Source organism: Nomascus leucogenys, chromosome 4 (assembly GCF_006542625.1).
Source record: "Nomascus leucogenys isolate Asia chromosome 4, Asia_NLE_v1, whole genome shotgun sequence".
Lineage (NCBI taxonomy): Eukaryota > Metazoa > Chordata > Mammalia > Primates > Hylobatidae > Nomascus > Nomascus leucogenys.
In genome coordinates, this window is record NC_044384.1 from 140010838 (window position 1) to 140072629 (window position 61792).

At 41.5% G+C, this 61792-nt stretch overlaps 1 protein-coding gene across 4 annotated transcripts; it reads right to left on the minus strand.

Moving 5' to 3' along the window:
- Positions 1-21798: 21798 nt before the first annotated feature.
- Positions 21799-45604, minus strand: LOC100604978 (L-threonine 3-dehydrogenase, mitochondrial). 4 transcript variants are annotated; one of them, XM_030812382.1, is made up of 10 exons: positions 45517-45604; positions 36249-36435; positions 34536-34592; positions 34349-34391; positions 33254-33324; positions 31137-31286; positions 30865-31037; positions 29689-29779; positions 25067-25336; positions 21799-24475 (listed from the first exon to the last, which is right to left on the minus strand). In XM_030812382.1, exons 2-10 carry the CDS (start codon positions 36418-36420, stop codon positions 24336-24338), a joined length of 1167 nt encoding a protein of 388 aa, XP_030668242.1. In that variant the 5' UTR covers positions 36421-36435; positions 45517-45604; the 3' UTR covers positions 21799-24335. The 4 variants fall into 4 exon arrangements, with proteins under 4 accessions (XP_030668242.1, XP_030668240.1, XP_030668241.1 ...); XM_030812380.1 differs by lacking the exon at positions 45517-45604 and adding an exon at positions 45035-45141; XM_030812381.1 differs by lacking the exons at positions 34536-34592; positions 45517-45604 and adding an exon at positions 45035-45141.
- Positions 45605-61792: the final 16188 nt, after the last annotated feature.

Below are 61792 nucleotides of genomic sequence, written 5' to 3' on the forward strand. Positions count from 1 at the left end.
CTTGCTAGCAGACACCTCTCCTTCTGGCTTGACAGAATCAATGCCAAGTGGAGAAGGAACTTGTTGGGAGAAATTTCCAGAAGGCTGTAGGAACTGGGAGTGGCTTCCAAGAGGGCAACCACCAGCCAGTAGCCCACAAGAAACCAGGTCCCTTGGTCATAAAACTACAAGCAAATGAACTCGGCCAGCAACATGCGTGAGTTTAGAAGCAGATTCTGCTTCAATTGAGCTTCCAGATGAGAACCCAGTCCTAGATAATGCCAGGTTTGCAGGCTTGTGATCCCCTAACCAGGGGATCCAGCTAGGCTGTGCCTAGACCCCTGACCACAGAAACTACAAGATAATGTGTCTTGTTTCAAGCCAATAAGTTTGCTACACAGCAATCGATAACTATTACAACCATAGACCAAGAAAGTAGCTAAATGGCTTTCTGTTCTCATATTGTGGTGATGAGAAGTATCCATACTAGTAGACAGTGATTTATTCAGGTTCCAAAACTTGGTTAAATATCGCAACACAATGTACAAACACAGAAATCACTGTGTTTGCTTTGAGTTTATAAAGTTCTGGACAATATGCTGGAAGAGGAATTCCTTTTATCCTGTGAATTCGTTCTGTAACTAAACGTAATCCCTGGAACTGTGACTGTGAGTCATCATCTCTTGAGTTCAGAGAACTCAAATTTGCTTCCTCCTCAAAAGAACCCAAGACAGAGACAAGGGACGTGGGAGGTGCAGTTACTACAGAGCTGGCAAAACCTGTCCAAGAGATTTAAAGATCTCTGAGTTGTCATCACCCAGGCTGCCTAACACTCTCATTTGGAGAGCTTTCATATAACTTCAGATTAGTTATGCTAACCTGATTTCTGATGACCAAATCACATGCTGATTTTGCAGGCTTCTACTTATTTTGGGTGTGTCTCTTTTTTGTGTGTTTGTTTGTTTGTTTGAGATAGAGTCTCACTCTGTCACCCAGGCTGGAGTGCAGTGGTGCGATCTCGGCTCACTGCAACCTCTGCCTCCTGGGTTCAAATGATTCTCCTATCTCAGCCTCCCAAGTAGCTGAGATTACAGGTGCATGCCACCACACCTGGATAATTTGTGTATTTTTGGTAGAGACAGGGTTTCACCATGTTAGCCAGGCTGGTCTCAAACTCCTGGCCTCAAGTGATCTACCCACCTCAGCTTCCCAAAGTGCTGGGATTAAAGGCATGAGCCACCATGCCCAGCCAGGTGTGTTTCTTATTAATCATGGCATAATACTAACATTTCTGTAACATCTGATGATATATTTTTACTCTTCTATTTAAGCGGCATTTGTTGGGTCCCAGTTGTGATGCCAGGGACCATGGGAGTTTAAAGAGGATAAAAATAATCTTAGGGATGTTAAGTGGCCTGCTCAGTCACTTAGATCACAAGCAATGGGTCCAAGGTTGTAATTCAGTCTTCTGACCACAGATCCCTTTTGGCCATCATGTGATGGTACAGGAAAAACCCAACCCCTTTGCTTTAAGGTTACACTTGACCTTTCAAAGAATATTCCATCTTGCTCCTACTCAATTTAACATGCAATCATTGAACACCTACCCTCACAATCTCAGAGACAAGTGCTGGGCCAGATGGACCACTCAAAGAGCCTCTTAAATCTAAGTATCAAGGCTCTCTTCCCCGAGCTTCCCTCCCTTCCTTCTCTGTGCTCCTGAGATGCCTTTCTACCATCTCCTGAGGTTCCTGTCCTCCTGCTGGCTCCCAGATCCCCATGCCCATCCTTTTGCCTCCTGGTACTGACCTGGACAAAGTCACTAAACCCCATACAGTGGCTGTCCCCTTTTTCTTTCCTCCATAAGCATGTTGCAAGGACAAATTCCTCTTTCCTTCCGCACTCATTAGGCCTAAATCCCTCTCCCCTCCTAGATAGCTCATTGACAGCCTGTTGCATAAGTCCTGGATTCTGGGGACAGATCTGCAGGACTCCACTTGGGTGCTCTCTATTTTTCCTGAATGTTCTCTTCCCTTTCCACGGTTCCCTTCTCCCAGCCCTTCATCGCCTGCTCCACCTTCTGCCTCCATGCTGTCCCCGGTCCAGACACCCTAGACTGAGAAACTGGCACTCCCAGACTCTTATTTACCTACATATCAGATCCCTCAGTAGTGCCTACAGCCCAGGCTCTACACCGGGCTGGCTCCTGTGGGAGGTGGGAGTGGGTTTCTCCAGCTTCTCTAGGTATGCTGATATCTTGATTCCTGCAGAATTAAGTACAAGTCAGCTATTCCCAAGCAGTGGATGTAGATAGGGTATGAATACCTTGTCAAACATAAAAGCCCTTGGTGAGCTAATAACTGGATTGACTCATTTCCCCAGGCAGGTAGCTTCATGGGTGAGAGCCCGGCAACCTGTCGCCAGGGTTGGTTGGGCAGGAAAAAATGCATCCAGTCTCTGCAGCATCTGTCCTGGGAAGGGCCAGCCCTCTTGAGCTCTGAGTGTGTTTTTTTCGTATTGGCTATACCAGGTTCCTGGAGAGGCAAAAGTGAAAGGCAACTCTCAGGTCGTGGCTTCCTTGAGGAGGCTGGGGCGCCCGTCCGTCCATCCAGACTTCAAATGGACCCATACTGACGTGCATCTGCTCTGTTTCACTGGCACTGTCTCGTCTCTGTCTCACAACAATCCTCTAAAACCAATACGACCCTACACAATTTTCACAGAATAAGAAATACTTGTTTTCCTGGCATCTGGTTCAGTAATGAAAATATGTTTTGAACGGGGGTGAGCAAACAGGGCTATCAGGAGAGCATCCAGTCCAATGGGCGGCAGCTGTGCAAACAATGAAACAGGTCTTCTTGGGAAGAAAGGTGCATGTGGATCTGGGACCTCTGAGCAGGGGCGGCAAGATGGGGTTTGCTATGTAAGAGATATGCTTGGACAATTTCCCATGAGAAACATGGGGAGCTCCTCCTTTGTGAACTGAAGCCTCTCCCAAAACGTTTGATAATTACTGCTTTAGCAAAAGAAACGCTTTTTCCTTGAAAAACAAAAGCTCAGGTACAGTTGTGTTTCTCTCTCACTATTGCTCCCTGCATAGCTCCAACAACCATATTAATTTTTTTAACTCATACAGATTTATCTTAACCATATTAATTTTCATTACTAGCCAAAATGTCTTCTACTTCACAGAGAAAAACGGTAGGTAGAGAAGTGAGAACTGTTTATCTTAGACAAAGATTTTAGCAGAATAGCAAAGTTCATAACCAACCTTCTATAGCCACACACATTCCCTTTACGCCTTCTGAAAGTTCAAAAATGAGCAGTTACGCATCTGACCCCAAGATACGGCCACTCTAAAGCACAACAAATAAAAAGCAATTGCATATAAACTTAAAATTATGTTGAGTAATCAATGTTTTGTCATTTGATAGTATTTAGAGCTCATCTAAGTATACAGTGATTATCCATTAACTCGATTTAATATCAGCCCCAAATTCTAAGTAATGTAAACACCTAGAAAAGTATCTTCCAGCTACAAAATATAATTGCTGTTGAAAGAAAAAGTTTGTCACCATAATGAATGAATTTAGTTGAGCACAAATTTCCTGATTTATGATCCTTAACATTATGTAACGTTAATCGATTATTTGATGAGTAAGCTTGTACGAGTTTAGGAAAGACAAACCAAATAAAATGCATGCTTGTGTTATATACGTCGATAAATTAGAGAAGTAAAGTGGCGATTTTTTAATCAAAATTATTATTAATAATATTTTGAGACAGAGTCTTGCTCTGTTACACAGGCTGGAGTGCAGCGGCATGATCTCAGCTCACTGCAACCTCCATCTCCCAGAATCAAGTGATTCTCCTGCCTCAGCCTCCCGAGTAACTGGGATTACAGGTGCGCATCACCACGCCCGGCTGATTTTTGTATTTGTGATAGATATGGGGTTTCACCATGTTGGCCAGGCTGGTCTCAAACTCCTGACCTCAGGTGATCCGCCCGCCTCGGCCTCCCAAAGTGCTGGGATTACAGGCATGAGCCACCACACCCAGCCTGAATCAAAATTATTAAACTACTCTTGTTTGCCAAAGATTAATCTTAATTATGTGAACTTGGTTTCTGAATTGCTATTCGAAATTCAGTTTTCTTATTTTCTGGGAATTTTAGAAATATTCGGTTTATATAAGCAATTGCTGAGTTGTATGGTAGTTGCATGTTTAGTCTTTTAAGCAACTGCCAAATTGTACGCCACAGTGGCTGTGGTATTAATATTTTACCTTTTTGCCAGCAGTGTATAAATGATCCAGGCTCTGTGCATCCTCACTAGCATTTGGGTTTGTCATTTTTTTTTTATTTTAGTCATTCTGATAGGTATATAGTGACATTAAATGTGGCTTTAATTTTCACTTTCCTAATGGGTAATGATGTTGAATATTCTCCCTGTACTTATTTGCGATCTGTATATCTTCTTTGGTGAAGTCAGCCTCTTCATGTCTTTTGCTTGCTTTCTATTTGAGTTTTTTGAGATTTTTTACTATTGAGTTTTGAGAGTTCTTTATCTTTCCTAGATGTTAGTCCTTTGGCAGGTATGTGATTTGCAAATATTTTCTTCCAATCTGTAGCTTATCTTTTTATCTTCATAACAGAGTCACTTGCAAAGTAAAAGTTTTTAATTTTGAAAAAGTACAATGTATCATTTTAGAGGTCATACTTTTAGTGTCAAATCTAAGAACATTTTCATAGCCATAGGTCCTGAAGATTTTCTCCAATTTTTCTCTAGAAGTTTTATAGTTTCATGTTGCAAGTTCATAATCCATTATGAATTGATTTTTGCATAAAGTATGAGATTTAAAGATGTGTTTTTGTTTTATTAATTACTTATGTATGTATTTATTTATTGCCTGTGGATATCCAATTGCTCCCATTTGTTGAAAAGGCTATCTTTCCTCCATCAGATAGCCTTTGCACCCTTGTAAAAAATGATTTGGGAATACACGTAGGAGTGTGTTTCTATGTTGTCTATTCTGTTCCTTGGATCTATGTGTCTATCTCTCTGCCAATAGCACACAATCTTGGTTACCGTATCTACAGAGTAAGCCTTGAAATCAAATAGACTGCTTTATCCTACTTCATTCTTCTTTTTCAAAACTGTTTCAGCTATTCTAGTTTCTTCCTGTGCCTTTCCGTATAATTTTAGAATAATCTTGACTTTATCTTCAAAATACCTTGCTGAAATTTTAGTAGGAATTGTGTTAAATCTCCTTATCAATTTGGAGAGAATTGACACTTATTGCAAACCAGAAACAGAAGGCACCTTCCTTAGTCTAATCAACAATAACTATAAAAAGCCTACGGCGAATATTATACTTAATGGTAAGAGATTGAAAGACTTCCTCATAAGATAGAAACAGGTAAATATGCTTGTAAATATCTCTTCCATTCCACCACATGTTCAAAGTCCTACCCAGTACCAAAATGCAAGATAGAAAAACAAAAGGCATAAGGACTGGAAAGGAAGAAATAAAACTGTCAAGATTCGCAAATAATATGTTTTGTAAAAAATCCAGATGAATCTATAAATAAATGATAAAAAGGAATTGTTTTTTCTAAGTAATTAGAAAGACCAGTTACAAAAGTCAGCTCTAGTTCCATTAAAAAAAAGAAAAAAAAGTAAAAATGTTTAGGGATAATTTTTAAATTGCTTTGAAAAAAACTGAATACTTAGGAATAAATCTAACAAGAGATGTAGAAGTACTCTCTGTACACAAAGCAAGAAAAATTCCAGAAAACCTAAAGAAATTAAGAGACATGCCTTATTTCTGAATTTAAAGGTTCAGTTGTAAGGATGTCACTTCTCCCCAAATTGGTCTACAGATCTAATGCAATCCCAATAAAACTTCCAGCAGATATTTTGAGGAAACTAACCAGATGATTTTTTAAATCGTGTGTCAATTCAAAGGGCCAAGAATAGCCAGCCCACTTTTTAAAAAGAAAGGCAAGGTGGGACCATTGGTCTACCAGATCTCAGGACTTTCTGTAAAGCTAAAATAGTTAAGATAAAATGGCATTAGTGCAAGAAGAGACAGACTAATAAAACAATGCAGAGTCGAGGACCAGATCCACACTTACCCACTTGATTTATGATCACAGTGACACTGCAGCAGAGTGGGGAGTATGTGGACTCTTCGGTCACTGGTGTCATGAATATGGTTCTCTATCTACCGGGTCTAATGTGTATCCATACAGAACCAAAAGTCAGCCTGAAGTTCTGTCTCACACCATACTCACACGAATTCCAGGTAGATTGCAAGTCTAAATCTGAAAGGTGAAACAACAAAGCATTTAATAGACAACAGAAATCATCTACATGATTGAGGATGAATGAAGATTTCTCAAACAAGCCACAGCAAGCCCTAACAACAAAAGGAAAGTGATAAATTAGACTTCATCAAACTTAAGAATTTCTGCTAATCAAAAGATTTCACTGAGAGTAAAAAGTCAATTTGTTGAGTAAGAGAAGACATTTGTAATACATACATCTAATGATGATCTTATATTTAGAATATCTAAATAGTTCCTAAAAATGATAAGAAAAATATAGATAACTCAATAAAAAAGTAGGCAATGCCTGTAATCCCAGCACTTTGGGAGGCCAAGGCAGGCGGATCACTTGAGGTTCGGTGTTCCAGACCAGCCTGGCCAACATGGTGAAACCCCATCTTTACTAAAAATACAAAAAAAGTTAGTCAGGCATGGCGGCACATGTCTGTAATACCAGCTACTCAGGAGGCTGAGGCAGGAGGATCGCTTGAGCCCGGGAGGCAGAGGTTGCAGTCAGCCAAGATCACACCACTGCACTCCAGCCTGGGTGACAGACCAAGACTCCGTCTCCAAAAAAAAAAGGAGGCAAATCCTTGAACAGACATTTTACTGAAAAAAGCATATCCTCAAATCAAAACTGCAATGAGATACCATCTCACACCAGTCAGAATGGGAATTATTAAAAAGTCAAAAAACAACAGGTGCTGGCGAGGTTGCAGAGAAAAAGAAACGCTCATGCACTGTTGGTGGGAGTGTAAATTAGTTCAACCATCGTGAAAGACAGTGTCGCGATTCCTCAAATATCTACAAAACTACTCTTCAACCCAGCAATCCCATTACTGGGTGTATAACCAAAGGAATATAAATTGTTCTATCATAAAGACACATGCATCTGAGTGTTCACTGCAGCACAATTCACAATAGCAAAGACATGGAATCAACCTAAATGCCCATCAGTTGTGCACTGGATAAAGAAAATGTGGTACATACATACAGTGGAATACTATGTCACCATAAAAAAGAACAAAGTCATGTCCTTTGCAGGAACATGGATGGAGCTGGAAGCCATTATCCTTAGCAAACTAACACAGGAACAGAAAACCAAACACTGCATGTTCTCACTTATAAGTGGGAGCTAAAAGATCAGAACACATGGACACATAGAGGGGAGCACTACACAGTGGGGTCTATTGGAGAGTGAAGGGTAGGAGGCGGGAGAGGATAAGAAAAATAACGAATAGGTACTAGGCTTAATACCTGAGTGGTGAAATAATCTGTACAAAAAACCCCCATGACACAAGTTTCCCTATGTAACAAACCTGCATATGTACCCCTGAACTTAAAAAGTTAAAAAAAAAAAAAAAGAAAAAAGCATATCCCAAAATGGTTCACAAACATATAAAAAAGTGTTCCACTGTATCAGGGATATAAAAAATTAAAATCACAATGCAATATCCATACATATCCCCCCACCCCTGAATGACTAAAATGAAAAAGAAAGGAAAACATGAAGTGTTAGCAAGAATGTGAAACCACTGGAACTCTCAAACTCTGCTGATGGGAATGTAAATTCACACAACAACGCTGGAAATCAGCTTGCCTGTGTCTACTAATGCTATATATACACACACATTCCCTATGTCCCAGCAATTCTACACACTGGTATATACCCATATAAATGCATGTGTGTATTAAAAGACATGTGCAAAGATGGTCATAGCATTATTATTCATAATGGCCCCAAACTAGGAAACTCAAATGCCCATTTAAAGGCAAATGAATTTTGATATATTCTTACAATGCAATATTATCTGACAATAGAATAAAAGTATATTATATCGACCAAGAGAAGCCGTACACAAACTGGTACATACTGTATGATTCCATTTATGTGACTCTCAAAAACAGGCAAAACTAATTCATGACGTTAAGTCCCAAAATGGTGGTTTACCTTTGGAGGTGGGGGCAGAAGAGAAACTTTTGCAATGTTGAAAATACTCTATATGTTGATTTGGATGGTGGTTGCATGTGATATATTATGTAAAAATGTATTAAGCACTAAGAAATCATTGATAAGCTGGACTTTATTAAAATTAAAAATTTCTGTTCTGTGAAAGGCAATGTCAAGGGAATGAGAAGACAAGCCATAGACTCAGAGAAAATATTAGCAAAAGGATCTTTGATAAAGAACTGTTATTCAAAGTTCTCACCGATTTGAAAACACAATTCGATTTTAAAATGGGCAAAAAACCTGAACGACATTACATCAAAAAGATACACAGATGGCAAATTAGCATACAAAAAGATACACAACAAAATGTATACTTAGGGAACTGACAATTAATTTTTATTTTTTTAGACAGAGTCTCAGTTAGTCATCCAAGCTGGAGTGCAGTGTTGCCATCTCGGTTCACTGCAACTTTTGCCTCCCAGGTTCAAGAGATTCTCCAGCCTCATCCGCCAGAGCAGCTGGGATTACAGGCGCACGCTACCACGCCTGGCTAATTTTTGTATTTTTAATAGGTATGGGTTTCACCATGTTGGCCAGGCTGCTCTCAAACTCCTGACCTCAGGTGATCCGGTTGTCTTGGCCTCCCAAAGTGCTGGGATTACAGGCATGAGCCACCATGCCTGGCTCAGGAACTGAAAATGAAAGCAACAATGAGGTACCACTACACCCCTATTAGCATGGCCAAAATCTAGCACAGTGGCAACACCAAATGCTGGCAAGGATGTAGAACAACAGGACCTCTCGTTCATTGCTGTTAGGAATGCAAAATGGTGCAACCACTTTGGAAAAGAGTTTGGCAATTTCTTAGAAAACTAAACATACTCTTATACCACCCAGCAATCACCCAGCAATTATGTGTGTTGGTATTTACCCAAATGATTTGAAAACTTATGTCCACACAAAAACCTGCACACAGATGTTTATAGCAGCTTTATTCATAATTACCCAAACTCAGAAACAACCAAGATGTCCTTCAGTAGGTGAATGGATAAACAGTGGTGCACCCAGACAAGGGAATAATATTCAACATTAAGAGAAAGTGAGCTATCAAGCCATGAAAAGACATGGAGGAACCTTCAATGCATATTACTAAGTGAAAGAATCCAATCTAAAACGGCTAAATAATGTAGGATTCCAACTATATAACATTCTGCAAGAGGCAAAAACATGCAGAGGATGTTAGGGCAGTGAAACTCCTCTATGTGATACTGTAGTGGTGGATACAAGTCATAATAACACAGGTCATAATACATTTGTCAAAACCCATTCATCAAGAGTGAAGCTAATGTAAACTATGGATTTTGAGTGATAATGGTGAGTCAATGTAGGTTCATGAGTTGCGCTGTAGTGCTAGGTGTTGGTTTTAGGGGAGATTGTGCATATGGGAGGGCAAGGGGTACATGGGAATTCTCTATACTTTCCACTTTATATTGCTGTAAACCTAAAATTGCTTAAAAAAAAATAAGGTCTATTAAAGTGACAAAAAATTAAGCTCCAAAAAACATTTAACAAAACTCTGCCCATAAGATTTGTGCACTCTTGTGCATTGTATCACAATGGAAATTTAACAAAGAAATAAAAACCACAGTGAGATCCTACCACCCACTCACTTGATTGGCTAAAACTAAAGACTCTAGCAATACAAAATGTTGGCAAAGACATGGAGCCCTCATGTCCCACTTATGAAGAATTGGTGTTTTGTGTTTGTTTGCTTTTCTGTTTGTTTGTTTGTTTGTTTGTTGGAGATGGAGGTCTCACCATGTTGCTCAGGTGGTTTGCAGTAACTATTTATAGGTAAAATCCCACTATATTAGTTTGTTTTCAGACTGCTGTAAAAACATACCCCAAACAGAGTAATTTATAAAGAAAAGAGGTTTAATTGACTCACAGTTCCTCATAGCTGGGGGGGCCTCAGGAAATTTACAACCATGGTGAAGGCAAAAGAGAAGCAAGTACCTTCTTCACTAGGCAGCAGGAGAGAGCAGGAGATTGAAGGACTGCCAAACACTTATGAAACCATTAGATTTCATGAGAACTCACTATCATGAGAACAGCAGGAGGAAGCCACCCTCATGATCCAATCACTTCCTACCATGTCCCTCCCTTGACACGTGGGGATTACAGTTCAAGATGAGATTTTGGTACAGACACAGAACGAAACAATATCACTCACTGTTGATCAGCATGGGAGTTTTGATCTGCTCTGTTTTCACCTTGGGCTTGTTCACCCACTTTAGGCAACCTGTTGGTCCCTCATTCCTGGAAGGTCACCATATTGATGCCAAACTTAGTGTGGACACCGTATTGGCATAGTACACTGTAGCCCTTAATTGCTGGACTCAAGCGATCCTCATGCCTCAGCTTCCCAAGTAGCTGGGACTACAGGCAGGCACCTCCACACATGGCTGAAGAACTGTTAAGTAGGATATACTAAAGCTGAACTTATGCTACTACCCAGCATATGCTACAGACCCTAGGTCTATAACCAGCAGAAATGCAAACGTATTCTCCAAAAGATGAGTAAAAGAAGGCTCATAGCACTCCTATTCATAACAGCCCCAAACTGGGAAGAACTCAAATGTCCATCAAAGTTGAAATGGATTTTGTAAAATGTTGGTTTTGTCATACACTGGAATACTATACAGCAGTAAAAATGAGCAAACTGTGACTGAACAGATCACATGAATGGATCTCACAAATATAATGTTGAGCAAAAGAAGCTACATACCAAAGAAGGACTGTAATTTATCTATAATTCCTAAAGAAACTTACCTATAGTGATAGAAGTGGGATAGTGGTTATCTCTGAGGCAGGGTTGGTGATGATGAGGCGGGGCATTAGAGTGCTGGGAGCTGACATATTCTGTATCTTGATCCTGGGTAGCGTTTACACAGATGCAGTTATCTATAAAAATGCATTGATCTGTACACATAAGATGGACATATTATATGAGGTTTTACTTTAATAAAATTGTGTAAGAATATTGAGATCTAGTAAAATTCCATATGCATTTGCCCTCACTAGAGTCAATAACAACATCTGGCACACAGGTGAATAAAATGAAGAAAGGGAAACAAGATTTTAAATGTGCATTCATATTTTTAAGTAAAAAGGGGAAAATAAAATCTGTTTTAAAGTTTCCATTGCAGATAAGAGAGGTACATGTGTTATATTTTTTAAAATCATGAGGTCATTCTGAGTTCCTTAATATTTGCTGTGAAAAGTAATAGCAAAACAGAAGCATTTACTAAAGTAAATAGTCTCAGATTTACTATGGTTCCACTTACCATTTTGGAAGCTGTACTTCGAGTACCCATAAGCCATTATGTTTTTCACTTTTCATACAGTGTTCAATACATTACATGAGACTGTCAACACTTTAGTATAACATAGGCTTTGTGTGAGATGATTTTGTCCAACTGTTCACCAATGTAAGTGTTCTGAGCCTGTTTAAGGTGGACTGAGCTAGGACATTTGGTAGATTAGGTATATTCAATGCATTTTTTATTTAATATTTACATAATATTTCCACCTTACAATAGGTTTATCGGAAGGTAACCCCATCGTAAGTCAAAGAACAGATGTTAAAATATAAAATAAAGAATATTGTTGGCACAAAGGAGTCTTCCCAGGAAATTGTAAACTGTCTGACCTGAACAGAAGCAGTGGAAAGAGTTTCCACATAACTATATAAACAACCATATGACCAAAATTTGATACTAACAGGGATAAATTTTGAGCCTTTTATTAAAAGATTCCTGAAATTCTTTCATTTCCTAAATACTTTTGATTCCTAAAAATCATTTCTCCCCCTCACACAGACTCCCATCTGTTTCAAGACCGAATAAATATGTCAGCAGAGCAGTTCATTTTCAGAATTTGGTGAACATTACAAAATTAGTTTCAAAGCATATGGCAGATATTTAGCAAATGTTTGGGGTTTTTTCCCTCCAAAAACAATTATATGCCAACAAGGAAACTAGACATTTTCAAACTGCTCCAGTATAATGTTCTTCTTATTTGACAGAATGGAAATCCTGATAGCCATTAGACACGCATGTTCCTCAGCAAAACAACCAAATAATTTTGTTTTAATATGGATGTGCTGAATCATTTTAAGGAAAGTCATTTTCATTTTCATTTTTTTGAGACGGGGTCTCGCTTGGTCACCCAGGCTAGAGTGTAGTGGCACAATTTTGGCTCGCTGCAGCCTCGACTTCCCGGGCTCAAGCAATCATCCTACCTCAGCCTCCTGAGTAATGGGGACTACAAGTGCGCATGTCACCATGTCAGCTAATTTTTGTGTTTTTAGTAGAGATGGGGTTTTCCCATGTTCCCCAGGGTGGTCTTGAACTACTGGACTCAAGTGATCTGCCCACCATGACCTCTCAAAGGGCTGGGATTACAAGCAGGAAAGTAATTTTTAAATGAAGGTATTTTGACAACAGTTTATTTAAAGGGAAGAAGAAAATGGAACTATCGAGCGATCTTCCGTTAGAACTTTAACGTCCCACTGGTGAAGAGAGGGAATGCTGTGATGTCCGCCTCTAATGAGCAAAACTGTGCAGGCCAAAACAGTGTCAGGGAGAGGAGGTTTTGTGGGAATGATCAGTTGTGAGTTCATAGCAGTTTCCTTTGTTATCATGTTTAATAATGTACATGTTATGGGTATTTCTTCAAATGTTCCCAATGTTCTGTACTTTTTATTGAAAATAATTCAGTATGCACAGAATTACCTGATTAAAATCACAGTTTGCAGGGTGGGGAGGAAGTAGCCTGTGAGGCTGGACTCACACCATCTTTTGCAGATGAAGAAATGAAAAGTCAAGACAAGAAGTGATTCTGTTAAGATTACACAATTTGGGGCAAAATGACAACCAGAGTAATTTCTCTCCCAGGTGCAAAGCTTTCCCCCTAATCAAACCTCCCTCTAAAATCAGATTTACACACTTTTATACTTGTTTGGGAGAAATACAGATTTTCAGTGCACCCAATAGGCTCATGTTCAAAGATGCCAATGTCATCAGAGAGAAGGAAGATAACATTCTTGGTATTTGCTGGGCTTCGAGTCTACTTGTGGGTTCCACGGGTCATGCTTCATCGAAAACTGAACTTAGAGATCCGGGAATAAGACAAATACTGGCTGCAGGCTTTAGTGGTACTGACACCTGAGAGCTGCCTACAAGAAAAAGCCAACAGAACAAAGTTCTAGATACATAAGTGAGTGCTTATAAACAGCATTTGCACTTTTAATGTTTTAATTTTTGTGTGTGTGTGTGAATGTTTAACATGAAAGAATTTTCTTAAGTTCAATGGTACATGTGCAGGTTTATTATACCAGTAAGCTACTCATGTCATGGGAGTTTGTTGTACAGATTATTTCAGCACCCAGATATTAAGCCTAGTACCCATTAGTTATTTTTGCTGATCCTCTCCCTCCTTGTACCCTCCACCCTCCAAAAGGCCCCAATGTGTGTTGTTCCCCTCTGTGTGTCCATGTGTTCTCATCTTTTAGCTCCCACTTATAAGTGAGAACATGCAGTATTTGGTTTACTGTTTCTGTGTTAGTTTGCTAAGTATACTGGCCTCCAGCTCCATCCATGTTCCTGCAAAGAATATGGTCTTGTTTTTTTATGGCAGCATAGCATTCCATTGTGTATATGTACCACATTTTCTTTATCCAGTCTGTCATTGATGGGCATTTAGGTTGATTCCATGCCTTTGCTATTCTGAATAGTGCTGCAGTGAATATACACATGCCTGTGTCTTTATGATAGAATGTTTTCTATTCCTTTGGGTATATATGCAATGGTGGGATTGTAAATGGTAGTTCTGTTTTTAGGTATTTCAGGAATCACCACACTGCTTTCCATGATGGCTGAACTAATTTACACTCCCACCGACAATGTATAAGGCTTCTTTTTTCTCCACAACCTCACCAGCATCCATTGTTTTTTAATTTTAGTAATAGCCATTCTGATTGTTGTGAGATGCTATCTTATTATGGTTTTAATTTGCATTTCTCTAATGATCAATGATGTTAAGCTTTTTTCATATGATTTGCCACATGTATACCTTCTTTTGAAAAGTGTCTGTTCATGTCTTTTGCCCACTTTTTAAGAGTTGTTTTTTTCTTGTAAATTTACTTATAGATGTTGGATATTAGACCTTTGTGATGTGCACAGTTTGCAAAAATTTCTCCCATTTTGTAGGTTGTCTGTTTACTTTGTGGATCATTTCTTTCGCTGTGCAGAAGCTCTTTAGTTCCCATTTGTCAATGTTTGCTTTTGTTGCAATTGCTTTTGGCATCTTCGTCATGAAATCTTTGCCTGTTCCTGTGTCTCCAGAATGGTATTGCCTAGGTTGCCTTCCAGGTTTTTTATAGTTTTGGTTTTAAAGTCTTTCATCCATCTTGTGTTAATTTTCATATATGGGGTAAGCAAGGGGTCCAGTTTCAACCTTGTGCATGCGACTGGCCAGTTTTCCCAGCACCATTTATTGAATAGGGAGTCATTTTCCCGTTGCTTGTTTCTGTCAGCTTTATCAAAGATCAGATAGTTGTAGGTGTGTGGCCTTAATTTGGGGCTCTCTATTCTGTTCCATTGGTCTGTGTGTCTGTTTTTGTACCAGTACCATGCTCTTTTGGTTACTGTGTTATAGTTTGAAGGTAGTGTGATGCCTCCAGTTTTGTTCTTCGTGCTTAGGATTGCCTTGGCTATCAGGGCTCCTTTTTGGTTCCACATGAATTTTAAAATAGTTTCTTCTATTTCTGTGAAGTATGTCACTGGTAGTTTGATGGGAATACCATTGAATCTATCAGTTGCTTTGGGGAGTATGGCCATTTTCATGATATTGAGTCTTCCTATCCATGCACATGGAATGTGTTTCCATTTGTTTGTGTCATCTCTGATTTCTTTGAGCACTGTTTTGTAGTTCTCTTTATAGAGATCTTTCACCTTCCTGGTTAGTGTATTCCTAGGTAGTTTATTTTTTTATGGCAATTGCGAATGGGATTGCATTTCTGATTTGGTTCTTGGCTTCACTATTGTTGACGTACAAGAATGCTGGTGATTTTTGTACATTGATTTTGTAGGCTGAGACTTTGCTGAAGTTGTTTATCAGTTTAAGGGGCTTTTGGATAGAGACTGTAGAGTTTTCAAGGTGTAGGATTATGTTGTCTGAAACAGGGATAGTTTAACTTCCTCTCTTCCTATTCGGATGTCCTTTTTTTTTTTCTTTTGCCTGATTGCCTTGGTCAGGACATCCAATATTATGTTAAGTAGGAGTGGTGAGAGAAGGCATCCTTATCTTATGCCAGTTTTCAATGGGAATGCTTCCAGCTTTTGCCTATTCAGTATGATGTTGGCTGTGGGTTTGTCATAGATGGCTTTTATTTTGAGGTATGTTCCTTCAATACCTACTTGATAGAAAGTTTTTAACATAGTGTTGAATTTTACTGAAAGCCTTTTCTTAATCTGTTGAAATAATCATGTGGTTTTTGTCTTTAGCTCCGTTTATGTGGTGAGTCAGATTTATTGATTTGCATATGTTGAAACAACCTTGTATCCCAGGGATAAAGCCTACTTGATCGTGGTGGATTAGCTTTTTGATGTGTTGCTCGATTCAGTTTGCCAATATTTTGTTGAGGATTTTTGCATCAATGTTCATCTGGGATATTAGTATGAAGCTTTCTTGTGTGTGTCTCTGCCATGTTTTGGTATCAGGATGATGCTGGCCTCATAGAATGAGTTAGGAGGAGTTTGGAACAGTTTCAGTAGGAATGGTACCAGCTCCTGTTTGTATACCTCGTAGAATTTGGCTGTGAATCTGTCTCATCTTGAGATTCTTTTGGTTGGTATGCTATTTATTACTGCCTAAATTTTGAAGCTCATTAATAGTCTATTCAGGGATTCAATTTCTTTGTGGCTTGGTCTTGGGAGGGTGTATGTGTCCATTTCTTCTAGATGTTCTAGTTTATGAGCACCTGCACTTTTAAAATTATGCTGGGAACATAGGCTTCCATCACTTTTCCATCTTTAACTAGCATCCTACATGTTTATTCATCATCAGTTCAACACACTTTATGATTTTGTGCCAAGACTGACAAATACTTTGTTGTGCTATTATCTTGATAATGGTAGATTATTCTTTCATATAGTGAACATTTCAACATAAAAAAATTCAAAAGGATTATTTTGTCTTATTAATTTGAAATGGAACATAAACTATGAGTATCAGTAATTTAAACCGTGGTAATAATGAAGTTAAGTACCCAGAAATTGATAGGTCGGTCCACTTCTAAATCAGCTGCTCCCAATTGAAAACATGAAATGTTTATTCCATGTAGCTCTTTTCATAAAAACATCTGGGCAAGTTATCTCATAATTTTTTTCTTTTTTGAGACAAAGTCTCACTCTGTCACCCAGGCTGGAGTCCAGTGGCGTGATCTCAGTTCATCACAACCTCAGCCTCCCAGATTCAAGCTATTCTTGTACATCAGCCTCCTGAATAGCTAGGATTACAGGCACGCACCATCACACCCAGCTAATTTTTGTATGTTTTAGCCAATAAAAGCTTACAGCTTACATTTGCAATGAAGTTATTTGTAGCATTGTTTGCAATAGTGAAAGAGGGAAGAGTCTTAATTGTCCAAAATGAGGGAATCACTTAACTATATTTTTGTGCATCCGTACAAAAAGTGATGCAGCTTTTAAAATGAATGAGGTAGATCCCAAAGAACTGATATTGGAAAGTCTCCTAGGTTGTCAAGTGAAAAAGGAATGTACATAATATTCATGCTTTAAAAAAATAAGGGAAATACACAGACATACACACGCACACACATAAATAGGTATATTTGTAGCTGAATGTGCAAATCTGCACCCAGTCATGGTTGCCTCTGGAGAGGGCAGCTGAAGGACAGACACATTTTTCACTGTATTTGCCCATTTGTGCTGCCTGAATTTTACCATGTAAAATTCATACATTTTAAAAAATTAATTAAAAACTTTAAAAAAAGTAGGTAGATACTTAAAATGGGACCTCAACCTCTCAGGTTGTTAATTTCAGATACTACTGAAAAACTACTGGCCATGCACGGTGGCTCACGCCTGTAATCCCAGCTCGTTGGGAGGCCGAGGCAGATGGATCACCTGAGGCCAGGAGTTCGAGACCAGCCTGGCCAACATGGTGAAACCCCATCTCTACTAAAAATACAAAAATTAGCCAGGCGTGGTGGCGGTCGCCTGTAATTCCAGCTACTTGGGAGGCTGAGGCAGGAGAATCGCTTGAACCTCGAAGGCAGAGGTTGCAGTGAGCCAAGATCGCACCACTGCACTCCAGCCTGGGTGACTGAGCAAGACCCTGTCCTGGGGGGGAAAAAAAAAAAGGACTATGCAGCATAAATTTTTCTTGAAGATTTTTGGTTTCATCTTGACACGTAATCCGAGATCTAGACGCCTTGGTAGATGAGCACTGTATCTTTAACAAAATATTCTAGAAATAACAAGAGCCTTTCTTTACCCAGAAGATGGTGGTATGATCCTGAGAGTGGGCAGCCCTGCCCCCCTACCTACTCACGGCCCCTCCCAGTCCATTGCAGCAGCCTCCAATGCTGCAGCTCCACTAATGGGACACGGAAGCATCACCTAACATTTTATGGAACAAAAAGGATGGATCACTTCCTAGGAACAACAAAGGACTTAACCCCCCATGGGACAATCTGCTCTTCCCAGCCATTGTCTCCTGGCATTTCATATCCCATCTCCTCTTTTCTCCCATGAGGCCTGGCATTTTGATGCCAACCTTAGCAACTCCTTTAGTGCCCACCGCATCCGCTAACCCTCCCTGCCCCCCCACCCAGCCATGTGAAAGGCAGGTGTGAGCCCTGCAGTGACCATCTACTGCTGAGCTTCCCCGGGATCGTCTCAGCCCTCGAGGTAGCAGCCTGAGCAGGGCGGGGACTGCCCTGGCACACTAGTGGTTGCAAATGCAACCACATCTCACCCTCTGCTAAGACTCACATTTTCTTCCAGATTTTTACATATTTGAAATCAGGATTATGCTACAACTTCTGTTGTGCAGGTTATGATTTTAATAGTGCTAGCACTGCCTATTGGTGACATAGGCACGTTCCAAACATAGCACTGAAACCTGCGCAGTGGGTGTCAGAGGCCAGGAGACACATTCAGCCATCATTGTAACCCCTAGGAACCAAAGAGTTGTAGGTTTTGGGCAAACCAAATAGAGTTAGCACATTCCTAAAGCAGGTGTCAAAAGCAGGCTAGATTGGCGTGATTATACAGCTAGTTTACAGTGCCAGTGACTTTCAGGTTTTATGAATTCTTTTAAGGAGTTCTCTGACATAAAACTCGTATTGGCACAAAGAACAACACTGGGTGGAAAAACCACAGACACCAACCACTGAGTCAAAAAGTGATTGAGAAAAGCGAAACCCAAAGTTTTAGAAAAACCACATGTACGTTTCTAGATCCGTTTCTACAGATGCACAAGTGATAACATCTGCATCTAGCAAAGTCTCAAAGAGCTCCTCAATGGGATACAAAGTAAAAGGTCCAAACAACAAGAAGGCATTGTTTCTTTTTTCGTTTGTTCGTTTTTTCAGAGATAGGGTCTGGCTCTGTTGCCCAGGGTGGAGTGCAATGCTATGACCATAGTCACTTCAACCTCTACCTCCTGGGCTGAAGTTATCCTCCCACCACAGCCTCCCAAGCAGCTGGGACTACAGGCTCACACCATGACACCCGGCTAATTTTTGTAGAGACAGGGTCTCCCTGTGTTGCCCAGGCTGGTCTTGAACTCCTGGACTCAAGCGATCCTCCTGCCTCAGCCTCTCAAAGTGTTGGGATTATAAGCATGACCCACTGCACCTGGCCATTGTGTCTATTTGAACACAAGTTTTCTTCCTTTCTTAGAACATAAAAATAATAGTGTGTCTTATAAATTACAGTATTATTTTAATCATAAATGATGTATTTTCTGGGTGCCTTGAATATTAAAAAATTGAGAAAGTACATCCTTGGTGGCAGCCACTTGCTCACTATTTCATACTACAACTTAAATTACAAATTATTTTTAAACTTCTCAAAGCAATGTAGGTACAGAAGAATTGTACTTACAGTGTAAAGAAAGAACTGGGCAAAATAATTTTTAAATTTACAATCTTCTAACACAAAAGAAAAACTTTTCTTAAGGACTTCAGACAAATGGATCAATAGACAACGTATCACATATACTCCGAAAATAAGTTGGGAGTTGTCTCCCAAAACTCTCCCTTTAGAGACGCTCACCTTATATTTGAAACATTACAGTCTTCCAGGATATACTAAATGCTGTCAGTAACCTGAAAAGAATACAAGTTATTGTTTTGTGGAAACATCATTAGCCTCAAACAACCTTAAGCAATGCTAATATTGCTGCTGGTAGGATAAGTTGTAAAGGAGGCACATTAACAGTCATGGTCTCTAGGATTATAAAGCTACAATTGCAAGTATTTGGTGTCATTGGAAACAAGCCTGTTAAAAATCGAAAGCAGTGCTCTGTGGATTCTGAAAACCAGCTGCCCTAGTGCTACCTACGCACAGGCATACTTGTGGCTTGGGATAAATGTCCACCAACAGCATCATACATAGACCCCAAAACTGCTGCATCCCAAACAACTTAGAAAGAAAAAACATCATCTGCTCTTAGCCTATTAGACGATGCCAAAGGGGGCACCAACGTCAAACATGAAGTCTGAGTGACATGCCTGAAATGCGAACGTGAAGAGGGAAAGCCCACATCCTGGTTAATAGACGAACAAATCGGAAACACCTGTAACTAATAGTACAGGCGTCTATTTTATCCTCTCATCTACAATCCTAAATGTTATATATGTAAGTTGGGTGAAAAGGTTTTTTGGGATCTTCACATTGGAAGGTAAGGGGTGGCCTGTTTAGCTACCTTCTAGACAAACATACTAAAGCTATAAAAACACTGCCATGAAACAATTTTTTTAAAAGTGACTACCCTAAAAAATATTTAAAAACAGGATTCCTTTCTCACAGGTGATTTTTGGAAGCAATTCACTGATTTAGAGGCAGTTACTATCCGGTTACGTGAGACCTAGGATTCATTCACTCACCGCTCCAGTATTAGAATGTTAAGATTCTCCAGCAAATAATAAAGTTTATATTCTTCAAACCTTTTAGAAAAATAAAACTTTCAAGTGATCTTCTTGCCTCAGCCTCTCAAAAGTGCTGGGATTACAAGTATGAGTCATTGCACCCAGCCACAAAAATAAAACTTTTAAACAATTGTAAACCATACTGAGGTACATGAATATGCACCAAGAGGAAGGTGTTGATGGTCGAGAATTTGATCACAAATTAATCCAAATCCTTCTGAAGATAAATTTGATCATGTAAAATGAAGAGGCAAGTAGGTGTTTACGCCCTGTGACCCAGTAATTGTACTTCCAGGTTTCAGCAATTAAATAGATTAATTACATCATTATGATACTCCATTCAGTGAGTTATGCAGCTATCTTTAAACGGCAAATATTAAAACTACATGTAACTTCTTTGTAATGCATAGAGGACTGGAGAATATTTTAAAACAGCTACTATATGACATGGCAAAAATTACGAGTGAGGCTTTTCCAAAACTTTTGACAATATTGTCTTAGCACTACTTCTATAGTAAAAGAAAAAGATTTCACCTTCCAGTCCTAGCTTGTATAAGCATAGGAGAAAACGTAAGATATACACTAGTTTTTTTTCTGTTGTTTGACATGGTCTCGCTCTGTGGCTCAGGCTGGAGTACGGTGGCACAAGCAAAACTCACTGTACCCTGAAACTCCTGGCTACAAGTGATCCTCCAGCTTCAACCACGTGAGTAGTGGCCACAGGTGTACATCACCACATCTGGCTTGAATTATTTTTGTAGAGATGGGAGCCTTGCTATGTTGTCCAGGCTGGTCTCGAACTCCTGGCTTTAAGCAATCCTCCTGCCTCAGCCTCCTAAAGTACTGATTACAGGTGTAAGCCACTGTACTGGGTCCCACACTACACTGTTAACATGTTATTGATTGGGTTTGGAGGGGAAGACAACTTTATTATATATCTTTTAAATTGTTTGACCTCTTAATAAACATTTTTTTAAAATGACAGAATTTAAAGCATTTTCTGAACACATTCATCCCCTTACCATAAAATACAATCACAAATTGGTGAATTGGCCTATGTGAGTTAAAAAATACTAAATATCTCCCACCTACCATAGTTAAGTGTCCAAAACACTGCAGTAGCTTTCACTAACCGAGTCTGTTCCGGACTCCAGGCCACCTATCTTGCTGGCAGACATCGGGATCGCTGTTTGTATAGCAACACAAGGCACATCCCAGCAACGCCACACACAAACATGTGAGCAGAAAACTAATAACCACTGGTAGCCTGTGTAAAACATCAGAACAAAGCCAATCTTTGTATTCTTTCTTTTTTATTTATAAATGAACTATTTTTGTGGTTAAACCCACTTTTCCTTCTAAGTAGCTTTTTGGGTTATTTCCAAATTAACCATAAAAAGCCCTTTCTCCCAACAGAATGGAAAGCATTTTACAGGAAAACACTGATGGGCTCTGGGATTCCAAGATGTGCACCAGATATTGAGTGTTCAGACAGAAGGGACAACTCTAATTCTAGTCTTGGAGTACAAAGATGTCAGTGAATAAGAATCATCCAAAGAAACTGAAGCATTCCTTGTTTTTTCACTCTGATTTGAGGTCTCCTGGAGGTGTGTTTACAGATTGGGAAAGATTCAAAGAACCTGTCTGGAACAAATCCCTCCAAATGATCCCAATTAAAGGTCATCCTAGGAGCCTGGTGGAAACGCTGGAAGGTTAGGGTCTAGGAGACAAAGGTCACTCGAGTTGCTGCTTCTTATCTCATGAAAGGGAAGAATTGCTTGTTCCTTTAAGATAACTGAGAATAAATTAAGCAAACTTAAGAACTGTTTTTTAAACTATAAACAGTAAGCAATCGTTTTAAAACTCAATTATCTACCCAAATGTTCACAGTAGCATTATTCATAATAGCTTAAACAGTGCAAAAAACCTAAATGTCCCTCAATGGATGAATGGATAAAGAAAATAGAGTATTACTCATACAATGGAATATTACTTAGCAATAAATAATGAAGTATTGTTATATGCTAAAACATGGATGAACCTTGAAAATGGACTGCTTAATTTAAAAAGCCACTAAAAGACAACCACATTCCACTTACATAAAATGCTCAGAACAGACAAACCCAAGCACAGAAGTACATTAGTGGTTGCCTAGGGTGGGAAGGGCTTATATAATATGATTTCTTTGTGGGGTGTGGAAATGGCCTAAAATTAGGTTATAGTGATGGTTGCAAAACTCTTTAATACATTGAAAGCCACAGAACTATAAATAAGTGAATTTTTTGGTATGTAAACTATATCTCAAATAAATTTTCAAAAAAAGAATTCATTACTGTCTGATTTTAAAAAATAAAATCTTCGTGCCTCTCAAGAGTAGCCCAAAAGAAAAATAACAAAAAAATAAAATCTACAAACGTAAACCTTATTAAGTAGAGGAAAAAGCTACAATAATGTAACTATTAAACAAAACAATTCAATTACCTAAAAGTTATCCAGTTAATAGTCAAATAGATTTTAAATCCAGTTATGCCTTCAAAAAAGTCCACGCTTTGGCCTAACAGTTCAAAACTCCAAATGCATAACATTTTGTTATTAGGCATGTAACATAAATAAATGCCCTTTAATCCTTGATAGCTGTTATCAAATATATCCATGATTAATCTGTGGAATTGGAAGTTTCACTTCCTAGTGATTTTACACGCAGTACATTTTGAGGTCGCTGGAAAAAAGTTAACCTGTACGTATCTATACAGTATTGCACCAGAAATATTTTTTAAGTGATCGGATTGAAAGCATTTTCTGAACACACTCATGCCCTTACCATAAAATATAATCACAAATTGGTGATTTGGTCTAATTTCAACTTAAAAAGTTAACCTGTATGTATCTATATGGTAATTGCATCAGAGGGTTTAGAGTAGCCCTTCTAAAAGCTCAACCCAGGAACATCTAAAAAAAAAAAAAAAAGATGCAACAAGAAAGTGCTCTTTAGAAAACTGCATTGGTCTAAACTGGTGTGACTAGTGGGCCTCAGCTAGATTCAAACAACCAGTGTCACCTGGCATTTAATGAGTGAATCTAAAGGGGTGTAGCCCAGAAACCTGTGTATTAGACAATCTCCCTAGATGGTGACGTTGCCAGGTCAGGGAATTATGTTCCTGGGAATTACACTTAGCTCACTAACAGGAGGGCAATCAAAATAAGAGAGGGGCTACACTTTGCCAGTTATATCATTTTTAAATTCTTAATTTCCCACAGATCTAGCATCTTACAGAAAAACTAGAAATTACAAATTTTGAAGCAGTGTCAAAATATCTTGAATGTGATGGACATGGGATGAATACACCAAACATGTTTTACGTTCTGCTGGGATAGTAAAGAATACTTTTAAATAAGGAGTCCCTCTTTGAAAGTCCTTAAAATGTAATCTTTGGTCTCCAGTCAAGAGAATAATCGAGTCTTAGGAGGAATATTTAAATTGAATTTAATTAAATACAAATGTCACATACTCCCACCTTCCCAGAAATGGTCACTTCATCCCAATTAAGGAAATGGAAACTAATGATGACTTAAGCCTTATTCTGTGGAATGTGTTTAGACAAGTTCAGGCAAACAGCAAAAACTGAGAAGTCCCACTGCCATACCTACAACATTCTCAAAATGCTTAAATGTTAACTCCATTCTTTGTCTAGCAGTTCAATATGAGCTGCCAAAATTTAGTCCAGTTGGTCAGTTCCAAATAATGTAGGCTCCTTGGAGTCTATAACCTTGGAGTTGTGACAGTTCTCCTTTGACAGTGGACCAGGACACAGGAGCTCCTCTTCCAGATTCTTTCAGTTGCCTTGGGCAACTCTGGTTTCAGAACCATGGAAGTTCAACATGGCAGTCACCAACTCTGGAAGATCAAAATCATGTTTCCACCCCCAGTCCTTCCGAGCATTGCTGTCATCAAAGTTCATTGGCCAACTATCCGCTAGGAAAAGATATGCAAGAGTAGCTTAAGTTATTCAGGTCGTGGATTTGCAAAAAGGTCTTGACCATTTTATATAAAGGTCTACCGTACAAGGTACAAAACATGAAATTCCTTCGAGTAAAGCAGAACCGCTATTATGCACAGTCACCCTCTTAGGGCCGAAGACTATCAACCCATCTTTCGTCAGGCACTGTGAATTGTTACACATTATTAAAATCTCACACAACTTCATAAGAAGTTTTATACTCAAAGAGGTGCTTCCGCCCACAAATTGGCAAAGTTACAGTATTTGAAAACCTGGGACTGTTTTCATACTACCTGTTGCTTCTATTTTTCCTTGCTTTATGTTTAAACTGTAAAAATGATGAAAGGCTAACAAGCTGTTTATTTGGAATGGAATGATTTCACCCACTTTAGGTATCATTCCCCCAAATCAAAGCATCTGCTGGCTTGGGCTCAACAATTTCTTGGGCTAGGCTCCTTCTCCAAAAGGTGTTTGGACCCTTGGGAAGGATCTACGCTCTCTTTATCCTTACAAGGTTTACGTTTTCCAGGGACTCACAGTAAAGGCCTTTGCCACCGGGTACGAACCTATGGCCTGCCGAACGGCATCCACGTTGTATGTGATCTGGAATTCTGGCACGTGCTTGAGGACCTCCTGGGCCAGCTCCTCAGGTGTGAAGCTCATGGCGCTGACATTGTAGGTCCTCATGGAAAGGGACTCAGCTGGGGCCTCCATGACCTCCAGGGTGGCCCTGAGGCAGTCATCAATGTACATCATCGGCAGCCTCGTGCGGGCTTCCAGGTTGCACTCGAATTTACCATGCTTTGTGGCATCATGGAAAATCTGGACTGCATAGTCTGAAAGGGAATCCCGTGTGTGGGTTATAACAAAACAATGAACGAGCCTCTTGGATCAAGGCAGCAGTTCTCAAATGTTCTAGTCTCAGAGGCTTTTTATAACAGATCCTTAAAAATTAAGAACTCCAGTCAAGCTCAGTGACTCACGCCTGTAGTCTCAGCACTTTGGGAGGCCGAGGCAGGCAGATCACCTGAGATGAGTTCAAGGCCAGCCTGTCCAACATAGTAAAACCCCAGCTCTACTAAAAATACAAAAATTAGCCAGGTGTGATGGCACACATCTGTAATCTCAGCTACTTGGGAGGCTGAAGCATGAGAATCGCTCGAACCCAGGAGATGGAGACTGCAGTGAGCTGAGATCACGCCACTGCACTCCAGCCTGGGTGACAGAGCAAAACTCCATCTCAAAAAAAAAAAAAAAAAAAAAAAAAAAAAAAGACTTGAGAACTCCCAAAGACATCTGACTAATGTGGGTTATATCAATATTTACTGTAACAGAGTTAACTGAGAATTGTTTAGAATATTACCTTTTAAAATGACAATAAGCATATCACATATTAATATGTATAACATTTTATAGGAAAAAGAGTATATTTTCTAAACAAACAAAATTTACTGAGAAGGATAGTTTGTTGTACATTCTAAAAATCTCTTTAGGGTCTGGCTTGATAGGGGTGTGCTGGAGCCCCCATCTGCTTCTGTATCCAGTCCGTTCTTACCTCACATGCCACACCACCTCTGGAAAACTCTACAATGCATTTGTGAAAGGAGAGTGAAAAAGGCCAGTAACATCTCCATATTGATAAGATTTTTGACCCCCAAGACCCCTTGATAGTGTCTTGAGGATGCCCGGAGCTCCTCAGACCACACTTGGAGAATCACCATATTAAAAAGCAGAAGCTTTACCATTCCCTCTGAAAGTATTCCAATCGATAAAACAAGAGGGAATCCTCCCTAACACATTTTATGAGGCCAGCATCATCCTGATACCAAAGCCTGGCAGAGACACAACCAAAAAAGAGAATTTCAGACCAATATCCTTGATGAACATTGATGCAAAAATCCTCGATAAAATACTGGCAAACTGAATCCAGCAGCACATCAAAAAGCTTATACACCATGATCAAGTGGGCTTCATCCCTGGGATGCAAGGCTGGTTCAACACACACAAATCAATAACTCTAATCCAGCATATAAACAGAACTAAAGACAAAAACCACATGATTATCTCAATAGATACAGAAAAGGCCTTTGACAAAATTCAAAAACACTTCATGCTAAAAACTCTCAATAAATTAGGTATTGATGGGACATATCTCAAAATAATAAGAGCTATCTATGACAAACCCACAGCCAATATCATACTGAATGGACAAAAACTGGAAGCATTCCCTTTGAAAACTGGCACAAGACAGGGATGCCCTCTCTCACCACTCCTACTCAACATAGTGCTGGAAGTTCTGGCCAGGGCAATCAGGCAGGAGAAGGAAATAAAGGACATTCAATTACGAAAAGAGGAAGTCAAATTGTCCCTGTTTGCAGATGACATGATTGTATATCTAGAAAACCCCATTGTCTCAGCCCAAAATCTCCTTAAGCTGATTAGCAACTTCAGCAAAGTCTCAGGATACAAAATCAGTGTACAAAAATCACAAGCATTCTTGTACACCAATCACAGACAAACAGAGAGCCAAATCATGAGTGAACTCCCATTCACAATTGCTTCAGAGAGAATAAAATACCTAGGAATCCAACTTACAAGGGATGTGAAAGACCTCTTCAAGGAGAACTACAAACCACTGCTCAAGGAAATAAAAGAGGATACAAACAAATGGAAGAACATTCCATGCTCATGGGTTGGAAGAATCAATATTGTGAAAATGGCCATACTGCCCAAGGTAATTTATAGATTCAATGCCATCCCCATCAAGCTACCAATGACTTCCTTCACAGAATTGGAAAAAACTACTTTAAAGTTCATACGGAACCAAAAAAGAGCCCGCATTGCCAAGTCAATCCTAAGCCAAAAGAACAAAGCTGGAGGCATCACACTACCTGACTTCAAACTATACCACAAGGCTACAGTAACCAAAACAGCATGGTACTGGTACCACAACAGAGACATAGATCAATGGAACAGAACAGAGCCCTCAGAAATAATGTCACATATCTACAACTATCTGACAAACCTGACAAAAACAAGCAATGGGGAAAGGATTCCCTATTTAATAAATGGTGCTGGGAAAACTGGCTAGCCATATGTAGAAAGCTGAAACTGGATCCCTTCCTTACACCTTATACAAAAATTCATTCAAGATGGATTAAAGACTTACATGTTAGACCTAAAACCATAAAAACCCTAGAAGAAAACCTAGGCAATACCATTCAGGACATAGGCATGGGCAAGGACTTCATGTCTAAAACACCAAAAGCAATGGCAACAAAAGCCAAAATTGACAAATGGGATCTAATTAAACTAAAGAGCTTCTGCACAGCAAAAGAAACCACCATCAGAGTGAACGGGCCACCTACAAAATGGGAGAAAATTTTCGCAACCTACTCATCTGACAAAGGGCTAATATCCAGAATCTACAATGAACTCAAACAAATTTACAAGAAAAAAACAAACAACCCCATCAAAAAGTGGGCGAAGGACATGAACAGACACTTCTCAAAAGAAGACATTTATGCAGCCAAAAAACACATGAAAAAATGCTCACCATCACTGGCCATCAGAGAAATGCAAATCAAAACCACAGTGAGATACCATCTCACACCAGTTAGAATGGCCATCATTAAAAAGTCAGGAAACAACAGGTGCTGGAGAGGATGTGGAGAAATAGGAACACTTTTACACTGTTGGTGGGACTGTAAACTAGTTCAACCATTGTGGAAGTCAGTGTGGCGATTCCTCAGGGATCTAGAACTAGAAATACCATTTGACCCAGCCATCCCATTACTGGGTATATACCCAAAGGACTATAAATCATGCTGCTATAAAGACACATGCACACGTATGTTTATTGCGGCACTATTCACAATAGCAAGGACTTGGAACCAACCCAAATGTCCAACAACGATAGACTGGATTAAGAAAATGTGGCACATATGCACCATGGAATACTATGCAGCCATAAAAAATGATGAGTTCATGTCCTTCGTAGGGACATGGATGAAAGTGGAAACCATCATTCTCAGTAAACTATCACAAGGACAAAAAACCAAACACCGCACGTTCCCACTCATAGGTGGGAATTGAACAATGAGAACTCATGGACACAGGAAGGGGAACATCACACTCCGGGGACTGTTGTGGGGTTGGGGGAGGGGGAGGGACTGCATTAGGAGATACACCTAATGCTAAATGACGAGTTAATGGGTGCAGCAAACCAACATGGCACATGGATACATATGTAACAAACTTGCACACTGTGCACATGTACCCTAAAACCTAAAGTATAATAATAAAAATAAAATAAAATAAAAAGCAGAAGCTTTTTAAGGCCTCCTTCGAAATCCCTCTGATGTGGTCAAGTACCTTCTATATTTATTCTCAGGACCACAGATGTGGGAAGGATACCTGATACGGGACTTATGAAACAGAATGAGTGTTTGAGTCCAAAATAATAATCATACTTATGTTCCTTTCACATACACAATGCCTAGAGTCTATTTTAATAGGGCTCTCTCTGCGTGTTAAGAAACAAGAGGTTGCTGCTTGCTGGGGGTCTTCCTATACTGTGAGTCATAGATTTGTTCTTGAATATTATGTTTTATTCTGGCACTGTGGGTGGCCAATCCCGAGCTGTACTGACAACGCTGGCATGTGCTACCCTTAGTGAGTGTAAGCCAGTTGGGTTCACTGTGCCTTTAAAATGCACATTGGGAGATATTACAGAAAAACTCTGGTCAGCATACAGCTAAAAAGATACCAAATTCATTTACCACAAAGACAACTCCTCTAGCAATCAGTCAGTCTAGTTTTTTTTTTTGGTGGGTGTTTTTTTGTTGTTGTTTTTTATTTTTGAGACAGGGTCTCATTCTGTCACCCAGGCTGGAGTGCAGTGGCACGATCTCAGCTCACTGCAACCTTGGCCTTCTGGACTTAAGAGACCCTCCTGCCTCAGCCTCCCCAGTAGCTGGGACTACAGGTGCGGGCCATCATGCCTGGCCAAGTTTTGTTTATTTTTCTTAGAGATAAGGTCCCACTGTGTTGTCCAGGCTAGTCTCTGGCTAGAGTGATCCTCCTGCCTCAGCATCCCCAAGTGCTGGAATTACAGGCTTGAGCCTCTGCACCTGGCTAGAAAACCTATCTAACATATAAGAGAGATGAGAAATAGAAAACACTTAACCAGTTGTTCCTCCTCCAGGCTGGGAGTCAGCTGAAATGATTCCAGGATATCTCAGGCATCGGAAATCTAACCCATACCGGTAATGATAATACTACGAAAAAGAGAAAACGTATTCAAACACAGATACTTTAAATCAGATAGATGCAAAAAAAAAAAAAAAAAACAAACAAAAAAAAAAAAACCTCCCTTTTTCTGAAATCTCATTCCATGCAGTTGTATTTAAATACTGCTAAAGAAAATAGAGTCCTAAGTTTTTGTCTTTTAAAAAAAATCAACTTTTTGGTGATACATCAATGCTGTAAATGACACATTAGCCTACAGTAGGCATTTCCAGCCTCTCTTTGGAAAGGCGCCACTGACCATCGTCCTAAACCATTCAGCCTGAGGGCATTCCCACACACGGCACGGGGAAAGCAGAGAACAGTGGATGAGAGGGCCATGGCTATCAGAACTGGAGGAGCAGGAGGCAACTCAAATCTACTAGAGTTACAAAGATAAAGAGTATTTTGCAGTAGTTCACACCTATAATCCCAGCACTTTGGGATGCTGAAGTAGGTGGATCACTTGAGGTCAGAAGTTTGAGACCAGCCTGGCCAACATGGCAAAACACTGCCTCTACTACAAATATAAAATTTAGCTGGGCGTGGTGGCACGTGCCTATAATCCCAGCTACTTTGGAGGCTGAGGCACGAGAATCCCTTGAACCCCGGGGGCGGAGGCTGCTATGAGCTGAGATCATGCCACCACACTCCAGCCTGGGTGAGACAGCAAGACTCTGTCTCAAAAAACAAACAAACAAACAACAAAAAAACCCCAAGATGTTTGAGGTTTTCTGTAAGTTTTAGAGTTACTACCAATGGCTACCAATACTGGCAATCAGAAAGAATGGTGGGGTACAAGTAAGACAAGCAGCAAATGAAGAGATGGGGGCTGTGCATGGGGCATCCAGGAAGTGCTGAGTGTTCCCATATGGTTGAGGAGGTTTCCGGAGCTGGAGACACCTGCTACATGGCAAACCCAGTGAGTTAACTAAGCGACTCTGGGGCTGGGATCCAAGAAGAGGGAAAGTTTCTCCAGGGATGAATCACCAGGCCTTGGAGGCAAAAAGAATGAGAAAGCAAACAGCAAATCGTGCCAGCCAGGGCACATTCAGCAATCTTGCTGAGTGATGCTTACTTCTCCCATGAGCTCCGCATGGACCTTGGACACCCCGTAGATGGTCCTGGGTCTCTGAATACAGAGATCGGGGGTCGGGTTCCGGGGAGAGGTGGGTCCAAAAGCCCCAATCGTGCTAGGCACAAACAATCGCAGATTGTGTTCCGCAGCGACATCCAGGATGTTATGCAGGCCTGAAATGAACAGACACTATCAGAATCTGAAAACATCTCTTCTTAAAGAACTAGAAAAACTGGCAAATAAATCACATCCAGCCAGAGCCAGATGCTTACCAGTTATATTCACTGCTCTCGCCAGGGAAACATTTGCTTCTCCAATGGCGCTGAGCAAAGCGCTGTAATGAAACAGCCAGGTGATGCGGTTGTTTACCACGATCTCCCGAAGATTCTTGTAATCCAAGATATCAGAATAAATGAACGGACCTGCAAGGAACATAAATTGAAACCATGAATGTGAAAAGGGTTGTGAACTAAATGGACCTTTCCCCTTTCCCTCGTTGACTTGTGAATTTCACTGGTAGCCACGTGGTAACTAAGCCAGCTGGGCACTAGGCAGCATTTTTCTTGTGGAAGAATCACAAGTCAAAACCACCCTCCAGGTAATGACAGCAAATGCTCCTACAAGACCTGCCTGGGCCAGACCCTGTTCTAAGGATTTTATGTACATTTCTTTCCCACACAGCCTTGGAGGTAAACACATTTTACTGATGACGAAACAGGCACCGAGAGGTTAAGCAACTTGCCAGGATCAGAGAACAAGTGGAGGAATTGGGGTTGCAGCTAGGCATTGGGCTCCAGAGTGGGTGCTGTTCCTCCCAGCCCTGTACACACAGAGTGGCTTCACTCTGCTTCCAAGGTGCACATTTGAAAAGGAATAGAGAAACGGACTTATTAACCACCACCACCACCACCTTCGTATAGAAGAGCCAAAAATCATGAGTTTATCATACTTAATTACACAGAGGTCAAGTTGATCTTGTTCTGTGCCAATTTTCTCCACTTACAGCAAACTGTCACTCTTCCCCATGGGGAGCAGCAAAAGGCTGATGCTGAACCAGGAAGGACTAGGGGGCATTATAAAACCTTATTTTTGGGGCAGCGGGGACAGAGTCTTGCTCTGTCACTCAGGCTGGAGTGCAGTGATGCAATCATGACTCACTGCAGCCTCCATCTCCTGGGCTCAAGCGGTCCTCCCAAGTAGCTAGCACTACAGGCATGTGCCACCATGCCCAGCTAATTTTTTATTTCTTGTGGAGACAGGGTCTCACTGTATTGCCCAGGCTAGTCTTGAACTCCTGGACTCAAGTGATCCTCCCACCTCAGCCTCCCAAATTGCTGGGATTACAGCTGTGAGCCATCATGCCTAGTCATAAAAACATTTTTGAAGCAGTAAAAAACCTGACTAGAAGAGCTTGAGGTGTGTGTATCTGTGTGTGTGTGTGTGTGTGTGTGTGTGTGTGTGTGTGTGTGTGTAGTACTTTAAGAGCAATTCTACACTGTAACAACAGGATTTATTTTTCCAAATTTCTAAAGTTCCTTTTCTTCAGTACAGAACTTGATTTTTGTTTGTATTCTCTCCAAGTCAATAAGTTAACTTAAAACACAAAAAGACAGGAAACAAAGTTTTTATTTCAAATAACATCAAAATATATTATTCCAAAAACTTCAAGGTCAAAAGAATTCTTCTGTTCTTTTATCACTTGAACAGGCAGCAGCATTAGAAATACGTATTTTTTTATTATACTTTAAGTTTTAGGGTACATGTACACAATGTGCAGGTGTGTTACATATGTATCCATGAGCCATGTTGGTGTGCTGCACCCATTAATTCGTCATTTAACATTAGGTATATCTCCTAATGCTGTCCCTCCCCCCACCCCCCACCCTACAACAGTCCCCCCTGTGTGATGTTCCCCTTCCTGTGTCCACGTGCTCTCATTGTTCAATTCCCACCTATGAGTGAGAACATGCGGTGTCTGGTTTTTTGTCCTTGTGATAGTTTGCTGAGAATGACGGTTTCCAGCTTTATCCATGTCCCTACAAAGGACATGAACTCATCATTTTTTATGGCTGCAGAATATTCCATGGTGTATATGTGCCACATTTTCTTAATCCAGTCTATCGTTGTTGGACATTTGGGTTGGTTCCAAGTCTTTGATATTGTGAAAAGTGCCACAATAAACATACATGTGCATGTGTCTTTATAGCAGCATGATTTATAATCCTTTGGGTAAAATATGTATTTTTAAGTGAAATACCAGTGCCTCAATAACTTCTCTTTGAGTCATAAACTCAGCTATGAGCTGTTGCACTCACCAATTTCATGAGCCACCTCTTTGTGCTTTGAAAATTCGAGATAAAAATAAAAGCAAGACCTATTGATCTCTTACCACTGTGAAAGACATGATTGGGGGGTTTCCTTATGTCAGACAAAATCACACTGTCCTTTCCAAATTGTTTCCTAAAGGGAAAATCAACACACACAAGTTGGCAGCATCTAGGATGCAATGAGTCCTGTGAGAAGTCTTTTAAAATAAGAACTGTAATTTTCTGCCACCCTCCAAATCTCTACTTCCTCTTCATCCTCAATTTCCACACCTTCAGTTCTTGTCTCTCTCATACTCAGGCCTCTATTTCCCTGCTCACGACTCTGTCTCCTGTTTCTCCTCTCACCTGACTGTTAACCCTATGCCTGTCACCAGTTTCTTCCCATTACCCCCAGAGTTTTTACCTCTTCCTCATTATTCTTATCTTCTCTCCCCTTTTCTTATTCTCTTACCCCATTCTCTCCAAATCCCACACTCTTCCCTTCCCTGTACTTTGAGATTTGCACCTGTACTTCCCTTGGTTCTCGAACAACTAAAAGTCAAAGTGATTCATTGGGAGATGTGTGTCTCACTTTGCCTAAGTTAGGAAACAGAGAGAGAGACAGCAAAGCACCAGTCTGGAAATGTTGAGTCAAGGGCCTATGACAAGTCTGTGATATTCAGAGGCAAAATAAAAAGTATTTTAAGCTGGGCACAGTGGCTCACATCTGTAATCCCAGCACTTTGAGAAGACGAGGTGGGTGGATCACTTGAGGCCAGGAGTTAGAAGACCAGCCTGGGCAACAGCGAGAGCTCATCTCTACCAAAAATACAGAACACTAGCTGGGAGTGGTGGTATGTGCCTGTAGTCCCAGCTACTCGGGAGGCTGAGGCAGGAGAATCACTTGAACCCAGAAGGTGGAGATTATAGTGAGCTGGAATTGCACCACTGCACTCCAGCCTGGGTGACAGACTGAGGCTCCATCTCAAAAAAAAAAAAAATCTATATCTATATCTATATCTCTATATATCTATATCTATATCTATAGCAGTTACTTAGATATATCTTAACAATGGTAAGGAGTAAGAGGAGAGAGAAAAGAAGTTTAAAAGGCATCCCAATGAGCTCCATATACTTAAGAACTCAGATTTTAAATTTCAAGTTTTTAGGGCTCTTACCTCAAAAGATTAGCAAGCCCCACTCCCAGCTGGCCAAGACCACCTAGATGAAGAAGAAAAAAAGTGAAGCTTTAATGCAAATCTAAACAGTTCAATTATTCCCAGAATGTAATAACTGAGTGAGACTAGTTTTCAGTCTTAGCTAACTACGTAAGTCCTAGGTTGAGCTGATATAACTGCTGCTTACTTGCAATCTTCCCAGGAACATGGTGCAGCACTTGGAAATGCAATGATCTCCACCAGGCTAGGACAGAGAACAATGCAGGTAACATTCGCTTCAGTGACAACACTCTCACCAGCATGGAGTGGTTCCAAGAAAGAGGAAAAGCAAGGGCATAAGAAGAGGAAAATCTCAAAGCCAGACAGGCGTCTGGAATTTCTTGGGACAGGAACTCAATCCTGGCCTTCATTATTTTGATGACCTTTGAAGCTTGTCTGCTATAGGTGACAAAATCATTCAAAACCAGTATGAACAGATTCATGTCCACCTCTGGTGAGATGAGGCAGAACCCCATCCTCCATTAGAAGTGGAATGAGACATAAAAGGGCAACGAGGCAGGGAGAAACCAAGAAGTCATTTGAAAAAGGGACAGACAACTGATTCAACAAGGTGCCACTGAGAAAGTTAAAATGAATAGTACAGTTTCCAGTGTGAAGGATTAAACATGCCATTGATAGAAATGGGAGGCCAGTGGGCTAGGAGCACATGTGGGAAGGACAACAGTCCACTTCATTTGAGAGAAACTGATGAGGCAGGAAGATATAAAAGCGGGACTTCCTGTAAGCATTTGTTAACTTGGGAGTAAAACCAGGACACCCTGAAAGATGCATCATTATTGGAGGTGAGAGGGAATAAAACACACACTCGAACAACACGATGGGTGAATCCGAAGTAAGGCACAGAGGGAAATCTACTAAGCTTGAAACTTATTTCAGCATTAGAAGTGGACAAGGCAGTAAAAGAGTGTACACACACACACACACACACACACACACACACACACGAAAATGAGAAGGATAATGCTATAAAACCAAGGGAAGAAAGCCTGGCAAGAAAGAGAAAGAAGTAAAACATGTCCATCAAACTGGAGGTAGGCTTGGGCTGGCTGGAAGTGACAGAGTAAAGTCTGGAGTGAGAAGGATACAAAATTAGGGCTGAACATATTTGAGGTGAGGAGGTTCAGGGAGCGAGTCACTGGCAATGATGAGCTCAATGGCAACAACGAGCTCAAGGGCCATGATGAGCTGGAGGACAACAATGAACGCTGTGTCAACAAGTCCCTTGGCCAGACGCTAACTTACCTTCTCTATTTCCAACACGCAAATGTGCAATAACAGTGTGGGATTAATGACTCTGAGTTTAGGTTCAGGAGTCTGGCCAAGGAACAGCGTGCCTAACACCAGAATCAATGTTCTAGTCCCAGCGCCCTCCTGTCCGCTAGCCTTCGCTCCCCAGGCTGATCCAAATATGGAAGGGAACCAAGTTCCAGAGCAGCTATTTGGCCCCCAGTGTCCTAGATTCCTTCCAACAACAACAAAAATTATGGCAGGAAAACCAAGTGCTGGCAACAGTGATGAAATAAGGATTTGGATTTGCAAAATTCTAAAAAACAAACAAAAAAGCCAACAGTGAAAAAGGCAGTGTCTGATCAATAAGATCAGCTGCTCTAATTTAAAACTGTTGTATTATAAAATACCTGTTTCTGAAATCCTTTTCATAGTACAGAGAATAAATCCAGATTCCGTCATCTGGCCAAGCCTGTTTTTGCTGCATTATCGGCTACAGAGACAGGCAGTATGGTTCGGATAGCATACTACACATTCCAGAAACAAAGGCACAGACACATAGCACAGGAAAGAATCAAGCCATGGAAGTAGAAAAAAGGAAAGAAAAACTAACCTGTAATTAAGACTCGTGGATGGTCTGTGTCAGAGAAAGACGCAGAGTGGAAGCTAGCATCTGCTGGAATTTGCCGAGAAGAGATGCCCAGAAAGTGGACCGGCAGGACCGGCGTCCAACAGCCACAGGCTGGGCCCTGCCCCACTCGCCTCAGCATCCTCATGAGCAGCATTTTCTTTTCAAATACCTTGTGAGAAAAAAGGAGCAGAGGTAACGATGTGACCTTTTATCCCTCCAGCTCTTCAAAACAAACTCTTCAGCTAAAATGAACGCTAAGATTGTCAGTGAAGGAGCAAAGCTATGCTTTTATTTATATGATTTTTTTAAAGCTATGCTTTTAGATTCAGGAATCGAACTAAAGAGACTGCTGAGTTCGCTGACAGGAAGCCAGTCGAGGGCCTCCTGTGAGCCAGGCCCTGTGATAAAGGGATAAAGTGTTGCTCACACAAAGTCCAGCCAAACAAAGGCCGAACTGAGATTCAGAACTGACACCGCACAACACTGACACCAGCTGGGATCTAATGCAACAGAGGCGGTAACTACACAGAGAACCTGCCCATCACAGGGACAAAGTCGGTGGATCCTAGCAAAGGCTTTAAGTCTTGACCACAAAGGCTTGACTAAAGCAAAGGCTTTAAGTCTTGACTACAACTGTTATCAACTTGTCCACACAACGTCTAAGAATACAAATGGGTCCCAGATTAAATACAAAGTGCCCTATAACTCTTGTGTTAACACTCACATGTTATGATGAACCAGCCTAGAAAAGCAGAGGGTTAAGATAAAAGGATTAAAAGGCCCACAGCAATATTGAGTAAGTTGTGAAGGATTTTTGTTTTTCCATCATCTCTGTAGAAAGGGTAACGCAGAAAAGCCATTTTCTCATTGTTTCAAAGATCACATAATTTAATTTGGTCTAGCTCCTCCTCATCATCAGCTTTAGTAGTACCAGCTGACCATGAAATCAGCCCTGGCCTTAGAGGTCAAGACAGTCCAGTCACATATGGCTTGAGACTGCCACGTTCCTCAACCTGTCCCCAACACCCAGGCAGGCATGTCTTGAGAGTAAACCAGAGCTGCCCAGCTTGCTTTGCTGGTTCTAACAGCAAATCCCCCACCCTCCCTACAGGCAGGCCTACCACACACTCACACTGACCTGTGGCCTCTACTCACTCGCCCGCCCGCTGGAAGATGAAGATCTCTTCCAACAGAAAAGGCAGGTGAGCTTCAAAGCCAACTCAGGTGTCCTAACCCCTCAAGCATCTTCTATTTTGCATTATAAAGGGAGAAAAAGTAACAAACCACAGTTAGAGACATTTCCTGTAAGATATGAACTTACAGGAAGGTACTCAGTGCCTCAAGTAGATTTAAGACAGTGATTCCAAGTTAAATGCCAGAAAGCAGAAGCTTTCTTGCAATTCCTAATCATACCAAAACCCAAATTACAGGAAACAAAAGGAAAATAATGTCTTTTCAAAACATACACCTTTCACACCTTTCTGGTTCATGAGGGTTTTGCCCTTTACTACTCCAAAACAAGACAGGTGGAACCTGCCGGGTGGCTTCTGTGGGGTCAGTGACTGGACCCACCAGGTGTCCAGCATCTATAAGACACCTGAGGCCCTTCACCCCAGCTAATGTTGCAAATAAGTGAGCAGAAGAGAAACTTCTCACCGTTGGCACATTTCAATTTTCACTGCACAGGCCCAAAGTGATGAGGCAGGTGTCCAGGATGGGCCACATTACAGGAAAGTCCTGAGCTTTTCCTCAAGCAGCCCTTAGAGGAACACTAAGGGTAACCACTGCTGCCACCTGAAACCAGGTAAGAACTTGGATTCTTTTTCTTTTTTTTTTTTTTTTTTTTTTGAGACGGAGTCTCGCTCTGTCGCCCAGGCTGGAGTGCAGTGGCGCGATCTCGGCTCACTGCAAGCTCCGCCTCCCGGGTTCACGCCATTCTCCTGCCTCAGCCTCTCCGAGTAGCTGGGACTACAGGCGCCTGCCACCACGCCCGGCTAATTTTTTTTTATATTTTTAGTAGAGACGGGGTTTCACCGTGGTCTCGATCTCCTAACCTCGTGATCCGCCTGCCTCGGCCTCCCAAAGCGCTGGGATTACAAGCGTGAGCCACCGCACCCGGCTGGATTCTTTTTCTTTTCTTTTTTTTTTGAGACAGAGTCTGGCTCTGTCGCCCAGGCTGGAGTGCACTGGCGTGATCTCGGCTCACTGCAAACTCCGCCTCCTGGGTTCACGCCATTCTCCTGCCTCAGCCTCCCAAGTAGCTGGAACTACAGGCGCCTGCCACCACGCCCGGCTAATTGTTTTGTATTTTTTTAGTAGAGACAGGGTTTCACCGTGTTAGCCAGGATGGTCTCGATCTCCTGACCTCATGATCCACCTGCCTCGGCTTCCCAAAGTGCTGGGATTACAGGCGTGAGCCACCATGCCTGGCCAAGAACTTGGATTCTTACAGTCACTTATTTCAGCAAGTGCAAAGGGATATTGAGGAAGCCCAGAGACAACATTTCCCAGAACATTTGAGACTGAAAGACAATTCCAATTCCCGAAAGCAAAATAATGAATGGTCACAGTTAAAAAGGGTTTGTTTTTTTTTTTAATTTAAAAATTGAAAACATTGGAGCTGCGGGGAAAAGGAAACCCTAAAGGTATAAGACAGGTACAAATGTATTCATCTCTTTCTCCACAAAGGGCAAGCATGAAGGAGGCACCCAACAAATTGTTAATTGAATGTGAAGTTTTAGTTCAACAACATGGACAGTTCGTAATGGAGTTGGTTCTTCTTATTCCACTATTATAAGTAGCTAACATTTTTTGCTGTTTATATGCCACAAGCTGGTGAGTGCTTAACAGCACTACCACAAGCCCCACTGCCCTAGAAAACCTAGTTCTTAACTGCCGCGCAGCAATACTGCCTCTATTACAGAATCGCTTTAACAATACATAGGTATTAAAAACAAAAATAAAATTTAAAAACCCTCCAACCATCTACAGCATGTAGCTTTTCTTCTTGTTCCTGCCAAGTTAAACTTAATGCTCTTCAGGCAGAAGTTCTCTAACTTTTTGGTCTTAAAACTCCTTTATACTCTTAAAAATGGAGAACTCCAAAAAGCTGTTAATGTTGGCTGTATCTATTAATAATTAGTGTTAGAAAACAAATAAATGTTTAACATCGTTATTAATTCATTTAAAAACAATAAACATGTTAACATAAACATCATTATTAAAATAACTACATTTTGGGGAGGCTGATGCAGGAGAATTGCTTGAACCGGGGATGTGGAGGTTGCAGTGAGCCGAGATGGTGCCACTGCACTCCACTCCAGCCTGGGAGACAGAGCAAGACTACATCTCAAAAACAAACAAACCAACTGTTTTCCAATACAAAAAATATTCAGTGGAAGGAGGGCCATTATTTTAAACTTTATACTTCTCTTTGATTAAAAAAAAAACTAGATTTTCATATACGCTTCTGTAATTTGTTGCTCTAATTGAAAAAAAAATCCAAACAGCAGTGAAAAGAGGAAATGGTATTTTATTCATTTTTTCAAATAACTCTGGATGTTCATCTTTGCTACCACTCCAAAACTCAATCCATCAGTCTTCTTAAAGGTTAGTTGTGATGTGGAATCTGAAACCTTATCAATGAACTTTTTGTACTTTTCTACATTAAAACTTACTTTAACGCTTTAAATCAATGGTCTCCAACCTTTTTAGCACCAGGGACCAGATTTGTGGAAGACAATCTTCCGTGGACTGGGAGGAAAGGGGGTGGTTTCGGGATGATTCAAGCATACTCCATTTATTGTGCACTTCATTTCTATTATTATAGCATTGTAATATAAAATAATTATTGGTTCAGTAAGTTATACACCTTGTCCAAATAGTAACACACTTCACTATATAATATTAAAAAGTCCTACTAGGTAATATCACCACTGGTCTCATCAGAAAATTACTGAGTATGGGGAAGCTGTCAAGCTCATGGTGGTAAATACAAATTAATTGGCAACAAACACTGTTAGTTGTTTCCTTGAAGTGACATGCTCACTTCGTTCATGTTTTAGAATACGTCTGGCAATTATCCAAGTATGAATACTCATTGTTTGTCAGTCTGTCAAGCAAAAATGGTTTTCTCTTAAGAAAAGTGGCCAGTTCCCGGGCGCGGTGGCTCACGCTTGTAATCCCAGCACTTTGGGAGGCCAAGGCGGGCGGATCACGAGGTCAGGAGATCGAGACCATGGTGAAACCCCGTCTCTACTAAAAATACAAAAAAATTAGCCGGGCGTGGTGGCGGGCGCCTGTAGTCCCAGCTACTCGGAGAGGCTGAGGCAGGAGAATGGCATGAACCCGGGAGGCGGAGCTTGCAGTGAGCCGAGATCGCGCCACTGCACTCCAGCCTGGGCGACAGAGCGAGACTCCGTCTCAAAAAAAAAAAAAAAAAAAGAAAAGAAAAGTAAAGTGGCCAGTTCAGCTCACAATTCAATCACACACTGCTTTACCTGAAGACAACCATCACACTTTGAAATATGTCACAGAACGCTTTATGGGCACTTTCCTACACTATACAGCATATCAAAGAGATGCATACTCATAAGTCAAGATTTAATCCGGAGAGTCATTTTTACTGTTTCAACGGGACATTCTTAAGTAAAGCTGGCAATTTTCTCTTATTTTTTATTTAAAGCATAGGGTGGTAAAGAATACAGTGACGACTAGAACAGCTTGGTAGCGTCTGCCTTGATTTGCACAAAGGCACCAGGAGTTTCACCCAGCATTGCTCTGGCACCATCAGTGCAAATTCAATGCACTTATTCCAGAATGAACCACAAAATTCAAAAAAGTTATTCAACACTTTGAATATCTTGGCACTACTCATGTTTGCTACCAAGCATTCACTAAAAAGATACTCTCTATTATAAAGATAAAGGATTGTATATTGTATTACATATTACAATAAAAAGATTATCTAAAAAGGTATTGATTGGTTTGGTGCTGATACCAGAAGAATACAAGCAAAATGGCACCTCTCGTCTTCCTTCCATTTGTAAGGCAGAAATACACTTCTACAGTCAATATACTAACTGGGTCTTGACGTTTCAGCTAAATCTTTAATTTGGCAGATTACTGTATCATTGGAAAGTTGAAGTGCTATGAGCTCTTTCAGTGCTTTTTCATCTAAACAAGGCTTTATCGTGTCTTTCTGCAACCAATGCAACTTGATAATTTACCCTGCTTTATGCTTCAACTTTGTCGGTTTTAGTTTGAAAAGCTATGACAAAAATTTCTGGCTTTTAAAAAGCTCATTATATCCACACTTAAGCAATTCCATTCATTTTTCTTTAGAGGACTCTGAATGGTTGGTCTCAAAATAATGCTACTGGCACCATAATACTATTGAAAATGGTTCTCTGGCATAAGATTCATAAGACCAATTACTAACAGCTATAAAGCTGAGGAAAGCTTTCACTTTGCCTTAGTTTTGCCCATTTCTCTGGAGTAAATTCCTCCCTTTCATGAGTCAGAAGCTCTGATATATTCATTTCATTTTTTTTCCGCATTTTAGGCAAATGTGGTGCAGCTGTGAGCTGAAAAATCAAGTTTTCTAATATCCAATTTAAGCCAATAATCTATCCTTAAATAGAAAAATATATAAATATCCTTTTATTTTAGAATAAAATATTATTACATTCAAAAATAATTTTATACCATTTGAAATTTTACAAAGGCTTTCCAATCAAGACTACAGAGTGTAGTTTTTGTTGTCTTTTCATATAGGCACAGAAAACTCTGGGATTTCAAATTAATAACTTATTAAAAGAAAACAAGGTCACAGATATAACAGGTCTAAGTGAAGACAGCGAGTGCACAGTAGAAATACTCAGTGCAAATTGAGTTCATCTCTGAAAATGCAGATATTTTTATCCTAACCCTAACACCTTAGAAGGTTGAGAAACAGAAGAATACACAAGCACAAATCCCATTAGTCATCAGAGGCAAAGCTCTCTGCAAGTCATGTAATCTCTGGGAAACTCACTGCACACTTGTGAGAGAAAAAATGAAAAAGGTAAATACCATCTTAGCACTCTTTTTAAAAATAGTTTTGACCTCATGGACCCTACAAAAGGTTTCAGAGACCCTCCACAGTTCCCCAGATTACAACTGGAGAACAGCTGTTCTAAAGTAAAACTTTCTTTGCCAAGCTAGATACTAAATTTACATAGAGAAAGCCATCAAAGATGATTTTCAGTCCCTCCTGCCTAAAGATCAAATAATAGCCCATACTTTCTCTCCCAAGCACCTTGTTCACTTTAATTGCAAGGGATAAAGAGGAAAAGGTTAACATACTCTCCTCCACAAATAATGAAGCACTTTCCCAACCTGGGCCTCTCTGGGTTGGTCATGGAAGGTCACGACTTCTTCCATGCCACTGCATATACACTTAGGTGCATTAACAGCAGCAGCAGTCACACAGCAGCGGCATCTGGAAGTGAGCGGGCGATACAAATACAGACTCACAGCTCAGCTGGCTTGAGTGATTGCTTGCACATGGGTGGGTGGTGAAGGTGTCAGGAATATGAAGGTCTCTAATTTGGGCCGCTGCAAGAATGGGCTTTCTAGAGAAGAAGCAGGTCAGGTAAGAAGACAAGTGAGTTTGGTTGTGAACCTGTTGGGTTTAGGTGCCAGAACACCATATATTTGTCTCTCCCAGGAAGTTGTGATGCGTGTTCGTACTCACTCAGTGCTGTGTCTAAGAGGCAGACAGTAATGGGAAACCATCACAGGTTTACATCTCAAAAAATCAAATGATCCTGTTCTCAGGGAAAAAAAGTTACTTCAGTTTATTGGGGGTGGGGGTGGGGAGGGGACTTAATTCAACTATGATTGCTCTAAAGATACATTTTTTTTTAGATATTAAGGAAACTTCCACCCATAATACCGAAGGCAACTAGATACGCAACATCAGTTTTCCTCGATGTTCTTGCTGTCATGAGATCTCCCAACATTTCTGGCTGTAATTACTCTTAGGTATGGAGACAGTAAAAGATGTATTAAGTAATGTCTTTAACAATTAAGCGTGAAACTAAGATATCCAGCCTCCAACAGATGAACGGATAAAGAAAATAGAGTCTACACATACAATGGAAGTTTTTCAGCCTTAAAAAAGAAGGGAATTCTGACACTTGCTACAACATGGATGAAGCTCACAGTCATCAGGCTAAGTGAAATAAACCAGTCACCAAAGGACAAACACTGTATGCCGCCACTGACGTGCATTATTTAAAGTACTCAAAAAATCATAGAAACATAAAGTAGAAAGGTAACTGCTTGCCAAGGGCTGGGGTAGAGGCAGAGACATTAGTGTTTAATGAGCGCAGTTTCAGTTTTGCAAGATGAACAAGTGCTGGAGATTGACTGCACAACAACGTCAATATACTTAACGCTACTGAACTGTATGCTTAGAAATGTTTAGGATGGTAAATCTAACGTTATGTGATAGGAATCACAACTAAAACCTACAACAGAAAAAAAGTTTTACAGTGTTCAGCACCAAGAAGTGACCTGCATGCATATATGTATATATGTATCTGAAGAGCGAGAAAACTTGCCTAACATATATCAATATTGCCCCCAGAGACCCAGCAAACTCCAACTCCTCCAGCCCTTGTCCTCTCTCCGCCTCCACTTGCAAACGTGCTTAAACCTACTACTCTCCCACTGCCCGCTCCTTCCTTCCAGCCTCAGGGGTCTGCAGCAGCATTTCCGCTGCTGGCACCTTCATGCCTAGCCCCTCACGTCGGGCCTTCCCTGCTCTCAACTCAGCGATAACTGCCCAGTTTACAGCTTCCTGGCGCCAATGCCCCCTGCCCCCTCCCCACCTCTAACTTAATACCTATATGTACATGCCCACCTTCATTTTCACTGGGCTCCCCCACTCCAATCTTATTCTGCCTTAAGGAGCAAGAACGTTTACCAGACGCATTTTCAAGGCAGTCTGGGCTTTAAAACCTCTGACTCATTACATCATCATCATCACCAATGCATCCTCTTAATAGCAATGATCCAAGGAAAAATCAGGCTCCTCGTAACTACGAAGCGTTGGCGAAGCATCTGCTTTCCTGAACTCTTATTTAACCCTCACAACAACCCAGAAGCTGGGACCTTTTCCCCATTTTTCAGAATCCACTGACCGGCCCAAGGTCAGGCAGTTACTAACTACCAAGAGAGGTAGGTCCACGGTGTCCCATACCCTCTACTTCCACCATCCCGACTCTTCCCACTCAAGAGAAGAGATGAGATCCGGTGCCTAAGAGGAGGCAAAGCGGAAGAAACACTCCAAGGGCCACGCAAGGGGCACCTTTCCTGGCAGCCTCACCCCTCCCCCGGGGGAGAGCACGGACCAACCAGGGGTTCGGGGCCGGCAGCCCGCCTCGCTGTGTGCGCCTGGCTTCTTGCCTTGCCAAATCTAAAGTTTCGGCGTCCTCAGAAAGGGGGCAATCACCGTGCCATCCCAATAGATTGTTGAGAGCATTTAATAAAAGCAGTCAATCTATGAAAAGCACTGTGCAAACTGCAGGGTCCGTGTAAAGGCTCAATCCACATTCGCTTTCTGTCTCTCTCTCTTTTTTTTTTTTTTTTTTTTTTTTTTTAACTCTCTGAGCTGGTAAAGTCTGGGCATTACGTGGGGATGATCCGAAAGCTAGAAAGGATCGAGAAAAATCCCAAAGCTCTAAGCGTGAGCTAGGGAGAGTCTCAGAGGGAGGTCTGACCTGCAGAGCGGCAGTGTCCTCCTCCCGTGCGCGGCTGCCCGGGACGAGAAGCCCGTGGGGCATCCAGGATGAGGACGCGATGTCTCAGCCTGGGCGGGTGGACAGCCTGTGCGGTCCCACCCTCCGCAAGCGATGGCTTCCCAAAGTCTGGACAAACCGGTTTCGCGGGGCCGGCCATGCCTGCCCCTCTTCCCGGCGTGGGAAACCCTTTCAAAAGTGGAGGGGAGCGCGTGTCGCGACCTGTCAACCCCGGCTGCTCCTGGGCCCTCCCCGCACCGGGCTCCGGCGCCGCCCCTCCTGACTCTGCGACCACGGCCGGGGACCCTGCGCGCGCCCGGGAGTGCAGAGTCTCCGGCGCCGCGCAGAGCTCGCCCCGACCCTGGCCAGCCCCGGACAACTCGCTCCGCGGCCAGTGCCCACTCCAAGATGTGGCTCGGCTCCCGCCTCCGCTGGGGGAGATATCGGGCGACCCCCACACTGACCTTCCTGCGCACCCCGCGCAGACTACGAACCCAGACCCGGAGCTGCCAGCAGACCCAGCGCAGCCGGACCCCGCGCCTTTATCCCGCCCCGCCCCGCCCGGCGCACCAATCCCCGGCCGAGGAGGGGCCGCGTGGAGCCGCGGGGGGCGGGCCGCGCACGCCCCCCGCAGGGAGGACTCAGGGACAGTCATGGCCCCGGGAGCGTCCGCGCGCATCGCCCCCCTCCGCGGCGCCAGCCCTGGCGTCCGTGCGTGGCCCCGCCGGGGATGGGGCGACGCGGTCAGAGCCGCACGCGACCGAAATCCGCAGTCTGGAGCCGCAGAGCGCGCGGTCTTGCTGTTTAGCGGCTCCCTCGCAAGTTACGTGGGGAAGAAACGCACGGCTCCCTCGCAAGTTACGTGGGGAAGAAACGCGGGGCGCAGGAGAGACAGGTGGAAAAGTTTGCGGTGTAGCTGGCCCAGGATTGAGGGTCTGGAGGTCGGGTGTGGGGAGACCTTGAGCGAGGCACTTCTTGCCCTCCCCAGCTGGGAGGCGTCGCTGAAAAATTAGGTGACCTCCAAGACCATAGACCAGCAGAGTCCGCGTCACCTGGGCGCCGGTTGGAAATGCAGATTGGCAGGTCCCACCCCAATCCCTCCGGACTTGCTGAGGCAGCATCCCTGGGGGTGGGGCCCGCGCGCCCCCAGCGGGACGCCGGTCCGCGCAGTAGCTTGAGAAGCGCGGGTCCAAGGCGCTCGTTCTCAAACTCCGCTACATATTGCAATCACCTGGGAGCTTTTTAACCTCCAAACGCCCAGGCTGTCCCCTGACCAAATGACAGAATCTCCGGGGCTGGGGGGACGGGGACGGAGAAGCCCAGAAGTAAGTTTTTTTTTAAACTCTTAAAGCGATTCCAGTGTGCTGTGAAGGTTGGACCCAAGGTGTGGTCTCTGGACAAAGCAGCCCCCACTGCAGATCTACTGAACCAGGGAATCTGCATTTTAACAGGATCCCCAAGTGACACTTGCAGGCGCCTTCGGTTTGGGAGAAACAACTCTAAGGTGTCTTCTGACATTAAGAATCTGTGATTTTGTGAAATCTATCTCGTTTTGTTTAGCGAGCTAGCCAGGCCCCATTTTTTCAGCTTCTCCTTTAACTTGATCCCTGAAGATGGCTCTGCCTATGGCGCGCTTGAAATATGCCGACTAGGTCATGATCACCGTGCATTCTGCTCAGCGTAGTCTCCCCGCCTGAAGTGTTATTAATGCCATCTAAAACGACTACGGTTCTGCGGTCTACCGAACTGCCCACGCAGGTGGGGGTTTCAGACTTTTGGCATTTCAAGAGGCTTGATATTACCGAGACCACGATACCCCCAGAGAAGTGACGAGGTGGGATCAAGGCCACGGGGGACCAGAATACTGACCCAGACAACCTGTCCCTGCCGCGCTGCCCTTTGTAATACTCCTTATCATATCACGAGGAGCTATTTTTCGTTCTCCACAAACTTGGTGGTGGATGGAAGAGGATATCAAGCTCGCCTTGAGTGAGATTGAGGTAGGAGGCGGGGCTCAGACACCAGACCAGATTGAAGACAAACTAAAGCAAGGTCAGGGCCAAAGCAGCTTTCCATCAGATAGGCCCACCAGGGTGCCATGTCAGTTCACTGTTGCCATGGCAATACCAGGGAGTTACCGCCCCTTTCCATGACAGTAACCCAATAATTACCACCCCTTCCCTAGAAATTTCTGCATAAACCGCCCGTTAATCTGCATGCAATTAAAAGTGGGTATAAATATGACTGCAAAACTGCCCTGAGCTGCTGCTCTCTGCCTACGGGGGAGCCCTGCTCTGCAGGAGCAGTCACGGAGCTGTAACCCTGCCTCTTCAATAAAGCTGTTTTCTTCTACCTCTGGCTTGCCCTTGAATTCTTTCCCAGGCAAAGCCAAGAACCCTCCTGGTGGAAGCTCCACTTTGGGGCTCACCTGCCCCGCATCAGGATTACAGGTGGGAGCGTTGCGGAGTAGAGCGATCCACTGATACTGCCTCTGGTCTGCATTGGAGGATGGCGGGCAGTCGGGCGGGGGCACAGACCATAGCTTCAACCTTTGCTCTTTGGGACCGGACAAGGGGAAGGGGTGATTCCAGGGACTGAAAAGTGGATGGTTTCTGGCTACCTAGCATCTACTTCCTCTCTTCCCCATGCAAAGAGGCTGAAGTGAATGGCTTCAGTCCTTGCCCTCCTCATCAAGGGGCAGACACTATCTGAGATTTAAATCCTGTCCCCACCAGCAGAGGCCCTCTGAGTCCAGTCCTGCCCAGGGACACTGCCAAAGGCTTCCTGGCTCTAGGACTGCCTTGGGTTTCTGCCCCTTCAGGCTGCTTCTCCAGTCCTCCCAGTGAGCCTCTGTCCTCCTCAGACCCTTTGGCTTCTGTCTGCAAAGTAAGTTTCTGTCCTAACTTAAGGAGTGATAATATTCGGAATTTCTCTCCATTTTCAGGGTTGAGATTTTGGCGCTAAAATCACAAACCCAAATAAAAAATAAGTACAAATAGCCTCTAGTCTGTATTCATATAAATAAATAACTGAATGAGTGACTAAATGAGGGGAAGGGGCAACTCTTCTTTTTCTTTGAGGCAAGATCTCACTCTGTCGCCCAGGCAGGAGGGCAGTGACTTGATCTCAGCTCACTGCAGCCTGGCCGACAACTCTTTCTTGCAGAATTCCAATTAATACATGTGGAAGGAATGAGAGACATGGCAAATCACCACTGAAACACTACTGCAATCATTGCTGTAGGCAGGGTCCCCAGATGTGGCAAAATTAGGTGGGGAAAGCTTAAGGAGAAGCAGGATGTTTGCATAGTCTCAAAGCATCTCTCCCAAAATAGATGTTTATCAATAACAAAGGGAAAAATAGTAACTTTGCAGTGAAGAAAACTGGCATCACCACCTTAACCACACGTGACCCAGGTTTACCTCTCCAGAAACGTGTTGACAAAGGCGGCGCTGGAAAGAGCACAGCACCCTGGAAGTTTTCCTGCCCAACAATGCACAATCTCATTGCGAGAAAACATTAGACAACCCAAATGGAGGAACATTTCTACAAGATAACTGACCAGTACCCTTCAGAAGTCTCAAGGTTACAAAAGACAGGAAGACTGAGGACTGTCACAGATTAAGGAGATAAGACTCCTGTCAAGTGAAGTCCTAGATTAGATCTTGGGACAGAAAAAGAACATCAGTGGAAAAACCAGTGAAACATGAATAAACTTTCTAGTTTAGTTCACAGTACAGTGCCCTTTTTACTTCCTTATAGGTGACTTCTCCATTAGAGTTATACTACGGTTATGTAAGAGGTTAATATAAGGGGGCATTGGGTGAAGGGTTCAAAGGAACGCTACTATTTTTGCAACCTTGTCTGTCTAAAATGATGTTGGCCGGGCATGGTGGCTCACGCCTGTAATCCCAGCACTTTGGGAGGCTGAGGCAAGTGGATCACTTGAGGTCAGGAGTTTGAGACCAGCCTGCCAACATGGTGAAACCCTGTCTCTACTTAAAAAAATAAAATAAAATAAAATAAAAAATAAAAATTTGTCGGGCTTAGTGCTGCATGCCTGCAATCCCAGCTACTTGGGAGGCTGAGGCATGAGAATCACTTGAACTCGGGAGGCAGAGGTTGCAGTGAGCCAAGATTGTGCCACTGCACTCCAGCCTAGGTGTCAGAGCGAGACTCCATCTCAAGAAAGAAAACAAACAGAAAAGATCTCAAAATAAAAACTTTAAAAAGTATCTTGATAAGTAAAAAAAAAACCAGTAAAATTTGTTACTTGGTAAACATGACTAGAGAGCTTCCTGACAAAGGTTTATATGTAAAATTTCACTTGGGAAAAATATACTTTGTAGAAATAATGACCACGAAAGTAGACTGACAATGGGAGAAATGGTTTAAACCTGAAATGAGCAAAATCACTGGATATTGAATCAAATCTTTGTTGAAAAATTTAATAGAAAGTAATGAATTACAAATAAAATTCAGTAAAGGAAAAAGGAAAAGGAGGGAAAATGAAATCATTCACAGAAAATCGATTACACGCTTAAATTTCTAAATGAAAAGATTTTTTCTTCGTATGCGATTAGAGAATGTGAATACATTTGTGACCATAAGTTCCTAAACAGGGCATATCAAAACATTCTGTTTTAGTTTGTTTGCTTAAGATACCTAGATGTATGGTTCAGGAAGAATGGACAAAATATGCAAATTCCATGCTTCATTTCAAGATCCCACAGTGCTTTAAAATATGAAGGGAGAGGCTTCTTTCTGTATAAGGTCTAATAGCATTGCCTGGACAGGGACTTATGCCCAGAATGACTAAAGAAATTAAGCCCCAGGGAACATGCAAGTAAACTGTATCACCAAGCCACAACTTCTGTCCTTAGTTATTTAATGAAAAAGTAAATAAATAAATAAAAACACCAGGTCTCCCCTTCCAGTTGCAGGAGTAGAGGGTGTAGAACTATAATGTCTCATACAATAGTCACTAGCCACATAGGGCTATTAAATCCTTGCAACGTAGCTAGTTTGAACTGAAATGTGCTGTCAAACACCAGATTTTGAAGATACAGCGTTTAAAAATGTGACTATCCGTTAATGAATTTCATATTGATTGTATGTTAAATGGAAAATATTTTTAGTAAGGTAAGTTAAAACATATTACAATTCATTTCACCTTTTTTTTTTTTTACTGTTGTTTGATTAATAGAAATTTTTAAATTACATATGTGGCTCATATTAGATTCCACAGAACAGCACTGACCTAGAAGTTCTGAGAGAAAGTTCTGTAGGCTATGGAAACCCTCTTTCTCTGTTATTTGTAAAAGGCCAGCCTTGACCCTTCATTGGTCTAAGAATTACTTAGACCCTTGAAGATGTCCACCTGCCAGCAGAAGCAATGAAAGCAATGCTGGTAACATCTAAAATAAAAATCCAAGCCATGTCCTGTAATTCACAACCTCCTTCTAGAGAGAAATTACTATTTCTGAAACAAAACAAAACAAAACAAAAAACTGCTTCATGGACTCTTTGATTACGACGTGCTCTGATAAGCTAGTTACCTACTAACCTCCACCTCTTGGTTGACTGCTGACGGTTAGGAAGCTGGTGACACTGAACCAGACTTTTTCTTTAAACATTTAGCCTAACAATTATTACCAAGTCCAGTACTTATCAAACTGCAGCATGTAACAGAATCACCTGCAGAGCTTGTTAAAACACAGACTTCTGGTTCCTACGCCAGAGTTTTTTATTCAGTAGGGATAGGGTGGGGTCTGAGGGTGTATTTCTAGCGAGTTTCCAGATGAGGCTCATGTTGCTGGCCCAGGGACCATGCTTTGTGGACTGTTGCTCTAATAATTCACCTTTCCCATGAAATGTCCCTATCTAGAGTAAACCTTTGAATTGGCCTATTAGAGATCTTTTCCCAACATACAAGATTGTAATTAAATGTTGGCACATAGCCATAAACAAATTGTCTGACAAAACTTCTGTAACCCAAGTTGGTCTGGGCATGGCACGTGGTAAGACATAAGCCAGTCTCTCTTTGTGTCCTGCAGTCTGTCTCGTTGTCATTGTAATGGTTAATTTTCTATATCAACTTGACTGGCCACAGGGTTTCCAGATATTTCTGGATGAGATTAGCATTTACAGTAGTGGGCTGAATAAAGGAGAGTGCCCTCCCCAATGTGGGTGGGTCTTATCCAAGCCATTGAAGGCCTGATTAGAACAAAAGACAGGGTAAGGGAGAATTCACTAGCTCTGCCTGATGGTCAATGGGACGTTGGTCTTTTCCTGCCTTTAGACTTGGACCTAAACTGGAAATTAGACCATCGGCTCTCCTAATGCTCAGTCCTTCGGACTCAAGCCACAACACATCATCAGCTCTCCATGGTCTGCAACTTGTAAATCTTGAGACTTCTCAAACTTCATGACCCCATGGCCCAATTCCTTATCCCTCTCTGGAGAAGATAACACAGTCATTAAATGAATCTGAAAATTCTGACAGATAGGGAAGTCACCTTGATTTGTGCAAATCTCCAGAGTTAGCATTAGAAAACACTTTCTTGGCTAGGTGCAGTGACTCATGCCTGTAATCCCAGCACTTCGGGAATCCAAGGCAGGAAGATTGCTTGAGCCCAGGAGTTCAAGACCAGCCTGGACAACATGGCAAAACCCCATCTCTACAAAAAATGCAAATAAATATACAAAAAGAAAGAGAAAAATAAGTCCAGGTGCCATGGCTCATGCCTCTAGCCTGTAATCCCAGCACTTTGGGAGGCCAAGGTGGGCGAATCACCTGAGTCAGAAGTTCAAGACCGGCCTCACCAATATGGTCTCTACTAAAAATACAAAAATTAGCCAGGCATGGTGGCTGGGACCTGTAATCCCAGGTACTCGGAAGGCTGAGGCAGGAGAATCACTGGAACCTGGGAGGCACAGGTTGCAATGAGCCGAGATCACGCCATTGCACTCCAGCCAGGCGACAAGAGGGAAACTCCGCCCCTCCCCCACCCCGCAAAAAAAAGAAGAAAGAAAAATAAGCCAGGTGTGGTGGTGCAGACCTGTGGTTCTGACTACTTGGGAGGCTGAGGTGTGAGGATAAACTGAGCCCAGGGAGGTCGAGGCTGCAGTGAGCCATGATCATGCCATTGCACTCCAGCCTGGGTGACAAGAGGGAAACTCCATCTCAAAAAAACAGGAAAGAAAAGAAAAGAAAAGCCAGGTGTGGTGGTGCACAGCTGTGGTCCTAGCTACTTAGGAGGCTGAGGTGGGAGGATCAATTGAGCCCAGGGAGGTCGAGGCTGCAGTGAGCCATGATCATGCCACTGGACACCAGCCTGGGCAATAGAGGGAGACCCTGTCTCAATAATAATAATAATTTCTTGATGAGAAAACTTGATATATGCATGATATTTATTGAATACTTGTATTTATGAACAGACCCAAAACATCCACCAGGTCAAAATGGTAATACAATGTGCCCTTTACTTACACTCCACATCTTAGCCCTTGTTGGTACCCCATACCCAACAGAGATCCTTTCCCCTTAAAAAGGGGAAATCTCCCTCCAGCAGGCCCCTAGAGAAGCCTTCCCCACTCCACGCAGCCAGGCAACCATTGCTCCTCAATGCAGGTAGAAGACTTAGCTACATGGATACCTCCAGCACCATGATGTCCAATGCATGAGTCACATGGCCCAAGGCAGCGAGCTGCTTGTATGGCAGCTAGAACTCACTGCAAAGTCTCCTCTTGATCTTTGAGGCCCCCGTCAAAACTGGCGGCCTTTCAAGTCACCTGATAAATGGATCTAGTGGTATTCTCATCAGTGAATCTGCTGTCTATGAAATAGAAGAGGCCTAAAAAAGTGCTGTGCCTGTCTCTTCGAGGTAGGAGGTGCAAGCTTGAATAAGTTAATGGTTTTATCTTGAAAAGAATGCCTCGGTATGCCCAGACCACCAGACCTCTAAAAACTCCACCAATGTGGCACGCCCCTGAATCTTTTCTAGGTCTATCTTCCATCCTCTGGAATTCATGAGTCTTACCGAGGCACCCAGTGTACTCACCACTTCTGCTCCCCAGCTCTGACAAACATGATTCACCAACATAGGGAGCAGCCTGATGTTCCAGAGCAGAAGTCAGCAAACTTTCTGTAAGGGAACAGATTGTAAATACTTTATTTTGTTGTCACAGCTACTCACCTCTGCCATCATAGAGTGAAAGCGGCCATAGACATTACAGTACATAAGCAAAGTAGTGTGGCCGTTCGAATAAAACTTTATTTACAAAAACAGGCAGCGGGCCAGATTTGGCCTACAGGTCTGAGTTTGCTGATGCCTGTTCTATAGAATAGCCAAATGATTAAGGACCCTTTGGACTGTATTATGACAGAGAATGAATAATTATTGAAGGCCTGGGGCCATATCATGAAGGTATACTGACACTTCCAAGGGAATAGTTTCTGAAAAGAACAAATTTGCCAGATAAATAGTACACCAATTGTCAGAGGCTTTGTAGGTCTGTTCTAGTAAAGGTGCAACATCTGGACCTAGCAGCTGTTTGATTGGAGCTACCACTTTTAAGATTACAATAGATCACTATCAACCACCATAACCTAACTGGATTTGCAGGGGTCAGACTGATGAATTAAAAAGAAATGTTAAGGGGATTGACACCCCTGCATCCTTTAGTCCTGGAGAATGGTGCTAATCTCTGCCACTGTGACATGGCCTTGCACAGGGGGCACACAGTGTCCTATAACCTGGACACTATATGTCCCTACTCTAAAAGCAGTCAGGGTGGCATCAGGGGTCCCATGGTATTATCAGTTCAGATGTTATATCTAACAGCCCTCAAAGAGCCATGGATTCCCTTCTTCCCAGCATAAAATTATTCTGGTAAGTGACCACATGTCTCTTTGGAGAAGGACTGAGGGAAATTGCTACTGTCTAAAGTTGCCATGGTGTTGCAGAGTAACTCCTTAAAAGGAACTACCTCTCCTCAATCCATAGACTCTGGGTCTTAGAATATTTCGGATTTAGAAACTGAGCAAAAAAATGTAATTTTTCATCGTGCCAGCTGACATCAGCCTTCAACTCACCCATTCTTGATCATATTTTGTATAAGGCGAAGCAGTGACCTCATTGGCTGCCAGTCTCATCCATAGGAATGCCATGGTCTATTGGCCATTGCCACAGATCGCTGTGGAAAAGGTTCCCCTGGTCACCATTCCAGCTTTGCTTCCATTACAGGAATTATGTCTACCTTTCCACTGAAGATTAATTGTTGCCATCTGTCCTCTGCTATTCTGAAATTCTATGCTCACCATTGACACTATGGAGCCCAGTTCAATAGAGCCACTTTCCCTACAATGAACCCCAGCCTAGAAAGGTCACCAGCACTGAGCTTCCCAACAAGGCCAGTGCCACCTCACTAGCACATTTCTTATTGCTATTATGATGGGAAGACCTCTGGACCCTCCGGGGAACAACAGAAGCTGGTCCATATAATGAATTCATGCAATCATACCCACCTCCACATGCCTTTTGACTCATTCTTCAATACTCTGCTAAGGAAGTTCTGGCATCCCCACCTCATTTACTGAAGACCATCATTTTTCCAAGCATCAGCTCCAGATATCCTTGCCAGGACGCTAAATTCTGAGTCATGGGACAGTGTCTCCAAATCATTACTCCTCCTTTCCCAATCTTTTCCCCACAACTCCCAGTGCTCCCTCAAGATCCATTCCCAGACATGTTCTCCCTGGGCATATTAGCCAGGTCCTGAAGCTGCTGTGAACAATTCCTTGGGGAACTACAGCAGGAACCATGTTGAGATTTGATTCTATTTATATTCATTGTCATAGAATCCTTGAGGGGTGGTGGCAGTAAATCCTAGGAGGACAGGTACTATCTTGTGAGGACTCAACCTCAAGAGTGACATCAAGAAGATAGCAGAGTAGGAAGTGACAGGAATCTCTACCTTTACCAGAGCACATGAATTCACTCACTGGTACCTAGAATGCAATGAGAGATATGGCAAATGTGTTAAAAATTTATTTCCTCAAGGATCATGAGAAGCAGTTTGCTTTTCCCTAGCAGGACCATGAGTCTACTTTCACAGTTTTGACCCAGGGCTATGTCAACACTCCTGGTCTCTGCCACATATAGAATGCAGAAATCTCAATTGTTTTGACATTCTTAGACTATCACACCGGACCACTTCATTCAATACATGAAGCTGACCGGATCTGATGAACAGGAAGTGACAAATACCTGAGATGTCTGAGGAAGATGTATGCAAGGCAGAGGGTAGAGGAAAAACCCCACAAAAATTCACAGCCCTGCCAATTTGATGAAGTTATTTGTGAGTGATGGTCTGGAGAATGTCAAGATATCCAAGGTGAAAGAGAAGTTGCTGCACCTTGTACTACCTATTACTAAAAACCAAGTGCAGTGATGCATCATGAGCCTTTTTGGATTTTGGAGGCAACATATATCACATTTGAGTATACTTCTTAGAGCTACTTAAGTTACTATAAAGTGACCCATCAGTCTGCTGGTTCTGAGTGGCTACGAGAGCAAGAGAAGTCTAGGCAACAAGTCTAGAATGCAGTGCAAGCTGCATTGCTACTCAGCGATCTAGTGATATTTGGCTGCATTGCTACTCAGCGATCTACTGATATTTGGCTGCATTGCTACTCAGCGATCTACTGATATTTGGTGTCTGTGGCAAATAAGAATGCTGTATGTAGCCTCTGACAAGTCCCAGTAGATAACAGTCCAGAACTCTAAGATTTTGCAGCAAAGCAATGCCCCCTTCTGCAGATTACCATTTTCTCTTTGAAAAACAGCTTCTGGCTTGTTATTAGACCATGGGTCATCAAGAACTCACGCAACCTGAGGTAGCCATTATGAACTGGGAGTTATCTGACTTTCCAAGCTAAACAGTTGGGTGCATACAATAGCAATCCATCCCAAGTGGAAATGGTATAGTGGATGGCGCTTGAGCAAGTCCAGAATGCACTATAAAGTTGGATGTGCAGGTGATTCCGATTCCTTTCACACTTACTTCTGCTGCATTGCCTGCTTTCCTTTAGCTGGCATCATTGGCGTCCTGAGGATTTCCTTATGACCAGCACACAGAGGAAGAAAAATATTGGACTGTTGAGCAGAAATATTCCAAAGAACTTTAAGGGTATATTTGCTCACTTTCCTGGCATTGGAGTTGGCCAAAAGTACTTATCTACATCAATTCATGGACAGTGACTAATGGTTTGGCTGGCTGGCCAGGAAATTGTAAAGAACAAGATTGGAAGGTTAATGTCAAGGAAGACTAAAGAAGTATTTTAAATACACCTTTCAGACTGGGCATAGAGTGTGAGATTTTATATTTCAGTGTGAAAGTTCATCAAAGGGTATCTAATACAGAAGAGATTTACAATAATCAGGTGGACACGCTGACACAGCCTATGGGTCATAGAGCCAAAGGATCAGTCAGCCTCTTTCTCCAGCCACCCCAGGTCCTGGTTAATGGAACCAAATACAAAGTAGTCATGTGGTAGGGATGGAGGCTATGCATAGACTCAGCAACATGGACTTCCTCTGGGCAAGACCAATCTGGCTACTGCCACTGCTGACTACCCAACCTATCAACACCAGAATCTAATGCTGAGCTCTTGATATGGCACTCTTTTCTGAGGGTGGGAAGCAGCCAGCCACCCGGTAGAAGGTTGATTACATTGTACCTCTTTTATCATGAAGGAGTGATTTGTTCTCACCAAAATGTATATATTCTGTATGCAGCTACACATTCCTTGTCTGTAATACTTCTGCTATCTGACGATAGAATGTTATTTACTACCATGATATTTCTTCTGAGTTTCATTGTGTCCTCCCCCCAACTTCACGTGTTGAAGTCCTAACTCCCAGAATGTAACCTTATTTGGAAATAGGGTTATTGCAGATGTAATCAGTTGAGATAAGGTCATGAGGGTATGATATAATCCAATAAGACTAGGAAATAAAAAGGGAAATTTGAACACAGAGACATGCACACAGGGAGTCTGCCATGTATAGATGAAGGCAGAGATCAAGGTCATGCTTCTACAGGACAATTAATGCCACAGACTGCCAGCAAAGTACCAGAAACTAGGCAAGAAATATGGTCTTGATTAATGTGGCTTTATAATAAATCTTGAAGTTGAGTATTGTCAGTCCTCAACTTTGTTCTTCTCCTTCAATATTGTGTTGGCTATTATGGGTTTTGCTTCTCATCAACTTCAGAAGAAGTTTGTCACTATACACGAAATAACATTTTGATTGAGATTGCATGGAATCTAGATCAAGCTGGGAAGCACTGCTATCTTGACAATATTGATTCTTCCCATCCATGAACATAGAATATCTCTATATTTATTTAGTTCATCTCTGATTTCCTTCATCAGAACTTCGTAGCTTTCTTCATGTAGATTTTGTATATATTTTGTTAGATTTATATCTAAGTACTTAATTTTGGGGAGCTGCTAATGTAAATGACATTTTTAAATGTCAAATTTCATTTGTTCGTTGCTGACAGATAGGAAAGCAATTGAATTTTGTAAATTAACCATGCACCCTGCAACCTTGCTATACCTGTTTATTAGTTCCAGGAGATTATGGCTGCTTCTTTTTAGACTTTCTACATAGAAAATCATAGCATCTGTGAACAAAGAGAGTTTTGTTTCTTCCTTCCAAATCTGTATACTTTTTATTTCCTGTTTCTGTCTTATTGCATCAGTTGTAACTTCCCATACAATGTTGAAAGGAGTGGTGAGAGTGGACATGCTTGTCTTGTTCCTGATATTAGCAGGCAAGCTTTTCACCATTAAGTATGTTAGCTGTAGAATTTTTTTTTAGATGTTCTTTATCAAAGTGAGGAAGTTCCACTCTATTCCTAGTTTACTAAGAGTTTTAGCGTAAAATTTTGGATTTTGTGAAATGCTTTTTCTGCATTTACTGATATGATCATGTGGTTTTTCTTCTTTACTCTGTTCATGTTATGGATTACATTAACTGACTGGCTGAACTGAAGGCTGATTTAAATGTTAAATTAGCCTTGCATACATGGGACATCATTCTTTTTTCCATTCCGTCATTCTCTGCCTTCTGATTGAAAAGTGATTACATTTCATGTAATCACTGATAAGGACTTATTTCTGCTGTCTTGTTAGTTGTTTTCTGTATGTTTTGTTACTTTCTTGCCCCTCATTTTCCCCATAAAGACTGTCTTTTGTGCTTAGTTTATTTTTGGTAGTGATATCTTTTGATTCCCTTTTCATTTCTTCTTGTGTTTTCCATAGATATTTTCCTTGTGGTTACCATAAGCATTACACATAACAAAGTTTAAACAGTCTAATCTAAACTGATTCCAAGTTAACTTTAATAGCATAGAAAAACACATGCCTATACAGCTCTGTCCCATGCCCTTTGTTATTGATGTCCCAAATCTTTATACACTGAGTGCTCAATAACAGATTTACTTTTATGCCCTTTGTCTTTCAATTCCTTAGAAAATATAAAGTGGAGTTACAAGCCAAAATTACAATAATACTGGTTTTTTTTTTTGTTTGCCATTGTATTTACTTTACCAGTGTCTTAGTCCATTTTTCTGCTACTATAACAGAGTACCACAGACTGGATAATCTATAAAGAAGTTTATCTGGCTCAAGGCTCTGGAAGCTGGGAAGTCCAGGAGCATGGTGCCAGCATCTGGTGAGGGCCTTTGTGCTGCCTCATCCCTGGCAAAAGGTGGAAGGACAAGACAGTGTGCAAGACAGAAATGCATCAGGGCTGAATTTCAGAATCTTTTTTATCAGGAACACACTCCCATGATAACTAATAACTAACTCACTCCCATGATAATGGCATTAATCCATATATGAGGGCAGAGCCCTTATGACGTAATCATCTCTTAAAGGTTCCACCTCTTAATACCATCACAATGGCAGTTAAATTTCAACATGCATTTTAGAGGGGACATTCAAACCATAGCAACCAGAAATATTTATTTCTTCACTCAGGTTGGAGTTATTTTCTACCATCCTTTTATTACACCTTCAAGGACTCCCTTTAGCATTTCTTGTAGGGCAAATCTACTGGTAACAAGCTCCCTAACATAGATTTAAAATTGCTTTTTTGGGCTTTTGTCTTTTAATTCCTACGGAAAATAAAAACTGATATTATAAAGTTATAACAATACTGGTTTTTTATTTGCCCTAGAATTTATCTGTCATGGAGGTATTTCTTTCTTCACGTGGGTTCAAGTTACTGTCTAGTGTTCTTTCATCTCACTGAAGGACTCCCTTCAGCGTTTCTTGTCAGGCATATCTAACAGTAACAAGCTCCTAAGCTTTTTAAAAATCTAGGCTCGTCTTAATTTCTCCCTTATTTTTTGGAGGACAGTTTGGCTGGATATGTAATTCTCAATTGACAGCTTATTTCGACATTTAAAGTATATCATCCCATTGTCTTCTGGCCTCCATAAATTCTAATCAAAAATTAGTTGATAATCTCATTTAGGATCCCTTGTAATGTGATAAGTTGATTCTCTTTGCTACTTTCAAGATTCTTTGTGATTTTTGGTAGTTTTCATATAATGCGTCTTGGTATGAATCTCTTTGAGTTTATGGTATTAGAGGTTGTTCTAGAGGCTTCTTGGATTTGTAGACTTATGTCTTTCATCAAATCTGGGAGGTTTTCAGCCCTTATTTTTAAAATACTTTTTTGCTTTTTTCTAGGACTCTCATAAACCATATGTTGGTCCACTTGATGGTATCCTACAAGTCTTTAAGTCTATTCACTATTTTTATTCTTTTTCTTTATGCTCCTCAGACTGGATAATTGCAATAATTCTATCTTCAAATTGCTGATCCTTTCTTCTGCCTGATCAAAAACCCTACTGAAGGCTGGGCGTGGTGGCTCCTGCCTGCAATCCTAGCATTTTGGGAGGCTGAGGCAGGTGGATCACGAAGTCAGGAGTTTGAGAACAGCCTGGCCAACATGGTGAAACCTCGTCTCTATTAAAAATACAAAAATTAGCTGGGTGTGGTGGCATGCACCTGTAATCTCAGCTACTTCGGAGGCTGACGCAGGAGAATTGCTTGAACCCAGAAGGTGGATGTTGCAGTGAGCTGAGATCATGCCACTGCACTCCAGCCTGTGTGACAGAGCAAGATTCTGTCTCGGAAAAAAAAAAAAAAAAAGCAAAAAACAACAAACAAACAAACAAAACTCTATTGAATCCTTCTAGTGAATTTTTCATCTCAGTTGTTGTACTTTTCAGCTACAAAATTTCTACCTGGTTCCTTTTTATAATTTTTATATTTTTATTGATATTCTCATTTTGTTCAAACATCATTTCTCTGATTTCATTTAGTTGTCTTTTAAATATTTGGGCATATTTAAGACAATTGTTTGGTCTTTGTCTAGTAAGTCCAAAGTCTGGGATTCCTTAAGGATAGTTCCTTTCAATTAATTTTATTCCTGTGAATGAGCCAGATTTCTCATTTGTTTGCATGCTTCATGATATTTTTATTATAACATCTCAATATTATAATGTGCTATGGAAGTTAGAGTTTTACCCTTTCCTAGGGTTTATTATTATAATTATTGAAGGATGTAGTTGTCTATACATTCAGTTACTTTTCAATGTTAACATCATACAAATCTAAATACAAAATAAGTGATCTGCTTTCTTTCTTTTTTTTAAGTCAGAGTCTGGCTCTGTTATCCAGGCTGGCATGCAATGGTATGATCATAGCTCACTGTATCCTGGAACTCCTGGGCTCAACTGATCCTCCCACTCCAGCCCCTGAGTAGCAAGGACTGCAGATGAGCACCATCATGCCTGGCTAATTTTTTTATTTTTTGTAGAGACAGGGACTTGTTATGTTTCCCATGCTGGTTTCGAACTCCTGGCCCAATGTGATCCTCCTGCCTCAGCCTTCCAATGATTAACCTAGACATACAGACAAATGGAACAGAATAGAGTACACAGAAATGAATATGTATATAGTCAAATAATCTTCAACAAGGATACCAAGACCACACAATGGGAAAAGGACAGTCTCTTCAACAAAGTGTTGGGAAAAACCTGAATATCCATATGCAAAAGAATGAAACTGGGCTCTTACCTTACATGGTATACAAAAATTAATGCAGAATGGATTAAGATCTAAATGTAAGATTTTAAACTATAAAACTCCTAAGACTGCTTTTTCCCTCCAACAGTGGTACTGTTTCTGGATGGACCATATCAGAAGGCACATGATGTTGATATGTCCCATTACTAATGATGTTAACTTTTCCTGAGATAAGGTGGTATCTACCAGTTCCTTTCACTATAAAGTTAGTATTTTCTCCTTTGTAACTAGTAAGTATTTTGTGGAAGGCTATTTGGAGATTATATTCTGTTCTTCACAAACTTTCACCTGCTAGTTTTGCCATTCACTGTTGGGCATTGCCTAAGTCAATGATTACTGTAATAATTTGCCAAATAGTGGCTTTCTAATTCCATTTTCTTCCTACATTTAATAGCTGGCATTCTACTCTAAGAAACAGCTTTCCTTTTACCCTCATTGAGTCATCTGTTTATATTAATACATACTAAATCAATAATATGTAGAATACATACTCCTAATTCTTGGGAGATTCCTGTGAAGTATTTAGAAGAAAGGGTCACAATGTCTGCAGCTAACGCAGATGT

Bases quoted from the DNA above. Each gene is read 5' to 3' on its own strand.
- LOC100604978 (XM_030812380.1), bottom strand. From the start codon at position 45,097: ATGCCCCACGGGCTTCTCGTCCCGGGCAGCCGCGCACGGGAGGAGGAC. The intron at 31,038-31,136 runs GTAAGCATCTGG...TGTTCATTTCAG, and splicing joins GAGAGCAGTGAATATAACTG to GCCTGCATAACATCCTGGAT. The intron at 29,780-30,864 runs GTAAGCATCACT...TCTTTTTCGTAG, and splicing joins ATGCGGAGCTCATGGGAGAA to TATTATCATTACCGGTATGG.